We start from the raw sequence: 62,411 nt of genomic DNA on the forward strand, positions 1-62,411 counted from the left end.
AAAATAGGTAGGCACTCCCCAAACTGACTTGAGGTTGGGACTGGGACCGAGGGGCCTTGGGTGGGAGTGAGCATGGACTTGGTTGGTGCCGGAGGGGCCATCCAAGGAAGTGCTCAAGAGCAGCTCCCACTCCCGAAAGGGAAACCGATTGCGGTGCTCCCGGCTCATGTGGAGTGGTGCCCCACTTGAGTACCATGCGGCTCATTGGTCCTTGCCCTTCCTAGGGGCTTGGGCCTTCCTTCGGGATGGAAGTGGGGGGCGAGAGGTACCCATACCGGGCCGCTAGGCCACGGTGTTTCGCCCCGGCATCCCGAAGCAAGTGTTGCACTCAAGACTTGGGATTTAGAGGGTCCCATGATCAAGTCTTGTGGTACCAAAGGATGTTAGGAACCTGGAAGCTTGGTGTGCTTGGCTGCTTGTGCTTGCGGGGAGTGTAGCCGAACCTTGAGTCCAGTCTAACCTGGGGAGGGGGATTGGGAGTGATTTGGGAATCCGTGGATGGATGGCTAACACTCCGTTGCTCGTGCAGTGAGTAGCTGAGACCAAGTAGGAGCTGGTACCATAGGCGAGAACCTTGGCAAGGGAACTTAGCAAAAGCCAAGGCGGTGTTGGACGGATAGACGAGGTAAGCTGGCAAATTGGAAGGGAAAAATTTGTGGCTTACACCAAGCCAGCCCTTTCGGCTAAGGGTCTATAGCAATTGAGACTGGGTGTCCCCATCTCAACCACGTCCTTGGTGCCACTCACATTAAGTGTTTAAGTTAGATATGCCAAGCCATACTAAGCAATCTAATTGTGCATCACGACTCCGAGGCATCCCTTGCTTGGTGGTGTGCCCAAACCAATCTCCTCACTAAGAGTCCATGACCACCGAAAAATGAATGTCCTCATTTTTCAAACCATCACCACGCCCTAGTGATTTGGGATTCGAACCCAAGCACTAGAGGGTTGGGACTTGAACCCAACCTCCATATATGCATCTACGGATGGGCATCACCCAAGATGCCTAGCGTGACTCCCCACACCAATGCACCAACTTATACTTAAAGCGCACTACAGATCACAGCTTAGGAACTTAGTTCCTCCACACTACCAAGTCCTCTCACTTGACATGTCTGTGATCATGTATAGACTCTTCCATGCTCGGCCCCATGGGTCACCCCTTTGAAGTTGGCTCCTTCAACTAAGGTATTCGTTCCCTTGACTTGCAAATCTCATTTAGCAAGTCATCCGGCCACCATAACATGGTTCATGCATAAGCATGAAAGTCCTTAACCATCGACTTTCGTTCAAAGCCCTCTCTTTGAACACTCAGGAACTACTTCCCCAACCTCAATAGCCTCGCCTCATGGCAAGCTTTAAGACCACGCTTCTGCTGTGCCATTCTGATTTCGCGCGTTTTATGAACCATTTACACTTGGCTGACTAGGTACTTATTTACTTAGGGGAACTTTCAAGGAACTCTGTTCCTTAGCTTGCTAGTCTCTCCTTTTGCAAGCTTTCCAATTACCATATAGTCTAACATGGACAAACCTATGCTTTAGACTTTCTATGGCATCCCGGTCGCTAGTAACAACATGCTTGAGCACCCACTTAATTCTCCACTCCCAACTTGCATAACTCCCCTTGGTCATGCCTGTCAATTCTTATGGTTTAGTTCTATCCCTTTACTACTTGACTTTTGGCCTCATACATTTCCTTCAGTTATTCTCCTCCAGACTAGGAAGATAGCTTTGCACTTTCTACCATGCATTGGCAAGTATTCATAGGGATGAACCTACCCAATAGCCTAGGGAGTGGTTCCTCAATTCGGGTTTGCTCACCTTGTAATCCCACATACTAGGATTACCGTTGCTACTTATGGGCCTTCATATGCCCATCACTAGCCTTGCCAAAATTCCCTTTTTGGCTTTGTCCAATTTGGGTAGACGGACTTCTCCCGTCTCCGCAATCTTGAACATTTGGATAGCACCTCCTATCCATCATTCGTTAGGGACTTTGTCCCTTGGGCATTGTTCATTGCCCTCATGACACCAAACACCACCTTCTGGTGTTCTAAAGTGTTTGGGTGTCCCAATGATGGCCTCTCTGACAATGAGTATTCCCTTTTCGACATTGACTTACTATATCGCAACATAAGAAATTTATCCCCCATAAGGGTATATCTAACTTCCTTATCCCAATCAGAAGTCTTAAGTAGTTGCCTTCTACCAGTTTAACAAATTATTTTGCATCTTTTACTTAGTTGTCTTATAGTTGTCAAGTCTTACAACTCATTGCTAGTGCCTCCACACCTCCATCATTATCTAAGTCACCACACTCTAATTGCATGCCTTCCAGCTTAGGCTATGCCATTCTCATTTCCATTGGGATTCCTTTGGAAGGGGTTTTCATAAACCCGCGAACTTGACCTCAAGGCAGCATGCCTTGGCACATTCGGTGTCTCCACACCATTGGCTCCACGAGCCTACATTTATGACACTTCTTACTTGTGTTTAGGTATTTTTGCCAAGACCAATATAGTTGTCTCTTATGCCAATTATCCATTAACACTACACTATAGAGTTCACGCACAACTTTGTGTCAAAGTTGTTTTCTTCCGGGAAACTCTTTCCCACGACTTTAGCATGGCATCTTCTGCCATCAATGAAATACACACTGTTCTCATGCTTGGATCTCAAGATCCTCCTCATCCTTCATGGGGCACCACACACCTCAGTCTAAATGCTTCCATCAATCCCTTAGGATTATTTCTTGACTCTATTAGAGTCATCAGACTTTTTAAACTTTGCTAATCCGACGACCCATGAGGTCCTACTTTTGAAGTGCTAGTTCACTAGAATACAACTCCTTGTATTCATGTCCTACTCACAAGGACCATTTTTGCAAGTGTTACTCCAACACTTGATTTGTTCTCTAGGGGCAACCTTTTGCCCTTTGTGGCCACTTGTCCATGTGATGAGAATACTCCCTCATCCTTTAAGTACACCCCCAACTCCTTGGGTTGTTCCAGCATTTATTAAAGGTAGCTCTGGCTACCATTTCAAGGACTTGTGTCCTCTTCCGTATTTGACCTCCCATGGTCATCAATTCCGATCTCAAATTCATGAGCACCAGCCTCAACTACATGAGGGTAATCTTGTGACTCCTTTATTATTTTGGAGTTTGCATCTTTCCCGTGATCCCAACTATAATTGTTTACCACAACTACATTAGCCCGTTTGCTACGTTAAACGCTCATTTGAATCACATCCTCAACTCTCTGAGGAAACCTTTATACTGTTCCCAAGATCCCAAAGTCGTTCCCTTACTAGCCTTTTCCATCCACCACATTGCACACAAGTTCACACATGAACTTGAGTGGAGAGCTATGTCCTCTTGACATGCTCCTCCTCGAGGATAGGTCCATACCTAGAACCTTCCAATTCCAATATAAGTGGTGATATACTTGAGCACCAATAAGAGTCGGACTAAGGAACAGCTCTGATACCAAGTTGTAAGCAACTAAGTTTTCCATTCTACTTTAATCACTTAACCACACCTTTGACCACTTGGAAGAGTCTCACTCACAACCTCTATAAGTCCTATTTCGGACTTGGGCTTTCTAGCCATGAGAATGGCATCCCTGCCACTCAACCTTTGGACTTGGTCCAAGTGCTCCACATGTCCGATCCCATAACCGACACCCCAAGGTACCACTGACATATTGGCCCGTTACGCTAAGGCCATGCCCATTCACCTTGGTCACACCGGTGAACTAACGCCACCTGCATCACAATCCCATCTCTCAAAGGTTGGGCCATCCGTCCATGAGTGATAATCCCAGATCCACTCCTTAGCATCCTTAGGATGCCCACAGACATGGGGAATAGCCTTCCCCACTATCTCTTTTCCAATCCCCACCAAGTCCCTTTCTGTCTATGGCTATGTTTGCCAACACTGCCACTGGATCAATGCCCACCGGCCCGACCACTAAGTCCTATGGTCCTCTAGGACTTCCTCACCGTGTGACTGTGTCTTTGGTCACCACACCAGAGGGCCACTCCTCTTCCTTTCCATAGTCTGGGACTTTGGGACAACATTTCGGAACATTGTGGCCCTACGCGGGCCTCATGGGTACTCTCCCTGCCTTCCGCCTTTAGGTGCTTTAGCCATGGGCTTAGAGCGAGGTTCCGTTGAGCCACGCCAGGTATTTAAGTAGGTAGTGCCACCCACACTTGGATTGGGAGCATTGGCTAGTCGATTTCCTGAGGGAACTAGAGCTGGCTCTTGAACACTTCACCAAGTTACCCTACTTGTCGGTCCGTGTTCACTCTAGTCTTGGACTTCCCAGTGGGTAGCTCATCACCCAACACTAGGTACAGCCTTCCTGGGCCAAACTGGCCTTTCCTGGCCAAACTGGCTCCACTATAGTCCTCCCCCTCACTATACTTTTGGAGTTCACCAAAGCCCCCAGGGTCTAGGAGACGAACGCTTTGGGCTTTCACCCTCTCAGACTCGAACTCGGACTCGAACTCGGACTCAGACTCGGACTCGGACTCGGACTCGGACTTGGACTCGGACTCGGGCTTGGGCTTGGTCCTAGCCTCGGCCTCGGTCTCGGTCTCGGTCCCGATCTCAGTCTCGGTCTCGGTCCCGGTCTCGGTCTCAGTCTCAACCTCGGACTCCATCTCGGGTCCTTCTCGGACTCCATTTCGGATTCCATCTCGGGTCTATCTCGGACTCCATCTCGGACTCCATCTTGGACTCCATCTCGGGTGCATCTCGGACTCCATCTCGGATTCCATCTCGGACTCCATCTCGGGTCCATCTCGAACTCCATCTCGGTGTAAGCGACTAAATTTTCCATTCTACTTTAGTCACTTAACCACACCTCCGACCACTTGGAGGAGTCTCATTCACAACCTCCATAAGTCCAACTCAGGACTTGGGACTTGCTAGCCCCGAGAATGGCATCCATGCCACTCAACATTTGCACTTGGTCCAAGTGCTCCACGTGTCTGATCCATGACCGACACTCAAAGGTACCACCGACACGGCAGCTTGTTATGCTAAGGCCATGCCCAATCACCTTTGCCACACTGGTAGTCCAATACCACTTGCATCACAGTCTTGGCTCTCCAAGACTAGGCAAACCATCCGTGAGTGGTCATCTCAGATCCACTCCTTAGCATCCTTAGGATGCCCACCGACAAGGGGAATAGCCTTCCCCAATATCCCTCTGTCAGTCCCCATTAAGTCCCTTTCTGCCCTTGGCCGTGTTTGCCAACACTGCCACTGGATCGAGGCTCACAGGCCCGACCACTAAGACCCATGGTCCTCAGAGACTTCCTCACCACTCGACTATATCCTTGGTCACTACACTAGAGGACTACTCCTCCTCCTTTCCACAGTCTGGGCCTTTGGGACAACATTTTGGAACACCGTGGCCCTACGCGGGCCTCATGGGTACTCTCCTCGCCTTCTGCCTTTGGGTGCTCTAGCCATGGGCTTAGAGCGAGGTTCCGTTGAGCCACACCAGGTATCCAAGTAGGTAGTGCCACCCACACTTGGACTGGGAGCATCGGCCAATCGATCTCCCGGGGGAACTAGAGCCGGCTCTTAAACACATCACCAAGCTACCCCGCTTGTCGGTCCGTGTTCACTCTAGTCTTGGACTTCCCAATGGTCAGCTCATCACCCAACACTGGGTCTGGCCTTCCTAGGCCAAACTGGCCTTTCCTGGCCAAACTGGCTCCACTGAGCTCCAACCCCCACACTCTCCCTACTATACTTTTGGAACCCCCCGCAGCCCCCCCCCCCCCTGGGGGACGATCGCTTTGGGCTTTCACCCAACTGCCTATATTAGTATTCGGACTCGGACTTGGACTCGGACTTGGTCTCGGTCCCGGATTCGGACTCGGACTCGGTCTCGGTCTCGGTCTCGGTCTCGGTCTCGGTCCCAGTCTCAGTTCCATCTCGGACTCCATCTCAGACTCCATCTCGGGTCCATCTCGGACTCCATCTCGGGTCCATCTCAGACTCCATCTCGGGTCCATCTCAGACTCCATATCGGACTCCACTTTGGGTCCATCTCGGACTCCATATCGGACTCCACTTCGGGTCCATCTCGGACTCCATATCGGACTCCATCTCGGACTCCACTTTGGACTCCATATTGGACTCCACCTCGGGTCGATCTCGGACTCCATATCAGACTCCATCTCGGACTCCACTTCGGACTCCATATCGGACTCCATATTGGACTCCACTTCGGACTCCATATCAGACTCCACCTCGGGTCCATCTCGGACTCCATATCGGACTCCATCTCGGACTCCACTTCGGACTCCATATCGGACTCCATCTCGGACTCCACTTCGGACTCCACTTCGGGTCCATCTCGGACTCCAACTCGGGTCCGCCTCGGACTCCATCTCGGACACTTCCACGTGACATGTGTTGGTCCTTTCTGGGTCCCTTTTTAGAGCCTCGCTTATGGCTCACTTCGTGCTCATTCCTCGAGCACGTTGTTGGGAGTTCCACTCCTGCTCTCGACCTTTCAAGTCGGAGCTTTTAGTCCAAACGTATTACGCTCGTTTGGCTTTCGCTTCGGCCACTACCACGTGGCGCCCCTCCGGCTCCACTTTGGGGCCTAGGGGTTTTGTGTCTCACACTCGGGTCCATCTCAGGTTCATCTCGGGTCCATCTCGAACTCCATCTCGGGTCCATCTCGGACTTCATCTTGTTCCTTTTGTGTCCCTTTTCTAGAGACTTATTGCTTGCTCCGTGCTTGTTCCTTGAGCACTTCATTGGGAGTTCCACTCCCGCTCTCGACCTTTCAAGTCGGAGTTTTCAATCCAAACGTGTTACGTTCGTTTGGCTTTCGCTTTGGCCACTACCACAAGGCACCCTTCCAGCTCCACCTTGGGGCCTAGGGATTTTGTGTCTCACATCCTGGGGATGATGTGTACCATTGGTTTGATCACTTCATGGTGATTGCCATATATCATTCTTGGGATGATGCTTGACATTTGCATGAGTTTCCCACGTGTCTCCAAGGAATAACACTGCAGTGGTACAATGGTTTGAGCGCAGCCACTTGTGGGGATTGGAGTGTTCTCCTAGACATCTTCAAATGCGCATTTGGACTTGCTTGACAATTGTGATGATGCCTTCCAGCAATTGCATCATCTTCGTCAAGGGCCATCTGAATCGGTGATGCAATTTGGCGTTCTTTTCCGAACCCTCTTGCTTAGTGCGAAACCAAATATGTCGGAGCAGATCAAGCTAGGAATGTTGTGGCCAACACTTCATCAAGATTTTGTTGAATTTGTGCATGCACTTGCTTCAGCCACCCTTGACGACGCTCTTCACCTAGTACAACGTTATGAGACGTTGCCTCTTCCACTTCTCGCTACACATCCTTCTGCTCCACTCCCTGTGGGCGATGGTCCTATTCCAATGGAGGTTGATGCTACTGCTACTCAAGTCCAAGGACAAGGGCGAGGACATGGTCATGGCTGTGATGTTCACTGTTGGGCATGTGGTGAAGTTGGTCACACTTATCGGTGTTGTCAGCGTTTTCCGGATTGGCAACCTCCATTTCCTGGATGGAGACCTTGGCGTCAACAACGTCCTATTGGTGCCTTTGCAGTGGAAGGTCTGGACACTGAGATGCATCCAGGAAATGAGGAGTCATGCGAGTAATAAAGGGACCTTATGCGAATAAGTCAGTGATCCCTCCATCTTTCTTTCGGGAGTATCATCAAGGGGTTCATTCGGCACTAGTTCATGTAGTGTTTACTTTCCAAGCTAGTTTTTATAACAAGAGATCTCTTATTATTCTCTCTGTGTTGGTTGATACATGTTCAAGCTTATCTTCTATTGCTTGACCTATTGCCATATGTTGCCATCTACATTTGCGTTGTGCGGCAGAGCCAATTTTTATTCTTTATGGCAATGGCTATACATATGCATGTGCACGGGATGAGGCGGACCTGGTTGTGCGTGTGGGTAATCTCAAGCTTGGGTTGTAGTCATTGTGGGTGGTGCTAAGTCAAGTTTTTGACCTCATCCTTGGTATGGATTGGTTACAGCGCAATCATGCCAAGTGTGACTTTGAGGCTTTTCCCCCTTGTCTCATCCTACTTTATGTTTCATCCATTCCTCTCACTTCAGTACCTCTTCGTCCCTTTACTTTTACCTCTGCTTCCATTACTTTTGTCCCCCCACTCCTTCCTCCTATCTTTCTATCTTGCTCTACTCTTCCCTTTTCCAATCCCTCCGACAATCTTTGTGTTGCAGCGGTTGACCGACTCATGAAGGAGTATTTTGATCTCTTTGAATTTAACCTATCGTCTGGGGCCAACATTGCTACACATCATACTATTTCAACTGGGGATGCATATCCAATCAAGGTTCCTGTTCGTCATCAATCACCCAAAGAGATCAAGATTTTACGTGCAAACGTCAAGGAGATGTTGGAGAAGGGTGTTATTCAGAAGTCGCAAAGTCCTTAGGCATATGAACCTCATCTTGTGATGAAGTCTAATAGGAGTATTTGTTTCTGCATCGACTATCGTTCGTTAAACGAAATGATAATTCTGGATGTATACCCTCTTCCTCACTGCTGATCTCTTAGATCGTCTAGGGCGAAGTCGTTAGTTCAGCAAGTTAAATCTTGCTTCTGGGTACTAGCAAGTACTGATGGCCAAAGAAGATATTCCTAATATTGATTTTCGTACATTTTTTGGTTTGTACGAGTTCTTGGTGATGCTGTTTGGTTTGAACAATGCTCCAACAACTTTCCAGTGGATGATAGACAAGGTTCTTTGCGATATGCTAAAGGTGACTGTTGACTTCATTGATAATGTCTTGATTCACTCGGAAGGGACATGGGAGGAGCACATTTGTGATGTTTGTAAAGTGTTGGATTGGCTATGGGACATTAGTTTAAAGCTGAAGTGATCAACGTGTGTGTTTGGGTCCAAGGACACAACTTATCTTGGGTACCGTATTTCTCGTAAGGGTTTGCAAGTTGATCTTAACAAACTTGTAGCTGTTCTAAAGTTCCCTACTCCGAAGTGTGTGAATGATGTGCAGTGCTTCTTGGGCAGGGTGCAGTTTCTCGGTCATTTTGTGGATCATCTTTCTAATCACATTGCACCATTGCAAGCATTGCTAAAGTCATCAATGTCATCTTTCATATGGTCTCCAGATTATGAGCAGAAGTTTGTGAATCTCAAAGAGTTGTTGATAACTCCTCCAGTTTTGGCATATCTTGACTACCTTTCGGAATAATGGAAGACCATTAGGGTTTTCTTATCACTCGACCTTTTATTTTGCATGTGGATGCTTCTGATATTCGTCTTGGAGGTGTGTTGATGCAAGAAAGCCCGAGTGTGCCTGATCAGCATCATCCCATTGCACATATTAAATGTATGTTATATCCAGTAGAGGTGAATTACTCCACGACAAAGAATATCTACATAGTTCTAGTATAGCATATCTACATAGTTCTCAAACGTTACTTGAAGGTGATCATGCTGCCGTTACTTCATTATTGAAGCGAAAGAACCTGGTTAGTCATACTGCTTAGTGGGTTTGTAGCTTCAAATATATGATTTTGAAGTTGTTCATTGCCCTAGGAGTTCTATGGCTAATGTTGATGCCTTTTCTCGAGCTCCTATTCCTTCTCCACTTTCTTCTTATGTGTCTGATGAGCCTGTTGTTCCAGCATTTGTGGATTTTCTAGACAAGGATTTTGTGCCGTTAGCGGTTGCTGTACTCCACATTCAATATTTGCAAGGTGTAGAGTAGGATCTACCTTCTCTTGATGAGGTTCATGAGGCTCAAAAACTTGAGCCATGGATACGAAGGGTTCAAAATGGGTTTGAGAATCCTGCATCACTTGCTGATGACTTGCCATTCTGGCATTTACATTCTTAGTATCTTTTTGAAGATGGCCTTTTTTATTTTATGGGGACGGATCCTAATGATCATTTACAGCTGGTGGTGCATTTTGTCTTTATTCCACGGTTTCTCCATGTCTACTATGATTCTCTTGTTCTAGGTGGGCATATTGGACATCTTCGTGTCACTGAGAAACTGTGCAGGTTTTTCTATTGGCCGGAAATGCGATGATGTTATCCAATATGTGCATAACTGCGTATGGTGCCAAGCTCATAATACTCCCCCTCGTGCTGCGGAAAGACGGTTGGAGTCAATTGCAATTTCCCGTCCATTTGAGTTGGTGGCATTTGATCTTATGGGACCTTTTCCATGATCGATTGCTAGCAATGAGTATGTTATTATTACTTTTGACTCCTTGACTCATTGGGTGGAAGTTGGTGCTCTTGCTAGCGCCTCTGCAACTGTTGTTGGATATTTCCTCCTCAATCAAGTGGTGTTTCAGCATTTCTTCCAGAGCGGATTCTTTCAAACAATGGTCCCGCATTTATGGCTGAGGTATTTCATGTTTTGACGTCTCGGTTGGGGATATGCCACATTTTCACGAGTGCTTATCATCCACAATCAGATGGTTTGGTGGAACGACTCGTTCAGACATTCAAAGGGATGATCGTGAAGTACGTGAACTTTCAACATTCGGATTGGAATGGTTATTTGCCATCTCTTCGGTACGCATATGTCATAGGGGTGCAAAGTTCTGTTGATGCTTCACCATATAAACTTTTATATGGTCATGATCCAATATTACCAACGGAGCTGGGTTTACCTTTGCAATTGCCACGAGTTGCCAATGCTAGGTCGTGGGATCAGTATTTGACGAGCATTCTTCCACTGGTCCGAGTAGAGTCTGCCGAACACTTAGGCCGCGTACAAATAGGACAACAACAACACTACAACTCCCATCATCAGTCACTTATGGAGTACAAAGTGGATGACTTGGTATTAATCCATTTTCCCCATCTTATGGTACGTGGTTTATCTAAGTGTCGCGAATGTGACTTCGGGTATCAAAAGATACTTGTCAGCTAGTCCTTACAGACACTCTCTCCTTACTGCCATGATGGCAGGAGGTCGGTACTACTGGTTCCCTTTATTGGCCCCTCTTGTCCAAGTGTTAGTAAACTGGACTTAGCATCTGTACTTGGCCGGATGAGCATAAGGACAGAATTCCTAAGTGTCTATTTGGCCAAGCATACTTGGCCCAGCTTTTTAGTTCTCTTTTGCTCTGTCTTGCACTAGCTTAGCAAGAACCCTCGCATATTGAGACTAGTCCCTCAATATCGCCGGATGATAACTTACCGTGTCTGCCAAACACCCTCGCTATCACACCCCTTATGTTAGTCTCATTTCGGTCCCAAATACTATTTATGGAAAGTATTTAGATTCGCTCATTTGGCATGTCTACGGAATGTAGAGGTTGGCCTGAACACAATGGTGTTCGTCTCGTGTCCAAATTCGCAATCTAGCGCCATTCCATATTTAGTAAATTTCGAGCTTGTCCCAGAGACAAACTCCTGGTACTAAGGGAGGCTTGGGGTGAAAGCCCAAAGCGTGTGTTCCTCAAGGGGGGGGGGGGGGGGGGGGGCTATGGGGGGTTCCAAATGTATAGTAGGGATAGTGGTTAGAATGCATGTTCGACCACCTGAGATATTAGTTTGGCTCCCGCTGGGCTGTGTCGCTCCTTGTTCTGCATTCAGCTTGGGTCTAAGCCCAAGTTCCACGCTACTTTAGTCGGTGGAGTACCCTCCTCCTCACGTTAGGCCACCGGTATGTCAAAATTATGCCAGACTCCGTCTGACACCATTTTGCGTACAGGTGCTGGATACGGGGAGCTGGTGCTTGTGGGATTGTACCGGACCCTCGTTTCGTAACGCAACGGGCTTGGAGTTCGGCTCCAAATTCAGGTGCGCTACACTAAGGGCTTCTTGCTCAATGAAAAGGACCGTATCAGGTGTTGCGGCAAGTTGGACCACAAGTTTATAAGGTCCGGCATGACATATAGCAGGCCGATCTTCCAGAGATTATGCATGTGCAGCAATTAAAACACTTCATAGCAAGGGATCAGGAGCAATTAATACCACCTACAAATCTGCTAGTGCCTCCTCCTGACGTTCCTCCTGATCCCGGCCCATCTACAAGAGAACATTGATGGTCTTCCATTATTCCAAGAGGAGGGGATGATGTGAGCACCAAATGTATGGCTACAATGCTATATACTAATATTAGCGTAATGGGATTTTGGTAGCTATCGGATTGGTTTCAATCCAGACCACTTGCTCCTGTTAATAAGCTAGGGTTTTTGGGCTAATTGAAATGCATATTTTCTGTATTCCCTTTTCATATTCCAAACACTCATAAAGTGTTGCTACATGCAAACAGCAAATTATTTTTTGTTCGCTTGAGGCCATGTAAAACGATCATGAATATCCAAGTATATTCTAAGATATTATTTCATTTAAATTCTCAAACACAACTTTAACTTTCTTCTACCACACCTTAACAAGCTCACAACTTTCCATAGCAAAAGTTTTATATTTTAAGAGTGGATTGTTTTCCATTTTCTCAAAACATCTCTGATATTATCTTTTTGGTTTTACATACACATGTGACATATCTCATTTGCCTATTAAAAACTCCTCAAGCTCTTACACTTTACATTCATAAACCAGTAGAAAGCTTGCCACAAAAACATATTTACCATTGGTGTTGGCTGCTGCTTGGGAATAATAGATTTCACCCTCACTTTAAGGATTATGCATAAGCTTTCTTCTCATAGCAAGATCAATCACAAAATTTTGGCATTTTCTCTCATTCCAATGAAAGCTCCCAAATTGATTTATGTTATGCTATTGATTCTCTTATAGCATACTATTTCTCATGTGCAACACTTGGTCAATACAATCTTAGTATTTATTACTTTGATGATAGATTTTGCCTTTGGGCTGCCATGCAATGTAAGTGTAATTTTAATTAAGTGATACTTAATTTTATAATAAACTTAAAGCAAACAAAGCATTGGTTTGCTAGTATATCAAGTACAATCAATTTAACAATTTTCTTGAACTGCCTATGGAAGGACTCGATCCAAAACAGTCTCCAGCAGGTAGCCAAGAACAACATCATCTTAAAACTCTAGGAATCTCTGAGCATAAGTTCTCTAGGCCAGGAAACCCTGAACTCGTGATGCCACCATTCTCACCTTACACCGCCAGCACACAGCTTTACTCTCGCAAAGTATGAGAACTAAGCTTTGCAAAGGAAGAAGAGAAGTTGTGCCGTGGAGGACGTCCCAGAGGCTTCTATTGTCCATGAAGTTGTAGAAGAGGAGGTTCCCAGCCGAGGATCGTGAGTATCCATACAAGCTCACCAAGTTTCAGTGCTTGATGTGGCTTAGAGTCGCGAGCTCCGTCTCAAATTCGCGGACGTTCTGTAGATAGTGATCGCCGCTTGATCGCAGCTTTCTTGCCATTCTTGAGCGTGCATTTGTAGACGGAGCTCGAGGCACTGCGGCTGACGAGAAATCTTTCGTGGAGGTTGTCTGTGATGTGTGGCAAGACATGTCACTGTGGACCAAAGGTGGAGTGGTTGACAAAAACGATTGGACGTACCACTGCTGCTCACCATTGTTGTTCATTAAGAAAGTCTTTTTTCTGGCATCAAAAAATTAAATCAGTAACCATTGTAACCATTGTTTTCTTTATATTAACGTGAACACAGGATAAAATATACAATCGTAAAGGGAGATGGGAATCACAATCCGTGAAGAGATTATGCTTCCACTTCTATCACACATCTCAGAGACTCTCCTTTCTGCAGAAGCGAGAACGCTTCATTGATCCTGGAGAACGGACGTGTGTGAGTGATCATCTCGTCGTACTCGAGCTCCTGGCTCACGAAAAAGACATCGCGCGTAAGTTCTCGTTATCGATCGAGTTGTATTTACCTTGCTCATGTATTTGTCCACCAAATCAGGCAGATCGGACTTGCATTTAAATCCGCCAAACACTGATGCGGTCCATATCCTCCCGCTGAAGAATTCGAGCGGATTGATTTCGAGCATCTTGTTGGAGCCGTCCACTCCAACAATCACAGACTTTCCCCATCCCTGGTCGCAAAATTGTTAAATTGCATTGAGAGAGCCATGAAAAATGAGAGTTACTTACGGGTTGGCAGCTTTCATAGGCGGATCTCATGACACTAGTGTTCCCAACACATTCAAAGCTATAATCCACGCCTCCTCCCGTCATTTCTTGGATCACCTGATATCAAGAGATAAAACAATCTTACCAGAGTCTTTTTTTTTTTGTTTTCGGATGGGACTTACACACTGAATAGCCTTGTCGTGCTCCTTTGGATTCAGAAAATCTGTTGCTCCAAACACCTTTGCTGAAACAGACGGAAAATAAAAGAGAAAAATTCAGCGGACAGGCTGTGGTGGTGACGTGTAACTGTACCTTTGGCGAATTTCGCAGGATTGAGATCCACGGCTATGATTCTGGATGCTCCAGCAATCTTTGCGCCTGCTACTACCTGGGCCAGATTTTAAAACAAGGAAAATGGTCAGGTTCCCACGTTGATTCAAGCGAAAACTTACAGCGAGCCCAACAGCCCCCAGCCCAAACACCGCCACGCTAGCACCCGCCTCAACTTTGGCAGTTTTCCAAACAGCGCCGATTCCTAGGTGGAAGATAACGAATGATCAGTCCTCCAGAAGCTGACAGACAACTAAATCCAAAGAACGAGACATCCAAAGGAAGAAAATGCAGAGACGCAACAAAGCTCCTTACCGGTAGCGATTCCACAGCCGAGAAGGCAAATCTTGTCCAGGGGCGCGGTTGGATCCACCTTGACAACCTGCGCTTGATCCACGACCGTGTACTCGCTAAACGTAGAGGTCCCCATGAAGTGGAAGATGGGCTTTCCCTGGATGGAAAACCGAGTCCTACCATCGCTCTTCATGGTGCCGCGAAGAGCATCCACGGCATAGTTCGCGCAGATGTTGGTCCGGGGCGACTTGCAGTACTTGCAGTTCCGGCATTCGCCCGTGAACACCGGAATGACGTGATCGCCGGGCTTGAGATCCAGCACGCCCTCGCCAACGCTCTCCACGATCCTGGACACACAGAGCCCAAGCAAAGGCATTAGGTTTTAGCGCATACAATGCTTTTACCCTGCTGCTTCGTGGCCAAAGATTCGTGGGAAAACCTCCACCTGTGGGAAAGAGAGAGGAATCGCGTTAAGTCTCCTCCATGGAGTGATCGAGAGATTCTTACCGGCGCTTCCCAGAATGTGACATCCGAGTGGCAGAGCGAGGTGTGCGTGATCTTGATCCGGACCTCCTGCGCCTGCGGCGGCTCCACTTGGATCTCCTCGATCACCAGCGGCGCCTTCGGTCCCCACGCGACGGCGGCTGTGGCAGGCATCGGCGCGAAAGATTTGAGAGAATGAGCGAGAAATCCTGGGAGAATCTCGGAAGAAATGGAGATATTTCGAGAATCTTGGAAGAAATGGGAAAATATTTCGAAAATATTTCGAGAGAGGGAAGAACAGAGAGAGCGATCGATCGAGGAGTGCATGCGTACCTTTGCAAGTGATCGTCTGGCCGGTTGTAGGCGTCACGAGACACATCTTGATCGACGCGGCAGGCAGCGGCAGCGGCAGCGGAGGCTTGCAAATGGACCAAAATCTCTCGACGAAAGAACGATCGATCGAAGCGGCAGCTAGAAGACGACGCGATCGCGATGATTCGATCAGAGTAGCGCGGCAGCGGTGGGTGAGCGATCCCTGGAACGAATTCCCTGCGCAACCACTAGGGATTGAATGCGCGCCTTCTCTCTTTGCTCGCGGTCGGTACAATCAAAGAAGAATCACACACACACACAAGAAGCCAAACCTAGTTTAGAAGATCACAGTCACTCTCTCTCTCTCTCTCTCTCTATCTCCTCTCCACCGCGCGAACAAACAAAGCTCTTTAAATCCTCTCTCTTTCTCTCCTCCTTTTCTCCTATCTATCTACCTATGTACCGTTATACCTCTCTCTTACTTTAAAATAGACCCGACCACCATAGCCAAGCACGGCAACGAACTTAGCAAGCTCTCTCTGTCGAGTCAAGCTCTTCCACATGCAACGTATTTAAAGCACGGCAAAGTCCACGAAGAAAAAATCCATACAAAGCAGGAGCTTTGAGATTTGCTCGTCGTCGTCTCCTAATAAGCACGCGTATCCGTCGTAAGAGACCAAAGCGATCAAATTTTCGCTTGCCTGGATCAAATCCCCGATCCCGATAAGAGCATCGTATTAACTTCATATAATGTGCGTGTGTCCAGCGTCCATCCGACACGCAAAACTTCACGCCAGAGGATATTAAAAATCTCGCCTTTGGAAGATTCCAGGTGCGTTTCCTGTGCGTGTGTTTGTCAAACACATTCGCATGAGCTACCAGAAAAGGAGGAAGAAAAAGCTCACCCTTGGAAGACTAGGGTGTGGTGGCGGTGGCGCTGGTATTGGTGGAATCCACGCAAATAACGCATCGCAGGCTCTTTCCCTCGAGCATCAGCTCGAAGGCCTCGTTGATTCGTGCGAGCGGGAGGCGGTGAGTGATAAACTTGTCCAGGAAATCCACCTCCTGCGAAGAAATACGCGGAAACGCACGAAAAGTTCACGTAGAGCGAAGTATAAATCGCTTGCCTTTGTCACGAATCTCTCCACGAGAGCTGGAAGCTGCGTTACTCCCTTGAAGCCTCCAAACATGCTGCCTTTGAGGACGCGTCCCGCGAGAAAGTTTCTCGAGTGGATTGTGATCTCCTGAGGGCCGGGGATCACTCCTCCGATCACGCAAACACCACCACCCTGGATCAGAGAGACGAGAAAAGCTTAGAAGTTCTTGAGATGACAATGAGTTTATACGTACGTCGTGGCAGCTTTCAATGGCGGAGCGAATCACGTCCACGTTTCCCACGCATTCAAAGCTATAATCCGTGCCACCGCCAGTCATTCCTTGCACGACCTGAGAAACGACGCTCGAACCACAGCCTGACACAAAGAAAGATCTGCGGAAATTTCTTAAAAAATCTACCTGTTGCAAAGGCATGGCATGGTCTGCAGGATGTAAGGTTTCAGTGACACCAAACATACGAGCTGCAAAATAATGTAAAGGCGATGGAGCTCCATTCAATCACGAGACGTAGGCAGCTTGAACACTCACCCAACTCGAGTTTGTGACGATTGATATCAATGCCAATGACGCGCGAAGCTCCTGCCATCCGTGCTCCCTCGGCAACCTTTAAAGAAAGTTGGCAGCTTGATCGAAAAATACGAAAACAAACAAACTTAGAACAGCACTCACAGCCATTCCAAGAGTGCCGAGTCCAAAAATCGCAACAGTGGATCCGGGCTCCACGTTTGCAACGTTCCAAACGGATCCCAGTCCTGCAGTTCGAAGTTATCAAAACAAAAAGAAAAAAAAAAAGGAAGAAAAAACAGAAGACGGTAAAAAAAAGCTTCTAGAAGACTTGCCTGCAGTGACACCACAGCTGAGAAGGCAAATTCTGTCCAGAGGAGCGGCGGGGTTCACTTTGACAACGCAGCCGTGATGCAGTACCGTGTACTCGCTGAAAGTGGAAGTTCCAATAAAGTGGAAGATCGGCTCTCCATCCTTTGAGAAGAATCTGGTTTTCCCATCTTCCAGCATTCCACCGCGGAATGGATTGATCCCCAGAACCGAGCAAACGTTTGCCTTGTCCGACTTGCACTTTTGGCAGCTCTTACACTCTCCAGTGAATAACGTCAGGACGTGATCGCCGGGAGCGAGATCGGGAACGTTGTCACCGACACTCTCCACAATCCTGTAAGAAAACTAGATCGCATAAGTTTAGATTCGAGGCAGATAAATTACGTCAGAGATTTGACCAAAGGTTTCTCGCGAAACAAGCTAAAGATCTCCCAAATTATGGGAAAGTGAGTCTAGCAAAACACTTACAAACAAGGCTTTCGTGAATGAATCCGATGCATGGAAATCCCCACGAAAAGAAATTCACGAAAGAAGAAAACCAGGATTCTTACCCGGCTGCTTCGTGGCCGAGGATGCGAGGAAACAATGCTCTAATCCCCTGGAAGAACACCATCGATCCATCAAAGAACTATGGAAAAAATGAGAGAAACCAAACGAAAGAGAAATCACCACCTCGAACTCCCAGTAGTGAACATCAGAGTGACACAAGGCCGTGAACAAGATCTTGACGCGAACCTCACCACAATGCGGTGGATCCACTCGAATCTCCTCGATCAAAAGCGGCTCCTTCGCCTTCCTCATCACAGCCGCTACAAGAACAAGCCCAGGAAATCTCTCGGAGCTCCAAGAATAGGAAAAAGAGTTACCTTTGCAAGTGATGATCTTCCCGGCGGTGCTAGAGCATTCTCCTCCTGCGCTCGCCATCGCCATTGCGCGTCAAAAGCACTAGAGCTGACTAGTAGCTCAAGAAAAACCTTTACTTTGAGTGGAGTCTTGTCAATCGCGGTTTGTGCCATGATATCCGGATGATCAAATCTAATGGATCTGGATCCGGGAGCTTTGCCACTGCCTCTACTCGATCAGACAAGGAGCTCATCTTCGCCAGCAACAATGAGATCGCGAGGCTCGCGCGCGCTGGCGAGCTCGCTCAGTGCAAAAGAGCCTTCGATGCAATGCCACAGCGCGACATCGTCTCCTGGAACGCGATCCTGGCGGTTTACGTCCGGCCAGGGGATTTGAAGCGCTCGGAAGAGATTTTCAATCGGATGCCCGAATGGGATGTTCTCACCTGGAACACGATGCTCGCAGCATTTGCCCACAGCGGGCAATTTCTGCGAGCCAAAGAACTGTTCGATCAAATGCCAGAAAAAACCATCGCAACCTGGAACACTATGATCTCTGCGCACTCACATGCCGGGAATTTTTCTTCCGCGATGGAACTCTTCCAAGGAATGCCGGAGAGAAACACTGTTTCTTGGACGAGCATACTAACCCTATATGCCCATAATGGGCATTTGCTTTTGGCAAAGAAGGTGTTTACCCTAATGCCAGAAAAGTCACTAGTGTCCTGGACGGCTATGGTGTCTACTTTCGTTTCAAACGCATGTATCGAGCAAGCAAAGAGAACTTTTGATTTGATGCCACGGTGGAATGTAATCTCTTGGAACACTCTTCTTGCGGGATTTGCCCAAGAAGGGCAAATTGATCAAGCAAAGCGGCTCTTTGACCTAATGCCGGAGCACGATCTCGTGTCCTACACCAGCTTGATTGGCGCGTACAGCCAAATCGGCGATCTGCCAAGAGCGAAGCTAGGGTTTGATCGAATGCCACAGAGGGATCTTGTGGCGATGAATGCGCTGCTCGCGCTCTACTCCCAGCTCGGCCGCCTGGGCGAGGCGCTGCGATTCTTCCACGCGATGCCGGAGCGCGACATCTCTTCTTGGAATTCGATCTTGCTCGTCTACTCCCAGGCCGGCGCCATCGATCAGGCGGAGGCGCTGTATCGATCGATGCCCGCTCGAAATATCGCGACGTCCTTGTTGATGATCGCGGCCTATGCGCAAGTCGGGAGGCTGGATCGAGCGGAGGAGACCTTCGATCGAATGCCGATGCGCGACGCCCAGGCTTGGAACTCCATGCTGGCGGCGTTTGTCCACAGCGGCGATCTGGACAGGGCCAAGGCGATTTTCGAGGCAATGCCAGAGAAATCCACCTCCGCCTACACGACGATGATCGCGGCCTTTGCCGCAAGCAAGCAGCTAGAACAGGCCACGGCGATCTTCGACGAAATCCCCGCCCGGGACACCATCGCCTGGAATTCGATTCTCTCGGCCTACGCCTGGAACGGCCACATCGATCACGCCAAGCGCTGCTTCGACCGGATCCCAGCACAGGACACCGCCTCCTGGAACGCGATGATCACGGCCTGCGGCCACTCCTCGCGCGGCGACGAGGCCATCGCGAATTTCCATCACATGGAGCTCCAGGGCGTGATCCCGGACGAGACGACGATGATGAACGTCCTGGCGGCTTGCAATCACGTCGGCCTGGTGGAGAAGGCGCTCTCCCTGTTCGTCCTCATGAGGGACGAGCATGGAATCCGTCCCGGGCGCGAGCAATTCGCGTCGATGATCGACATCCTCGCGCGATCCGGCCAAGAAGAGCGAGCTCGCGAGATTTCCAAGCGCACGCCACCATTCGCGCCCGAGGTCACACAGAGGAGCGCCCTCTTGAAAGCTCTGGCGACGCCATAGCCAGGAAGAACAGGTATATTCCAGATTCGGGAATCTTGATTTTGGGCCCTTACATGTAACCCTAGTTATTTTATTGGTGGAGGCAGGACAACGCAACACCGCATTGGTTCTTCGCGGAGGTGGAGGAGGCACAGCGCAAAACCCCCAGAGCTCTTCCAAGTAAGTCCTTCGATCTCAATGCGCCATGCAAGAGCATTGAATTCCTGGCAGAGATTTTAATTCGTGGGCCTTACTCTTTCTCTCCTCTGGGTTTTAGATGGGAATCCAGCGAACAGGTGTCAAGGACAGTAACCAGCTGAGGGATTCATCGCTCTTCCGGCCATCTCAGTCGGAAGTGGACCTCTACCAGCACGACATGGAAGATTTCTTGCTCGATTCTGCCGCGGAGCCAGCTGCGCCGCATCAGAACAAGCTCCTCTTGTAGGTATCCTCGTACATTTCTATCTAGCGGTTTTTTTTCCATCTCATCTCTTTTTTGCTTTCCAGATGCGATCTTCTAGACATCTCTGGTGTTTTGAGTGAGGCTGCTAGCGCGATCGTCGATGTATGCCAGTTCTTGTGATCTTTTCGTCACTCATCACGCACATTCGTATGGTGGTTTTCTCAGGATTCTTTCACCAGGTGCTTCAAGTCCAACATTCCAGAGCCGTGGAATTGGAACATATACCTATTGCCCTTGTGGTGCCTTGGCGTGATCGTGAGATACTGCATTCTCTTTCCAGTCAGGTATGCGCCTATCTGGGAGAGACGATCCTGCTCAAAGTTATTGCAATGTATAGGGTGTTGCTACTTACGGTGGGCTGGATCATCTTCCTGGGTGCTTTTATCCCGGTTCACTTCATCCTGAGGAAGCACGACCATATGAGAAGGAAGATCGAGGTATAGCATTCATTCTTTTTTTCCACAGAACAGAACATAAGACAAAGATTTTCTTTTCTTTGAAAACGCAGCGAGGGCTGGTAGAATTCATTTGCAGTGTCTTTGTGGCTTCCTGGACAGGGGTTGTCAAGTATCATGGACCACGGCCAAGCAGGCGTCCTAGACAGGTCTGTGACAGTTCCTCTGGCAACTGAGTTCGTTAACTTTCTTTTAGAGCAGGTCTTTGTGGCAAACCACACTTCGATGATCGACTTTATCATCCTTGAGCAGATGACCGCCTTCGCTGTGATTATGCAAAAGCATCCGGGATGGGTTGGTGAGCTTATCATCTTTTCTGTTCTTTTCCATTTTTGTCCAAAACATCCGTGGTTGATGCTCAATCTTTCTGCGTGACTGCGTTTTCCAGGTTTACTACAAAACACTGTTCTTGAAAGTCTTGGCTGCATCTGGTTTAATCGAACCGAGTCTAAGGACCGCCATGTTGTCGGGGAAAAGTAAGTGAAAGTCCGACGAAAGATTGTATCAGCTGGTAAATCCATCTTGCTCGTCACCAGGCTTCGAAAGCACGTCATTGATCCGGAAAGCAATCTTCTGCTCATTTTCCCAGAGGGGACTTGCGTAAACAACGAGTATATTGTGATGTTTAAGAAGGTTCGTGGTCTCATGGTTCGCTCCAAGTGGTTCTTATTTCCTGTGCTCGACTTACAGGGAGCGTTTGAACTGGATTGCACAGTGTGCCCGGTTGCTATCAAGTATAACAAGATCTTTGTCGACGCTTTCTGGAACAGTCGCAAGTAAGTGAGCCTTCTCATCTCGATTGACTTTAAGGTTTTTCTTTTTCCGACAGACAATCGTTTACAATGCACTTGCTGAGGCTGATGACGTCCTGGGCGGTCGTCTGCGATGTCTGGTATTTAGAACCACAAACAATCCGGCCCAACGAGACACCAATAGAGTTCGCGGAGAGGTATGTAAAAAGTAACTCTTCTTTGATCCTTATATTTCCTTTCAGAGTTCGCGATATGATAGCGAAACGAGCTGGAATTAAGAAAGTCGCTTGGGATGGATATCTGAAATACTACCGTCCAAGCTCGAAACTCACGGAGAAAATGTAAGCTTCTTCTCTTCTAGTTTTCCTGTGGAAAAGCTGTAGCTTACGCGTTTCCTCCGCAGGCAACAGAAGTTCGCTGAGAGCATGCTAAGAAGATTAAGAACGAAGACAAGTGACGAGGATCTCAGCACTCCTATGGAAGGATAGTACGGTACTCTTTTCTTAAGAAAAAATTCTCGTTCATAGTAATGGCCTGCCTTGGGACATTGACAGGAGAAATGTTTTCAAATGGAGGGGATGCTATTGATAAAACTCCACTAGTTTAAATGTTCAGCGAGGAAGCTTTTAAGAGACTCGATGTGCGAGCGGTGCTCTGGCACAAGGATCGCATCCCAGCAACGAGGCCCGGAAGAACATGGTCGAGAAGCCAGGCCGCCGCCCTTCCTGACGCACTCCACCATCTTCCTGCTCAGCCTCATCAGGTAAAACGTCGGGCAAGTGCCTCGCATCACAATCCCAGACAAAAGGAGCTCCTCGGGAGGAGATTCACAGAGAAAGTTCTCATACTTGTCCAGGAGCTCTTGCAGCAATCCCCGAGGCGATCATCTCCGCCTCTGGATCGCGATCCCTGTCCTTGAAGCTCCAATGCGCAACGAGCCGAATGAAACCATCCATCTCCATCTCGACTGCAACACCGGGGAACAGTGCTGCCAATTTGGAGCTCCAGCTGACGCCGTGTGACGATGCGCATGCCAAGAACATCGAGGCAGAAGAGCTCCAGGAGTGGGTACTCTTGGACAAGTTCTCGACGTCGGACACTTCCTCTAGCCTATGAGTCTTGGTGACGCAGGCGATGGACTTGACGAGGATCTCCACGGCCCTGGAGCTGCATGCTATCCTGCTCGGCCGGCTACATCAGGTCCAGACCTAAAAATTGGAGCATGAGTAGTGAGGAGTATACTACATCATCGGCAGAAAGAATGAGGTGAAGTCTTTCCAGGATTTTCTTGGAGAGAAGTTGAATTTTTGGAGCTGGAACTGTGTACGTGACGTCTACCTGGCAGGTTTCTTTCCAATCTCATGCAGTGACCTCTAGTGAAAGACATAGTCTCAGCCACAAAAGCGCACAAGCGACAGGGATTATGCGTTGACAATTTGAGAAAGACGCTCATCAGAGAAGCAGCAGCAGCAAATCGGTCACTCTGCTGCTCTAAGCTTCCACAGCATACTCGACAAGCTTGTGGAACTGGAGTCATCATTTGAGTTGCATTGGCCAGGTCAGTCGAAACATAGGATTATTCTCAAGAATATCATTTCTTCTTGCCATGACCCATGATTGTAATGTTGAAGAATCTGCCGCACCTTTGCAGCAGTTAGAGAGTTCTTATCCTCCATTTAGACTTGCTCTATCAACATTGCCTTTTGCCAAGTTGTTGTTCTGCTGGCCAAAATCTGTTTGTGTCGAAATCTTCTTTAGGTTTTGCCAGACTTTAATTTTGAGAGGATTGTGAGAAGCATCAAGCAGAAGTTAGGTGTATTATACAACGACCATTTTGATCCCTTGATCTGATTGTTTTGCCTGGAAATTTACTACATTCTAAGAAGCTCACCAAAGTGTCCACTATGGCAGCATGGACGTTTGCTATCTCAAACTTCTTGTTGTGTGCCCAATTTACATGTTTGGTCCTCTCTTGCAACAAACCCATGGCTGCTGTTGGAGCTGAGAAAGCTCCCTGGATTTCCCCTCCGGCAGTAGCGAATGCAGGGAATAGGAGGGGCTTTGTGAAGAGTTGTGAAAAGCTGGCAACGTTATAAAAAAAAAAAAAAAAAAAAAAGAACAAATGCTTCCCTTATATATGATTTTCACACTTTACCCTATAGTAATTTACTATATAATAATTATGGAGGAAAACCTAAGTTTCAGAGCCTTGATCCACTAAAAACAAGGATAGATCTAAACTCCCAAGTATATAGCTAAGGAATGAAGAAATTGAAGCATAGAACAACTCATAACTAAAGAGTGAAAAAACAAAAACATGAAATAACATTGAAATAGTATTAAAGCATTCAGCGTTCTAATGGCAAAAATAGCATATGAAATGGAGTCAAATAAAATTTATTACTAATAACTACTCCATCAGATAACACGGTATAGAATTTGGGTTTAAACCCAAACCAAACTATCTAGGTTAAAGTGTAAAGAGTAATCACCTTAGAGTGTAAAGAGTAATTAATGAGAAGAACACAGTTGACAAACATCCTTTCGAAAGGCAGTCAAAGAACAATGACAGACATACCTAGTAAAGAGTCAAAGGCAATCCTAAATGATCTGAACTAACAATCACTACACATAATACCTTCTTTCCTGGAGAATACTGAAAGATATGCTAATCACTATATAAATCAAATTCCTCTTGTCATTAAAAACATCCACAAAGGATTAGTAAGATAAATATATACTAGATTAGACCAGTTTCTTGGCTGGGTTGCCCCCAAGCAACTGTTCTAACACACTGTGAAAGTAAAAGTTGTAAATGGTTTGAATAGAAAAGGATAGTTACCTGTTCTTTTGTGCTGGAGATCTTAGCTCATTATCATCCTCTAAAACCACATTATCTTGCATGACCATGCAAACATGTAAGCTCCTGAGTTTGGACTTCCCGGGAGGTCACCCAGCCCAGTACTATTCAAACCCAAGGACGCTTAACCCCAAATATCCCAAGACCCTTAACCAATTGGAAAAGGGGGTGCACTCTTGTTCATGGGCCCTTTCCCTCTGTATTTGAACCCCTATGGATCGTCTCTCGAGTCGTTCCCTTTGGTTGCTTACAATCCACCACGCTTCCCTGCAAGTTCACGCCCTCGTGAACGGAAGCTGAGAGCCGCAGCTCTCCCGAGAGCCTTGCTCTCTTGACACCCTACCCCTCGGGTCGAGCCCAGCGGAGCAAACTGGACCAGCCAGATGTCAAACAACATGTGGTGTGATTCCCCTAGCCAACCAACAGAGTCGGACCCGAGACCCCTCTGATACCAAATGTAAGCTCCTGAGTTTGGACTTCCCGGGAGGTCACCCAGCCCAGTACTATTCAAACCCAAGGACGCTTAACCCCAAATATCCCAAGACCCTTAACCAATTGGAAAAGGGGGTGCACTCTTGTTCATGGGCCCTTTCCCTCTGTATTTGAACCCCTATGGATCGTCTCTCGAGTCGTTCCCTTTGGTTGCTTACAAAACAGTGAATAGAAAACAACATTCCACTTTCCCCTCCACATAACAATCCTTTTTCTGCTGAGGGCTCTAATGAAGCTAAACTAGAGCTCCTTATATGTGAAATTCCGAATCTTACTGCTAGAGAGAGATTGCCTCTAGCGCTTCAAGAGCAATGCCACATGTTTTTGTAAGATCTTGCTCCTGACATAGCGGGACTATTTGAAAACACAGAACACTATTACATTCGATGTCTAATATGCTACTTTTTCTTGGACAAGACAAATGGCTCTATGGGTTTACAAACTTTTCTTGAGCACTGTAGGAATTGCCCAACAGCAAGTTTGGAAAATGTGCACATGTGGATGTACAATAAATTCAAGAATGAGTTACGGACACATACCCACTATCGCTTCATGGTGAGGAACAACATCCCCTTGGGAAACATTACATTGGTTAGTGCAAAATATGGGGTTTTTATGCCACTCTATAGTGGAATATAAAATCTAGAATTACTTTACTATACTATAGTATTGTCACTATTAAAAGAAAAATATAATGAGATGATATTAGTTGTAGGTAACATACCTTATTCTAGAAGGTGCTATCATATCACATATAATTGTTTACAAAATGTTCAAGGAGGAGATGGCAACACACAAGCGCTACAAAGTGATGGTGACAGGTGAGAATGATAATTTGCAATTATGATATCTGACATTGACACTGGCATTTGACAATTTTACTGACATTTGACACTTTCACTGACATCTAACATATAATAAGCTTTCTATTTTATGTAAGGATGCAATTAACTTTCTTCTGCCTCATTATCAACATAATGATTTCTTTTATACTTCCTCCTATATTGGTATTGTGGGGAAGATTCACCTTGCATATGTTGAGCCATGGCTTCTGCATAGTCAGGGGATTTCCAAAGCCTCAAATTCTAGAAACTCCAGGTGACTGTAATCTATAAATTAGAATTAAACATATATTGAAATTTTAATAAACATAATTTACCTCCTTGAGGTTCGAGGCAACTCATGAAATCCTCTAAGCCGGTGTTTGAAGAAATGATGTTCTTCAATAGAAAACACCGACCTACCAGAGTCATATGCTGCCTCCACTATAAAACCACTACCTGCTGTGCAATCAATCACAACACCATCTGATGGGCAATAGAGCTCAAGCAAGACTTGCATTGCCAATGGAGTTCGAAATTGGTACCTTGGAAACGTGTTGCAAATCTGCTCATCCACAAGGTTGGGTATGATGTTAGTGGAACTGTCGTACCCAGGCAAAACACGTGCTGCACGTTCGCTATCACGAAACCCATCATGTGTATTTTTGTAGAAGGCATGATAGGTCCACATCATAACCTGGAATATAAAAATGTTTAGAAATTAGATAAAAATATAAAATACATGCTCACCTTTTTAGGCTTCCCTTGGACACCCCTCGTATCAACGCCAATAGGATCCATGATGCACCCGGAAGAGAATGACTTGAAATGAACTTTTGCTGCGCACGTCATAAGCTCATACATCCAGTTGGGGTCGTTCGGTAGGATGTCTGTTGCGCACATCATAAGCTCATACATCCAGTTGGGGTCATTCGGTAGGATGAAGACGACATGGCCAGCTTCAAGCATAAGTGCTTCGGACAATAGGAATGCATCGCATATGTGGTTAGGTGTGAGAAAGTTCCAATCCTCAACTTTCCCATCGATATCTGAAAGACCATCTGGAAAGTCGAAGAGAATGAAGTCCGCAACTGGGAGCAAGGGCCTTTGTATCTTTCGGCACCAACGGTTGAATTGGCGCCATACATCCATGTTGATGTCGTCTTCCGTGAAAGATGTCAACAATCTACTGTAAGAGCCAATGAAGATACCCACGATGCCTCGTTGTGTTATTGGGGACACATGATGGACCTATAAAAGAGCTAAGTGAATGAAAAAAATAATAAATAGTATGCTACTGTCATATGGCGTGTTGTCGATGAGAGTTTCTCCAACTCCTCTTCATGAGCATCTTGTCGAGCTGGAATGAAATTACTACCAACAGTCATTGTTGCAAAAAACATATATTACCACCTTTAGTTTATAAAATTCATTTTTGCTTACCTTGAGGTCGACGTGATATTCTGTGAACCACTTGATCATCGTTATTTACTGGTAAAACCTGATCCGGATCTTGGTTGTTTGATGGTTGAACTGGAGCATGATCTTGGCTGTCTGATGGTGGAACACAAATTTTATCTGGAGCTTCCTCATCCTGGTCTCTATCGTCACTTGCATTGCCATCATTGCTAGCATTGACAACTTCCTCGCGATCTAGTGTAGAGGTCTCCTTCCCCAAGAGCTCTAACTCCCAAGGGCATTCTATCTTCCGTGCCTTTGGAACTCTTGCAAACATTGTTAGGTACATTCCTCCATCCCTTACACCCTTTGCAACAAATCAAGTGCAAACTAGTGCCTCAAATGGCATGCCTCTATATCAAAGATACCTGTAAACAATATATATTAAAAAACAATCTTAGAAATCATATTATACTTGTAAGCTACACGTTGCATGAAATAAGGTTGACCATGTTGGCAATCATAAGTTGTTGTGCTTGTTGATGTAGGTGTCGAAAGACATGAATGTGCCATCTGGATCGTCACCAATGTGTGGTGCCAAGAATTTCTCACCTTCACTTATAGTTTGTGTGATGTAGACAGCCCTTCTCATCATGTTCTCAAATGGTTCTGGCAGTCCTTTCTCTCAGTTCATCATGTAGACATTGAGAAACTTCAGAGTCTCTATCTGTTGCTTATATGGAAGCTTCAATTATGCGATATTGTAAATCATGTCATCTGGAGTTTTGTTCACTACAAAAGTAACATATGCATAATTGAGAAAAATGAAGTGAGATAAAAAACTTACATTCATGAGAAGAAATTTTGGCTATAGTCTCTAGCCACTCCTTTGGCCTGCGATTGTCTGCTATGCATACTAGTTTCTTCAACTTTGAGGATTTTGCATGCTGAATTTTGTGCTCAATTTGAATGAACTCAGTTGAGAGCTCTTCCGACTCTTTTCTGGATATGCAAGTTCGTAAGCATCTTGTTTGACCTTCACCAAAGGCTAAAAACCAAAACAATTAAAAAAGGCTTTTATAAAATAAAAGGGAAAGACATACCTTACACCACACAGCGAGCATAAAGTTGATTGGGTTGTTGAACCAAGTTGTACCGTCATTTTGAGTGCGTGAGTGTCGAACAAGTGTTGCGAGATCATCACCATAATGTTGGTGGATGTCATCCTCACTCAAGTTTGCCAAAAATCAAAGTTGCTCAATGTCATGGACTTGAACAACGAATTGCCCAAGCCTACATTTAAACACAACAAAACAAGTTAAAGTGGAGTTAGAGGTAAACTATAAAACTTACGCATTGATCTTTTGGCAGGCCAAGATAAGTCTGTTGACATCCAAAAGTCCCCTCGCGTAGTCATGGCCGACTGGAACGTTGATATGGTAGACGGGATCATCGTGAAAATGATCGTCAATACACTTCATCCAAGCTCCATATTGGTGGTTACTGTCAATAATGTGGAACATTGTCCCCGCAAGCTGTTGAGTCTCAGGATGTCTGATAAGCATGTCATCAAATTCTAAGAACTTCCTCCTCCAAATAGGATCCCAGCTATTCACAATCTCGGGTGTGATGGTAATGATCCCCGTTGTTCCTGGCTTGCAAAAAGAGACTAGAAACATACCGATATTTATTGCAAAGCCATTTTGTTTGAATAAGCTGTATATATCCGGGTTGACATACTTGGATGCTGTGCGGACAAGGTTCATCTGTTGCAAACAGCAAAGTGGGATTTCTTTGATCAAGTCATAAGGGCCTGGCCACTTGAGTGCCTCAAGTGTTTAGTGAATTGCTTTTTCCCTCGTCCGCATAACAGTCTTTTGGAAGCGCTTGTCCACCATGTTGTCAGGAAGGTCTGCAACTCTTTCAGCTCCATGCTATTCCTCAGGTTCCCTATCCTGAACACCACTAGATTGCCCAACTTTAGGGATTTGCGTTGGTGGTGGGCCAATGAGGAGTAAAGTTGGAGGTGGCAGTGGTGATGGTGGGGGTGGTGGTGGTGGCGAGGGCGGCGGGGGCGGAGGCAATAGTGGCAGTGGTGGTGGCAATGGTGGTGGTGGCGGTGGCGATGGCAGTGGTGGAGGTGGTGATGGAGGTGGTGGAGGTGGCGATGGCGGTGGTGGAGGTGGTGATGGCGGAGGTGATGGTGGTGGAGGCAGTGAATCTCTAAGTAAATGTGTCTCTGTTGTGCCAATGGACATGTCGATCGTGATGTCATTGTCAGTGCCGAATTGAACTTCTTGTGTCTTCTTGGCTCCAACAACCTTTTTATGTGTTACAATTTTCCTTTTCTGCAAGAGAAAAATTTTGTTAGTCAAACTAAATAAAGATAATAAGAAATTCAAACAGTCAAAGAGAAAAAAAATCAAGTGGGCCTAGACTCCACCTCAGGCACTTTGGTTGCCCAGGGGGCCACTGAAGTGCCTGAGGTGGCCGGCCAGAGCTCGACCTCAAGCACTTTAGGGGCTGGAGGCACCGAGGTTATTTGAATAACCTTGGCCCCCTGGGCAGCCAAAGTGCCCGAGGTGGTCGGCCCGAGCTCAACCTCAGGCAGTTTGGCCACCCGAGGGGCCAAGGTTATTCAAATAACCTCGGCCCCTCGGCCGGCAAAACTGCCCGAGATGGCCGGCCTGCGCTAGACCTCGGGCAGTTTTGCTCGCCGAGGGGCTGAGGTTATTCAAATAACCTCGGCCCCTCGGCCCGCAAAACTGCCCGAGGTGGCCGGCCCTAAAGAAGCAAGAGGATAAAAATGGAAGTGGAAGCAATCAAATTAAAACTCACCCTTGGTGGCATCTTTCCTTCCTGATTTCTTGATCGTGCTGGATTTCTTGTGCGCTCAATCTCTCCCGCTTGCGTGCTCAATCTCTCCTGCTCGGGCACTCAATCTCTCCCGCTCGGGCGCTCAATCTCTCCCGCTCAGGCGCTCAATCTCTCCTGCTCGCGCGCTCAATTTCTCCCGCTTGAGCGCTCAATCTCTCCAGCTCGCACGCTCAATCTCTCCATCTCTTGCGTGCTCAATCGCTTGATCTCTTTCGTGCTCAATCCCTCGATCTCCTTCGTGCTCAATCCCTCGATCTCCTTCATGCTCAATCTCTCGATCTCTCGCGCGCTCCACTCAAAGTGTGAACAGTAACCTAATCTTGGCAGCTACCCTAACCCTAATCTTGACAGCTGCCCTAACCCTAACTAATCTCTCATCCTGGCCATTCATTCCAAATAACCTAAATCTCAACCATCACAATATCTTTGATCTTATTTTATCTTATCATTATTATTATATGTAAATTATGCTTCTTTATTTTGTATATTTTAATGATGATATAACTAGCACCTATCAACATTTCTGTTATTAGAGATATGATATTATATTTTATAAATTATCTAGAAAGGATGCATTCTCATCAATATTTTGTACATATTTTGGAATCGTTACAATAACTTTAAAGAGTATAAATAAGGCATGTTAAATTATGTTGCACTATATCCATCTATAAATGGATGAATCCTCATCCAGAAATTTATTTTGTGTTGTATTAGATCCTAAACAATAGGCACGTGCTTTAAATGTCATTGAGCAATGTTCACAATTATGGATAAAACTTGAGTTGTACTACGAATCAAATCTGTCAGTGAAGAATAAGATTTGACAAGATTTATTATCATCTACCACTTAAAATTTGACAACTTGACATATCACACGTACTGACAGTCAAATTGGATCTCTTTTTTTGACATGCTATAGCAGAATGTCATTACTGATATCATTATTAACTATCAAACTTCACGTGCTGAAAATCCTTCCTTGGATCTATGTGTATACATGCATCAAACATCATAATAGATGACAGTAATATTAATACTGTCACACTTGAACATGATAAATTTGCTATAGAATTTAAATTCATTTTGTACGTTGTCTTCTTATTACTCTATTTAAATTTCAATTATGTTTCACTATGGATTTTTACAAGTAGCATAAAGAGAGAGAACTCCAAAACCTATTGAGAAGGATGGAAAGGTTTCTTCTTCATTTTCAAGATCACCCACCTCTTTCATTCTTTCAGAGTATTGTTTCTAAAATTTTTTTATGTCAGCATTTTGATCTTTGTCTTGGCTCTATTTCTTTAAAGGTTGTGATTCGCAATGACATTGGTTTAGTTGCATACTCGGAGTTTCTTCTTTCTGGTGTGGGCGAGGGTGGACAACAATGGGATTTATAGAATTCCAAGTCGAAGGAGATTCGAGTGTTTGGATCTCCAGTCAAAGTGCCAAAATGCACTCTAGCCAATGTGAATGTGAAGCAAGAGTCAGTCGTTATCCTCTTGTCCTCTTCTAGTTCAAGTGGAGAAGTCATGCTAGTGTCGGTGCCAAATTCACCAACTCTAGCTCCAGCTCTAGCTCTAGCTCCAACTTCAACAATATTAAGCCATTAGCAATGCTTTCCAGTTTTCATGCCTCTCAATCAACGTGCACTTGTTTTTGTATAGGCTTGTTAGTGAGCTTCTATCCTCCTACAACGGCAACATTTTCTTCGAGCTACCACCTCTTGTCAGCAACACAGGTTCCAAATGGAAGGGGATGGAAACCAAGCAGGATGTCCACAATTGGTGCAAGATCAACACCACACACTTCCAACATTTTGAAGGCACAGTGTCTATAGTTCATTATGGCGTAGATTGTGTGGATGAAGCATGCAATCGAGACTGCTGTAAAAACTCTATATTTTTCGAAGGGTCTGCAGTCAATCCCCCAGCCTGTGACACCATTGCTGTTGGATTCAAGTGTCAATTCTGCAAAAATGCTCCTCTATGTCATGCTATCTACGAGGCCAAGATGTATTACTTCTTCCACGGGATGGAATGGCTGGAAGAGCTGTAGTGCATGTTGGCACACACATACATCCAATGCAGGAAGGGATACAAAGGAGTTCTTTCAACCATTTCAAAAATGTTGTGCAGCAAGAGACTATGAAAAACTCATCTGCAACTCCGAAGCATATTCAGAAGACCGTCCTCAAGGATTTTATCATAAACACCTTACTCAATCCAGGTTGCTAAAAGACTCAACTAAACGAGGCTAGCTTATGGGACTTACTACGAGGAGTACAACCTGCTACTAGCCTAAGGAGGTACATTTGTTATATTTCATATGTTATAATAATAATTTTTTCTTACATTATATTGTTTAGGATAAAATCTTGGATGTGTGAATCTCAAGAGGGGAAGTTGCAATAAAAAATTGACTCCATCCTTGAATTGAAATAGACCTGTCCATACAAGTTCATCCACGGAAGTTTGTTTCCAAACCAAGTTGTGAATGAGCAAGAGCGCCCCTTCGTCTTCAAAATGTCTACCATGGGCCCTGCCTTTAGTGTAGATCTTGTCTCCTGAATGGACATGTTTGGGTCTAGTGACCTTGCAAATGTATGGGTACATTTTGACCATATGGAGCGTGTATCGGGTTGGACAACCATGGGAGCTCATGTATATGATCCAAGGTAATTTTTATTCTTATTATATTGAAATTGTTGTAATATTTGTGTTTTCATAGGCTACATTGTAACTTAACAATTGCGACAACAGAGTTTAAAGTACAAAACCAAATAGCACAGGAAATATTTTGGAAGTCCCTCTCCGATATTGTCCTAAAGCGGACTGGTAAGCCTGCAAACTTTCGTGGTTTCATGGCAAATGGGGCTGGTGCAAACTGGAATGGTGTCCGAGCAGTTTTTGGGAATGGTTAGCCATTAGAAGGTCGTGAGAGGACTTGTGAGTTCCATTGGACTCAAAGCCTAAACTAGCACTGCCACCTTATCAAGCCAGAGTTTCAACCAATATTTAAGGAGTTGTGCAAACAATGGTAGGTTACACCTTCTGAAGAAGAGCATGAGGCAAAAGCAAATGAGATCTGAATGTGGTGGCGTGAAGATGGCCATACAGACGTAAGTTGCCTACCACAACTTGAGTCATGGTTAGGGTGGTGGGAAGTTAGGATGTTCCAGTGGGGACATCACTCTTTTCAAGTTGGTTTCTATTTTTTCTTCTCTTTTTATTACTTTTTAATATTGCATTTTCCATTAGGATCAACCACTTGAGGACCTCACATACACCCCAACTGTGAATCTCTCTGAAAGTAAGCACTGGAGTTGGTGTTCCTCTGAGGCAGGGAAAGGGAAGATGAGTCTATACGAAGCTTGTCTATCAGATTTGATACGTGCTATAGAGCAATCTTCAAAAGCATTGGCATTCAAGGAAGGAAGATACATGGGAACAGGGCCTTCTATTAAGATGTTACATGATAGGATGAAGAGAAAATTAACTCCACCCGCCCGAACAGTGGCAACTGCAGTTGAGGAAGTGGTCCGTGGCACATCTATGGAGTACACTCCCCGAGCTTCTATTGGTGATATGAAGACTGTCCACTCAAAGCGTCATTTTTCCTTTGCTGGGGAAGATGTTGGTATGGACCTTGGAGCGAAAAGCTCTCACAGGCTTGATGTTGAGTACCATTTTGCTCCAAGACACCACTCTCAGACTGAGCCACCTCAAGTGGCTGATGAAGAGAGTGCATCGCAACAGGTTGAAATTGCTTACCGTAGTGTGGAGCCGAAGCAATGGGCAATTCGACACATGCTAGCAAAATTGAATGTAAGGTGTGTGGGGATGCTTCCGAGGGGCAAGTGTTGGGCCTAGATTCGTGGTGACAAATCTGCTTCTGTTCTAGCCCCATGTTTCTATGGGGAACGAAAGCAAGCAGAATTTTCGAGATAGTGCTGGCTATATTGTTGCAACACTGATGCCAACCATATGATGCGGCTTGAAAACACTATAGTGACTAAACCTGATGCAATACCTAAAAAATGGCCGGTTGCTAATGGGGTCGTGCTCACCTCGGAGGAGATTGAAAACCTTGAGAAATCTGGTTTCAATCTTGAGAGGAGAGTTGGAGATATAAGTGACAGAACCAGGACTATTCCTACAGAGATGTATAGGAGGCCAGCACGAAAAGGTAAGGCAGTTAAATTTATTGGTACCGTCTCCAAGCAGAAGCAAGGTAAAATAAACTTGGCTCAAACACTTGAGTGTGAGATTCTCTCCACGAAGTACATCACTGCGCTTGCAAAGGAGTACATAGTCAAAACAGAAGGTGGAGAGTACACAATTGCCATTTACAACATTCCTTTTTGCACATGTCCAAACTTTACGAAACGCGAGGAACATGGGAAGGCATATGCTCCTTGCAAGCATATGTACTACATCTTCATCAACATCTTGCACTAGGATCCTAAAGTGGATATTCATATACACCAAGCAAGCCTTACTATTGCTGAGTTGCAGAAAACTTTTGGAGCTAACTAGATTTCTCCAACACTATCGATGTTTATTCTCTATCAATAAAACTTATTATACTTTATATAATTAATAAAAATGTGCTTTTTCATTTCACTTTTCATTTTATATGCTTCCAAGTGTTCTTTTCGCAATACTACCTATAGTACTCGTGTGTCTCCATTTCTGTCTTTACCATCTCAAAAAAGATTTCATGGTAGTCTTTCGGGTGCGTGATGTTGCAGTGTGTCGCGAGAGCATATATACTATCATATTAATTATTGCTATTATTTCCACCAGACGCTAGAAAACATATGGGGCATTTCTTGAAAGTGGCAGAATTGCACTCAGTCAGTAAAAGGGCATTCTTTTTCACCCAATTTGTTGCACCCTTTGTCATTGCATTTATCTCCAACTCATGATCACTATCCTCACTATCCTCTCTTTCATTCTCTTGTGTGGTTTGGTTATGCTATGCAATGGGATAGTTATTGCATCTTCTAGCCCTTGAACCCTGGGAAGAAAGATTGTGAGAATTAAAATTACCAACACTAGAACCTATAGACATTTGTGTGTATTTCCCTTTTTTCAAATGAGAGTGTGAATGAAGATTTCTAAATTCTAGACAGTATGCTATGACAAACCCCTCAAAAATGCATTCTAGAAAGAATCAAGTCCTTCTTTCATATGCAATAAGCTTACATCAATGGTTATTTTTTTCCCTTTCATAGAATCTTATTTCAAATTTAATAATTTTTTAAGTCTGACAAGCCTGACATTTACTAGCCAAAAAGCACAGAGTCAAATTTAAAGAAGTTACAAGAATACTTTTTTTGAAAACATTTTATTTTATGTTCTAACAAATGTCCCTATCATTGTATGTAGTAAATATTTAAAATATTAGAACAAGAAGTGTCCTTTAGAACATTTTTATCTATATAATATATAGAGAACTATGAAATTATTAGGTTCGCCATAACCTTAAAATTTCAAAGTTTATAATGTTTGTACTAAATTACAATTGAAAATTGAGCTCAACTCGTGAGCTCAACTCTTCAACTCATGAGCTCAAGTATGGTCCGCACCCCTAGGGAACTCTAGATGCAGAGGCTTTAGTGGCTATTCCGATGGTTTTGCATGATGTGGGTCTTCGATGGTGGAATTGGCTTGAGGAGTCTCGTGTTGTGGATAAGAAACCACTAGTGTCTACCATGGATGAGTTTGAGGCTATTTTCTATTTACGTTTTGCCCCTCATTACGACGTGGAGAATGCTCGTACAGAACTTCGACATTTCCAGCAAGGGAAATGACACTCGAGGACTATATTGAGAAGCTTACTCGCTTGATTAGTCATGTTCCAACGAAGGATCTAGATCAGAACAAGTCCTACTTCATTGATGGCTTACATAGTGAGAGCATGCGGCAACACTTGCGTCATTCTCAGCCTATAAAGAGTTTGGAAGAGCTCTTTGATGCGGCTCGTCGACTTGACAATGACAAGCACAAGTCTCGCAAGCGTTCGCGGAGTCCTTCTGTCAAGAATCGTCGTGATGATCGCCGTGGACACAAGGATGGGAACAAGTATCACAAGTTGAAGTCGGTGGTGACTACTTCAGATGCAAAGGGGTCCAAGAAGCAGAAGTTCTTTGTGAAGAATTATAGACAGGGTTGTCATCATTGCGGCGAACTCGGACACTACAAGGCTGATTGTCTGCAGTTGAAGAATAAGCAGCAAGATAAGAAGAATGGCCAATCTTCTTCTCACGGTAAGTCAGATACTAAAAAGTTGCAAACTTTGCAGCGTGAGGATGACGAAAACAACTATTTTGGTTGGAGGAAGAGACTTTCGATCGTTGCTCATCAGCTCAATTGTGTGTGGAACAAAATGGAGCTCGAGGATACACGTGAATCAGCTTTAATGCTGAAGGGCGTATTCCGTGGCAATCCAGTGCGGATTTTACTAGATAGTGGGAGTGATGACAACTTTGTTTCGGCAAAGTTTGTTGCGGAGCATGGCCTGGTCACATGCGGAGTTCTTCCATACACAGTGAAAGGTGCAGTTACCTCTACTCAACATTTCGATGCTTGTGTCGAGGGGTTGGAAGTGTTAGTTGGCAAAACCACACTTGTGGAGACTTTTTATCTTGCAGATATCCATCTTGTGGATCTCATTTTTGGGATGCCATGGTTGGTGAAGGTGGATCCGGAGATAAAGTGGAGTATTAAGCGTATCTCGCTAAAGTATGGTGGCGTTAAAGATGTGTGGTTTGGCGAGGGAGTTTAGCCACCAGTTGGTATGCTCTCTGCTACATCTTTGAAGCGGGCTTATTGTAATGGAAAAGCACTTTCGAGTTACTTGCTATTTATTTATGACTTGGGGACCAAGGCACGTGTGGGGGAGAAGCAGCAGTACGGGATGTACTTGATGAGTTTTTTGATGTTTTTCCATCTGAACTTCCTCATGGATTGCCTCCGTTACGAGGTGTGGAGCATGGGATTACATTGGAGTTGGGGATGCGGCCAATTTACCGGCATCCATTTTGGTTAATTTATGCGGAGGAGCAAGAAGTTCAATGACAAGTCAAAGAGTTACTTGAGTTTGGATTTATTCAGCCAAGTAAGTCTCCGTTTGGTGCTCCGGTTTTGCTTGTGAAGAAGAAGGACAGTTCAATGCGAATGTGTATTGACTACCGCGCTTTGAACAAGAAGACAGTGAAGGATAAGATGCCGATGCCACGTGTGGATGATATCCTAGACAAGCTTGGTGAAGCACGAGTGTTTACCAAGATTGATCTAAGGAGTGGATATCATCAGATTGCAATGGATGATGCATCTATCTCCAAGACGGCATTCAACATAAGCTTCAGACATTTTGAGTTTACAGTTATACCATTTGGTTTGACGAGTGCACCAGCCACATTTACTCGGTTGATGATTGAGGTATTTAGGCGTTATCTTCATGAGTTTGTGGAGATTTTCCTGGACGATATTCTTGTTTTAAGCAAGAATATGGAGGAGTATAAGGTGCATTTGCGCAAGGTTCTTTTGTTACTCCGAGACAGCAAACTTTATGCGAAGAAGAGCAAATGTGAATTTGCAAAGTCAGAGGTGGAATATCTAAGCCATATTATGACATCTAAGGGTGTTAAGACAGATCCAAGGAAGGTGGTTGTGGTGGAAAATTGGCCTACACCGACTACAGTGGTTGAGTTGCACAATTTTCTTGGTATGGCTAATTACTACCAACGTTTCTAGTATAAGTTTGCAGAGGTGGCTATTCCTTTGACGGTTGTTATGCAAAAATGTGCCATTTGAGTGGAAGAAGCCACAAGAGGAGAGTTTTGTGGTGCTGAAATGATTGTTGAGCGAGCCTCCAATGCTTCGCATTGCTAATTCATCAAAACCTTATGAGGTGACATGCGATGCGAGTGGTTATGCACTGGGAGGAGTTCTCATGCAAGAGGGACAGCCTATTGCATATGAGAGTCGAATTTTGAATTTCGCAGAGCAATGCTATTCCACATATGAGCAAGAGTTACTCTCTATTGTTCATGTTTTGCAGACGTGGCGGCACCATCTTTATGGTGTAGTGTTCGTAGTGTTGACAGATCACAAACCACTTATGTATCTTTTCACATAGAAGGAGTTGAACACTAGGCAAGTTCGTTGGATGGTCAAACTCATGGAGTTTGGGGAGTTTCCTATTGAGCATCGTTCAGGAAAATTCAATGTGGTGGCAGATGCTTTATCTCGTGTTTATCATGTGGCGACGTTACAAACATGATTTTGTCATCATTTGAATAAGGTGGTCAATGATCCTTTAATCTCTATTGGGCAATTGGTTGAGCATGCTCAGGCTCAGGATGCTGAGGTGGCCTCTTTGCGAGACCAGATGGAAGCCCCTTTCTCATTGGTGGATGGGATTCTCTACTACAATGGCCGTGTATATTTGCCACGGGTGGATGTGTTAATTACTCAAGTTTTATTCCACTATCATGATCATCTAGAGGCCGGTCATTTTGGGGGGAAGAAGATGTATGAGTTGATTAAGCAAACTTTTATTGGAGGAATATGAAAGTTGATATCCTCAAGTATTGTAAATTATGAGCTTTATCAGCATGAGGATGACGAAAACGACCATTCCAGTCAGAGGAAAAGACTTTCGATCGTTGCTCGTTAGCTCAACTATGTGTGGAATAAGATGGAGCTCGAGAATATACATGAATCAGCTTTAATGCTGGAGGGCGTGTTCTGTGGCGATCCAATGCAAATTTTACTGGATAGGTAGGATCTTATCCCTTACACCCTAAGCCAACTGGCTAAAGGGGTGATCACTTGGTCAGGTCCTATTATCCTGACCTGATGCCTAATAATCCTCCCCCTCGCTCGAGGATATGCATGAATCAGCTTTAATGCTGGAGGGCGTGTTCCATGGCGATCCAGTGTGGATTTTACTGGATAGGTAGGATCTTATCCCTTACACCCTAAGCCAACTGGCTAAAAGGGTGATCACTTGGTCAAGTCCTATTATCTTGACCTGGTGCCTAACAATCCTCCCCCTCGTCAGTCGGGGAACAATCCTCCCCCTCGTCAGTCAGGGAATGATCATTTGCAATCATACTTAGGCCACCCTCTAGTCACCATGGTCCTTCTTTTAGGGTCTACCTTCCTCCCCCTCGTCAATCAGGGAATGATCGTCCGCGATCATACTTAAGCCACCCTCCGGTCACCATGGTATCGAAGCCCAGTTCGATTCTCATGGTTGATAAGTGGGGCAAGAATATTCTAAAGGAATATTTAACATGGTGGATCTAGAGGGAGAACCAAAGTTTAGTAAACCCTAAGAGAAGGATCATTGTTAGAATCTTATCCCTTACACCCTAAGCCAATTGGCTAAAGGGGTGATCATTTGATTGCAGGGCCCTTTCCTTAACAAAGCACCAAATCAAGCAAAACGTCGAAGCAACTAGGGATGTGGAATAAGCTGAACAAGCTATTGCAATTGCAAGTGGTGATATAGAGAAGCTGCTAGATTTCTTCAGGTGATACATCTATCCACTAGATGATCCAGGTGTTCCAAAGTTCCTGGAGGATTTAGACAAACAGTTCATCCAGTACAATGCCAAGAGAGTCGCAGTCAAGAAGCAAAAGCTGGAGTTGGAGTTGCAAATGGTCTTGGGATCTGTCGAATCTCTTGATCTGACTGCCCCCTATAGACGACAAGTCTAGCCTCAGCCGGGTAAACTCAACAAGGGTGGAGAGGAAGCAGCTGGAATGCAGCGAGGAATTCGACCACATGGGCTTTCCTGATCTTCCTTTCTCTCGTCTCTTTGCGGAAGCTTTTGTAAGAGATTTGAAAGCGGCCAGGGTATTGGTGCAGCGGGTAACCAACGAGATGGATGACGACCTGAAGAAGGACTCATACGCACGACAGGTCCGCTTTCTCCTCAGCTACGCCAAGGCAATTGCACGCTCACAGAATGTGCCCATACAAATCACAGTGGTCAATTCGCTGTCAGGCGAAACAACATGTCGCTTGGTCAGTATTACAGAATCCCAGATGGATTTTTCCATATAGGTGCCAGATTGAACGCCGCAGAGCAGAAGACTGAGAACTCACGTTCTCTTTTGAAAGTAGAAGAGGCTCGAGGGCAGTTGGTAGTCACAGGCAATTTCCTGTTTCTGGACCGAAGCAAGTATCACGGAGTTGAGGGAAGGTACGGGGGATTGGAAACAGTGTGTGTATCAAGCACACGAGTACGACAGGAGACCTCAGACAGTAGACAAACCTTTGCTTCCGTTGGAGGACGGCCTGGCGATCTTTTTACCATCAACATGGACATGCCCGCTGTCCAGTGGATAGGGGCAACCCTTGACAGGCAAATATTGGAAGAAGGAGGACTCAGAGCTGTGGGCGGCGTTTCCAGGGATCCTTTTTCTCGTCACAATCTCGGGCTGAAAGCCAGCAGCGGCTAGTTTTTTGAAATTCCAGTGCAAAGCCGAATGGATGAGAAGATGACGGTTGCCGTGACAGACTGCAGTACACACAGAGACTAGTCTGGCTTTCAGAGTTTCATGGGGAGGCCAGGACTGGTGGCTGAAGGTTGGGCCAGACGTGCAACGCCGGGCCGAGGCGCTCCAGACATTAGAGCAGGAGTGGATATGGGAGAGATGGTTTCAAATGGAACGGGATATGTTTTCAGAGCTCAACTTGGAGAGACAGGTTCTTTTCCGGTGATGGTGGAGGCTCAAGGCTTAGGCCAGCGATGCTTGTCAAGGATGTGGGGGAGTGGAAAGACTTGCTCTTTTGCTGCCTGGAAATTCTCAACGAGAATTCGCTGCCGTGGAGCAAGGCTGCGGAGAGCGGGAGCGACGACGAGTTCTCGAACTCAGGCGGCATGGTGGCAAAAAGCAATGGTCACCTCTACGAGCCTTTGCTTGCGCACCTCAAATGGTATGTATGGTTTTCTTTTGTCTCTGAATTACGTGCTGGCAGGGCTGGGCATCCCTTGATCACAGATAACACACTCAACTTGTCTCTTCACACTAAAGTGGATAATCTTCAGCTTCTCATCTGCCGAAAGTATCATTATTCAGATTCAGTTTATAGGATGACAACGGTACTTTTCTCATTCAGCAAAGTGGAGGCAGAGCACAGTGAGACCACCATCAACTCCAGCAATGGTTTTTGGTTTTACCTCTCTCTCAAATCTCAGCCTCTCTTTTGTGTTTGGCTCTAGTTGTTTGCAAGTATCAAAAGTAGAGTTACTGTTGTAATTAATACTAGCAAGGAATCCAAGTTGGCTGGCCTAAATAAGTATTTAAAGATGGAATAGCATCATAAAAAAAAAACAGACATACAATATAATATATAATTAAGATTGCATTTCCATTCTAGTAGGGGTTTAAACCTTAACTAATATATCTTATTTCTTAGTTTAATCCACTTTATTATATTCCTAATGTTTCTTCCTTATATTTTCTTCTTTTGGTATGTTAATCATTTATGAATTTTATAATTTTCATTTTTAATTCAGTATTGAGTTGAGTTTTTTCTATCTTCCTTATACTAATCTAAATGTCGAGCATGTATGTAAAGTTAGAGAATTTTATTTTTGTTTTGTTGATAGTATTCCCCTATTCTAGGGTTAAGTCATTTTTTCCATAAATGCATGTCCCTAATTATAAGTGTTATTGAGAATCTTTACTTTACTGTTACTGTTAAGAAGTTTATGTGTTCCTTTGAGTGTATGTATGTATATATATATGTATGTATGTATATATATATCTATATAATAAAATATGTTCTAAACCACAATTAACTTATATTTTTATTTATATAGGCTATTTTTGTTACAGTAATTTTTTATTTATTATTTAAATAATTAATATCAATAAACAGTAATAATTTTAATTAAATTTTTTTTATAATGATGGTATTAAAAAAGCTTTAAATCAGATTTAAACCAGTTTATTAGCTTAGAAGATAATCTTAAACAGACACTCTTCAAGAAATTTGGATTATTTTAATTATTATATAGAATGGTAAAGTGAAAAGATTATGGAGTGATAAAAGTTTTCACCTAAGGAGGTTATAGTGGTTTTATGGTATAATGTTTTATTTATATTTTAGTAAAATAATTTTAAAAAAATTTTAAATAGACAATAAAACTTATAAAGCTAAAATTAAATTTATGTATACTTTTATTTCCTTCTACCAAGTTTGTAAGTTCTTGAATTGTTGAGTGTTATACTCATGATTTTCTTTAGTGTTAGATTCCTAAGTCTCAAAGCTGTACTCTTCATTTCTTCTTAGATCGTTGTTAATAAAATTGGTGTTTGTTAAGGTTGATGGTTTGGAGATATTTATTGTTAAGTGTTGTAATTGCTACCATTCCTAAATTTTTGAATTATTGGATAACGAATGATCCTTTCCATCTTGATTTTATCTTTGAGCCAATTTTCTCTATGTTTTCTTGAAACCATAAAACTTGATCTCCAACTTTAAATTCTTCACTTTTCTTGAGTTGTCTTTTTTTGTCATGGTTAGCTTTTCTTATGGTTTCAAGTGTCTAAATTATATGTAGATGTACTTTGTCAAGCATTTTTAGCATTGCTAGTCTTTTTTTAACTAATTCTTCTTGGTTGATCTTGTAATGTATTGCCATTTGCAATGAAGAAATGATATACTCAAGTAGTGTCAAGGCTTCTAAGCCATAGACAAACTTGAACAGTATCGAGTTTATTGAAACCTTATAAACAATTCAATATGCTCATAAGGTGTTGTAAATGCAATTGTCTTTGTCTTTTTGATTCATCTTCATAATCTTCTTGAGTATATTCTTGAGGGTTTTGTTTGTAGATTCAATTTGATTATTTCCTTGAGGATAGTATGGTGTTGAAGTTTTGTGCTTGATTGTAAACTCTTGAGTCAGAATGTTGATCGTCTCATTAATGAAGTGTGTTCCCTGATCTATAACAAGTTCTCAAGGTAAACCATACCTTGTAATGATGTTTTTATAGATGAACTTTGCTGTTTTTTTCATTGTTACAACCTTCATTAGTTAAACTTCAACCCACTTTATCATGTAATCAGTAATTATGAGGATATATTTGTTTTGCTTAGAACTTGTTGTAAGTGGTCCTACAAAGTTGAGTCTCCATTGTTGAAATTAAGTTGTAGGATGAAGTTTTTGATTTTTCTTTTTCAGCACATACTTGGTTCTTTGACAAATGTCACATTCTTGATTAAATTTTGCTGAGTCATTCCAGAGTGTTGGCCACCAAAGTCTAACTTGTAAAATCTTCCAAACTTCATATTCTCTTCTCCTAGAGGACCAGATAGACTTCCACACATTACTTGCTTCTTTTAAAGAATGCTTCATTGAAGAAAAACCCACAAATCGGCTACTTGTCGACCTATTTTGTTTTGGCAGGGTGCTCACGAGTCTGTTCCTGACTATGTCACCCAGTTTCGAGCATACTAGAAACAGTGGTGGGATCGCAAAGTGGTCCAAGATGAGCAACAGGGGATCATGACATTCAAAGCGGGTCTACGTGTGAATTTGCAGCGGAAACTTCTCAAGAAGACATTCAAGTCTTGCCGCGAGGCATTTTCATTGGCCACAAAGCTGGAAAGAGAACTTCTTGTCGACATGAGGATTGCTAGAGTTGATTTCGACCAAGCCATCACCCCATCGGAGTCACCTTGTGCAGCTGTTCACCCATCCATACCAAAGCCCGTCACTATTGAGCATACACCTCTGGCTATTGAGAACTTTGCAAACGAGATGCGACAGCTGAAGGAGATCATTCTTCAGCAACAATCACACCATGATAAACTGCTCCAGGAGTTAGTGGAGTCCAGGAAAGAGGCAGCTACAGCTCGGGAATGGAGATTTAAGTCCCGTTGGTGCACTCACTACAAGACGAACACACACAATATGCAGCGCTGCTTCAACCTTCACCCAGAGCTTCGGCCTCCACCTTCTCAATGTGTTCAACAATGTCCCTTTGCTGATAATTCCACATCGTCTCGGGGTCCAAAGACATAACAAGAGCAGTTGGAGCGACAAGCAATTGAGGCAGCCCCTTCGTCAAGCAAAGGCAAGGCACCCGCCTCATCGATCAACATGATTTTGGTAGCTGAGGAACTCTATAGGCAACAGTAGCAAACTGCAGCCCCTCGAGCCAAAGCGAAGAAGACAGCAGGTGCTTAGCCTCCCATAGATCCCTCAGTGTCACTTGAGAGTGAATCTCTGTTGGCACCAAATCTAGTGACACAAAGGGTGGCTTGTAAGCTCCCCTTCAAGTCACTACTCTCTTCTCCTCCTGAGATCTCACTAACAGCTATTCCTATTCTGGAGCCGGTTCTTCAATAGCTGGTTGACACTCCCGTCACCTTTTCACTCCGAGACATGTTGTGTCTTGTCCTGGGATTCAGCCAGCATTTAGAGGAGTTTGCACGGTCAGGAACACCAGAGAGCACTCTCTAGAGGACTCCTCAAGAGGTGCACATTGTCAACATGACAAGATATGGTGGAGATCCTGGTCCATTCTTTATTCCTGTGTAGATTGGTACTTCCTCTTGTAAGATGGATGCTTTGGTTGACTCCGGTTCTAGAAGCAACATTATCTCTCTCGAAGCTGCCCTTTCAGCACAGCTACAGATCACTGAGAGCTCCTCTATCATGCTCAAGACCTTCGCCAACCACACTGTTCCTCCAGCAGGCATTTGCTGTGGTGTCAAGGTCTTAGTGCAGGGTGTTATTTCTGAGGTGGATTTCTTTGTGGTTGACTACCAACATCTTGGAATGTCCTCTTTGAAGGACTCTATCATCCTTGGCAGCTCGTAGCAAGTCACAGCCCATTGCACCCTTGACAGCACACAAGGCAAGATGGAAATTAGCAATGGAACCCATAGCACCACCTTTCTCAACAACTATAGCAGATCTCTTTCTCAGCAAGCCCAGTAGGCTCAGACTAAGATGGCCTCCACACCATACTTTCCTCCTGAGCTCATAGAGGTTTTTCCTGAGTTGGCGGTGGAGTTGACCATCTATGGAGGTGAGTCAGATAGCCCGAGACATCTCTCAGCTTCACTCTCTTTATTTGAGAGTAAGGCCAAGCCTCTAGACACACCCTCTTTATTTGATGGCGGGGCTTATAGAGTACGGGCTCCCATATCCAGCTTTCCGGAGTGTTTCTCGATAGAGGAAGGGCTCCTTGATTCGTTTCTTGCACGGGACCAACTCCCTCTTATGGAGCTTCATGACACAATCACTCCAGACCAGGTCAATCTTTCGCAGGACACAGCCGAACTCAATCCTCCTCAACAACTATCTGAGGTGTCACACAGCCAGCATCTTCCTACTAAAATCGCAGTAGCTGACGACTTCGAGCGTATTTTGTCATGCTGTTTCTTGAAGATGGAGGATGACATCCAAACACAGAACTGGCAGAAAGAATCAAGCCAATCAGACGTGCTGCATGTGAGTTATAGCTCTTTGAGTTCAGAATTTTTTACCGTGGAACTCCCGGTACAGGTCCAAGTGTATTACACTGAAACTTCAGCACTAGACTTGGACTGGACTTTAGTGGAGGATCTTCCTTCACTTGCAGAGTACTTGGCTATAGTCCTTGCATTAGACATTGAGTGCTCAAAGCATCAGAAGCAAAGAGAACAATGAATAGAGACTCCGGATCCAATAGCAACGTTCTTGCCAGACTTGCCAGAGACAGTCTTGCCAGATGTGGTGTCCCCAATATCTTTATTTGAAGAAGAGGACACTTCTATGATTACAGCTTATTTTGACGGTGCTTTATGCTCCAAAAACCAGGTTGCCGGCATTGGAGTTTGGATGATTAATTCTGCGGAGAACAAAGTAGCCGACCTCTCTATCACTTTGCCAGCAACATTAGCTAATGAAGCAGAGTACTTGGCGGCTATCAGTGCCATGAAGTTGGCCACAGATCTCAAGTTTAGGTGAGTCACTTTCATTAGAGATGCACAACTCATCATACGCCAACTTACTGGAGAATACCAAATCCGCAAAGAGAACCTGAATGAGCTATGGCAGCAGGCGGTCCACCTGAAGGATGAGTTCTCTCAGGTGACTTTTCAAAGTGTCCCTTGTGAAGAAAACTTTTGGGTGGACAGGCTATCACATCAAACACACCATGATGCGAGAGGCAAAAGGCACCTCCTACTCTTTGGTTTCCAAGGTCAAGGGGGAATCTAAGATAGATGAGCCCCTTGGGCCCAAGGTTTCTCCAGACTCTAGGGTTCATGCAATTTTCCTAGGTGATGACAAGGACCTGGTCTTTATTGCCACATCACTTGCTTCAACAAATGCAGCAAAGCTCTTGGATCTCCTCCACTGTTTCAAAGACATGTTTGCCTGGGACTACAGCCAGCTTCTAGGAGTTCTCATAGACACAATCATGCATAGTATTGTGCTTTTAGAGACAGCCAAACCAGTCTATCAAAAGATGCGGCATTTAAGCCTGGCAGCTCACTCAAAGATGAAGTTGGAGATCGAGTGACTTCTGGTAGCCGACTTTATTTACCCTTTGGAGAGCTCAGAGTGGGTGGCCAATCTCATCCCTGCATGCAAGGCAAATGGAAAACTCTGTTTATGCATTGACTTTCGAGACTTGAACAAGGCAACTACGAAAGATCATTTTCCGACTCCATTTATTGATGCGATTGTGGATGAGATGGCTGGACACCATTACTACTCTTTCATGGATGGGTTTTCAGGGTACAATCAAGCCTTGGATGACCAAACCTTGCCATCAGACTCCTATTTGGAATTCCTCACTGGAGTCCTCCTCATGCAATCAGATCTTCATTCATCCTGATCATTGAGATTTTACGGCCTTCCGAACACCTTGGGGTGTCTTCGCTTTCAACGTCCTCCCGTTTGGCTTGTGTAACGCTAGAGCTACTTTTCAGCGTTTTATGACCCACGCCTTTCACGATTTGATTGGAGGCACCTTGAGGGTGTATGGACGATTTGTGCATGATCTTTGACTCCTTTGAGGACCACCTTGTGCACTTGTCACTCACTGCCGACAACACAGGTTCTCATTGAACCCAGCAAAGTGTAAATTCGAGGTCACTAAAGGCCGGTTCCTAGGCTTTGATGTCTCACAGGATGAAATCAAGCCCTAAGTAGCCAAGGCTCAGGAGATTCACAACCAACGTGAAGCAGCTTCACAACTTCCTCGGGCAAACGGGTTTCTTCTGTCGTTTCCTCCACAACTATACCACACATTCATGGCCTCTGATAGCTCTGCTACAACACAACATTCCATTTGTCTGGGGTGAGTTCCAGCAACAAGCCTTTGAATCATTGAAGCAGTCACTCCACACGGCCCCGGTACTCCAACCAATAGAACGACAACTTCCTTTTGACGTTTACATCACAACGGGTACAGAGGCTTTTGGAGTATGCCTTTGCCAGTGTTCACAGCCTGGCAAGCCACCAAATGCAACATACTATGCATCACATTCATTCAACAAGACTGAGAAGAAGTACGTGGATGCGGAAAAAGAAGCAGTGGCTATTGTTTACACCTTGGAGTGATTTCGTCACTTTCTCGCTGGAGCCTGTATCCATTTCCACATCTATTTAAATATGCTGAACTTTCTTTTACAGTGACCAGTTCACAGTCCTCGTACTTTATCTTGGATTGTGACCATCTAAGAGTTCCAGCCAACTTTTCACATGCGGCGGAAGCGTGTGATGGATCCGAGTGAGTTCATGGTTGTTGAAGCTACTTCCTTTGTGGTCCCAACAGCATTACAAGACATTGCAATGTACTTGGATTCAAGTCAGTTCCCAGCAGATTCCTCACTAGTACAACAAAAGGCATTGGCATGAGCACTTGGTTACGGCATTGTCCTTCAAGACATCCATCTCCGCAACCCCATTCTCCCTTGTCTATGGGATAGAGGCCATGCTTCTAGTGGAGATCCAGGTGCCATTGCTCTCACTTTCACTTCGATACGTAGTAGTAATGCAACTTAGCGATGAGGACAAGCTTCATGCACGTGACTTGGAGGTTTTTGCCTTGGAAGAACAGTGATGATCCACATTGGAACATCTCTTTTGAGGCAAGCAGAAGATCAAATCAATCATTGATCACCAGCGGTCTGCCGAACCATTCAAGGATGGTGATCTTGTTCTACTCAAGGAGTTTACGCCCAGAGGTGGAGCACATGTGCTAGTTGATGCTGATGGATGTAAGCTCCCACACGCTCACAACCACCCTCACCTCAAACGCTTCATCCGGTGAGGCGTTCCTCTTCTCTTCTTTTTCTTTTTCTTCCTTTCTTTCACTTTACTTTCATGATTCCTTTTCTTACTTTCAGAGGGTGTTTCTCCACTGGACTATGGCTCGTGCCTTGGATTTCATACTCATGCTGCATTGCCGTTTGTATGGAGGTTCCTCAATTGGCTCAGTTTCTGTTCTAGATTCTTTGGCCCTTTCCTTACCATTACACACCCCACACATTCCCCTCACCCATTCCATATCACCTACACTCATAGTTCCATCACCAATCACTTCCAGCAGTGTTTCCCGCACTTATCTCTAGATGCCCGTCTTGCATCTTTCATTCTTTCACCATCATTCACATCTCTGTTTAAGGTTACATTTACACCATACCACAGACACACATATGTGCATCAGCAGCAAAAGACACTACCTCATTTGGACATGCCATTTCTGAGATATCCTTGTGACCATTTTCCGACAATGCACTAGCTTTTCTAGAGCGACTTTCTTCCAACCAGGTGAACCTATTCACTCAAAGCACCTAGGTGGATTTTTAGGTGAGGCCACAAAAGCCAAAGCCACTTTCTTCTACTCCAGCACTCAGTGGACACATGCCACCTCCCTTTACTGGCAACCCAGCAACCATACCGTCCTTTTCAGCTACTACCTTCTTTAGTTACTCTTATTTCAAAGACGGCCACCTTCTCAGAGTGCCACCACCATCTCAGCGCTCCACCATATCACTCCACCATATCAGTGCTGGAGCAAGTGCAGGAGTAGGAGCAAGAGTAGGTGGTTACCAGTTACCGGCTACTCCGAGAGGTCAACACTTACTCTACGGGCCAACGGTTATTAATGGCCACCTTTTCAGAGTGCCACCACCATCTCGGCACTCCACCATACCACTCCATCTTTCATCATTTCCACACTTACCACCCTTGGGTAACACATCCCCTCTTCTACCTCTCTTTCTTTTTTGATTTCAGCCAATCCTTGGAGCATATTAGAAGTCATCAAGAGGCTGCATTTGCATATTACACTTTCTTGAGCCAAAATCCAGGTATGGGTTAAATTCTTTGGGTACTCACTCTTTTTCCTCTATTTTCATCCTCTTTTCACACTTTTTCTGCACATTTTCTTCAACTTAAGGGTCTAGTTTGACTACAAGGTTTCCCACCGGGTTTTCCTCCTTGTCTCCAAACTTCACACTTACCTCTTTTCTTTCTTTTCCACTTTGTTTTCTGGCAATCCACCATGGTCACATGTTAAGGCGTGGCCACCGAGAGAGTGAGAGAGAGAGAGAGGGAATATTCTGATTCTCAGAATATTCCCCATCTTCCTTGTACAAAACCCTTGCCTCACAAGGGCAAGGGGGGGCATTTTTTATGGAGAGCATTGAAGTATTTCTTGTGTTTGAGCGAGTGTTGGGGGAGATGCCCCTCCTTCCCCCAACAATGATGATAGCCATTCTAGATTCTAGATTGGGTAGATGAAACTAACTTGCTCAACTTTGTTGAATTCTTCCTTGACTTTCAATTGCATGTTGGGGTTCATTCTATATACTGATTATTTCTTTTGTACAGTTTGAATAATATTTGGTCTGGAATTTTCTTTGTTGTACTTGTGGAGATTCAAAGGGCTTTTTAATACTCTCCAAAGATAATTGTGTTCTTCCCTAGTATGTGACAACATTAGCTTTCTTGAGCCAAATTTGTCCAAGAAGTACCTTATAGAAACTATGTTCTTTAGCCATTTTGAGTATAATGAAAGTGATTTTGAACTCTTAATCTGATTGGGATGTTGCAAATGATTTTAGATGGTTGTACACTTCTATCATCAGTTATTTTGATATTGAAGGGTGTTAGTTGAATTGGTCTAAATCCCATTACTTTGTATATTGAGTATTTGATAATGTTGACACTTGCACTGCCATCAATGATTGTTTGAGGAATTTTGTTCTTTTCTATCTAGATTAGTATGTATAGTACATCTTCATCAAAGTTGCCAAATTGTTGGTCTTTTTCTTAAATTGAGTTCATTGTGCTTGTGTTGGTACTTGACAAATCTTGAGTAGCTGTTTCTTCAAGTATAGGGCATTTACAAAAGCTCTTAAAGGGTAAATGTGATATTTTGTTGAAGAATTTTATTTATGAGCTGTGGTTGCTTTTTATGTTTTTGTGGGAGTTGGATTGCAATTTCCTAATTATTAGTTATTTCAAGTTTGTGTTGTTGAAGATCTTCCTACACTATGTTTATAAGCTCTTTAGCTACTTACCATTCTTCTTTTAAAATTTCTTGTATTTGGTTTTGAGTTTCTTGTTCTTTAATTTCATCATCAAGGTGTTCTTCTTGATAATTCACATACTTCTTTTGAGTTCATGTGAAAACTTAAATTTCTGGTTCATCTTCAACATTGGACTTCTTCGACTAGTTCTTTGTTGACATTCCTTGCTATTGGTGGAAGTCTTCAGTTATTAATTGCTCTGAATTGGTTGATTTATTTGATTTTGTTGTTATTAATATTGAGGTAAAAAATCCTGAGTTTGAGGTTGTTATTGATAGTTGTTTCGTGGATATACTCAAGATGGCTATTTTTATTGTTATAGTTATTGTTGATAATTTGATTGTTGAGGTCTCTATTATCAATTATTTTGGTACTACTACCGGTAGTTATTTTGCCATAAAGGTGGTCTCCATTGTTGATTTTCTTGATAAAGTTATTGATAAGCCTATTGGTAAGCTGGTGGTCTATGGTCATTTTAGTAATCTTTTTTTTTTGTATTTTGGGTTAGGATTATAATTACTTTGATTCAGATAGTTGGATTGCCATTATTGTTGATTTTGTTGAGGATGATTGTATTATTTTCAATTCAATGGAAGAGTTTGGGATGTATTCTCAACTTGTGTGACTTTTGCAACTCCTCAATATTGACAAATCTTTGCAATATGTCCTTCTCTTTTGCAAATCTGACATTTAAGAATTTGTAACTTACATTCTGTTGTGATGTATCTTTCATTCTTGCATTTTGTACACCATAGTTTTTTGAGTTCACACTTCTTCATTGTCAAATGAGTCTTTGTTTCTTGAGGATTCAGTTTTTGAGAAATTTCAAAGCTATTTCTCGATATTCTTGATTTTCTCATAAATGTATTTGACAGTTATATCAACTTTTAAGTCATCATTGATGCTTACTATTGTGACCATTTGTTGATAAATTTTCTTTAAACCTTGTACATATGTAGCGCATGTGATCATAGGATGAGATTTGGATATACTGTCACTGTGGATCCTTGGAATCTTGGAGGATAAATGGGGATAAAATAGCTACTAAAGGCTCTCTCATCAAGCAATTGCCCCTTTTTCAGTTTGCTTAAAGGGAGAGAGATAAGGTGTGCTACAGTTGATATTAGAGCAAATGACACAGGTTCGATTCCCATTGATTAGTGGCTACCTAAAATATAATATACCCTTGAGCAAGGTATATTCCTACCCCTAAAATTTGAAAAATCGTACGTATTGGACATCCATCCGTACGTCCTTCCTCTTGTGGAGCATCCCAAACGAAGGTATTTACTATAGGACTATGATATGGGTGGATGACTAGTTGCCTCATGGAATAGTTAGTCTACATAATGGAAGGATTGGTAGATTCAATGGGAGGATTGGTAAATTCAGTGCAAAAATGGAAGTGTTGGTTCCCCTTGGCTCAGTAGAGGTTGTTAGTCAACACAATGGAAGGATTGGTAGATTTAGTGCAGAAATGAAGGTGTTGGTTCCCCTTGGCTCAATAGGGGTTGTTAGTCAACATCTTATGATCACATGTGCTACACTCACCCTCCCCCCCCCCCCCTCCCCCTTTAGAGATGTTAATGTCCTCATTGACTAAGATTTGGATATACTGTCACTGTGGATTCTTGGAACCTTGGGAGATAAATAGGGATAAAATAGCCACTAAGGGCTCTCTCATCAAGTAATTGCCCCTTTTCCAGTTGGCTTAAGGGGAGAGAAATAAGGTGCGCTACAATATACCAAATATATTTACCTTGCTTAGTTAATAAATCTTTGCAGTGTCTTGCATGGTATTTAAATTGTCATATATAATTTTCAATGTCTTTTTTACTACCTTGTTTGATGCTCTTGAGGTGTTCAAAATTTTCAATTGTGGTTCCAGTTCAATGGTGTTATCGTATGGTAAATCACTATAGGATAAAGGGTAAAACCACATGTCCTACATTTGGTCCTCTGATACCAAATGTAGTGCACATGGTTTTACCCTTTATCCTATGGTGATTTACCATAGGATAACACCACGAAGCGAAACCTAAACCCTCTTTATGCCACGTGTCATATACCACGTGTCCATGGGACAGTGGTGTGGAACCCGGTGTTCAAGGCCTTGGGCTATTGAACGAAGGAACTGTGCCAAACTCCCAAGCATGGAGCCAAGGAGCATTAGCACTGGAGCACGGAACGACTCCCGAGCATATATCCCAAGGAGCGAAGGGATAGGAGCCTAGAGCAACTTGGAACAATCCTAGAGTAACCAACATCCTAATGCTAGGACTAGCACACAAAACAGAGCCAAATGGATTCTGGTGCTATTTCAACATACTGATTGCCTAACGCGAAGACATAGGTATTCCACCAGCTAGCATGGTGTGAAATTTGGGTTTAGACCCAAGTCAGACGCAGAACAAGGACAGGCACACAAGCAGAAGCTAGACTATACCTCAAGTTGGTCGGCCATGCCACTATCCCTACTATATATTTGGAACCCCCCACAGCCTCCCCCCCCCTTCCCCCCCTTGAGGAACATATGCTTTGGGCTTTCACCCCAAGCCTCCCTTAGTACCAGGAGTTAGTCTCTAAGACAAGTCTGAAACTTACTAAATATGGAATGGTTTTAGATTGCGAATTTGGATATGGGACGAACACCATTGCATTCAGGACAATCTCTACATTCTTTAGATATGCCAAATGAGTAAATCTAGACACTTTCCATAAATAACATTTGGGATCGAATTGAAACTAACACAAAGGGCATGATAGCGAGGGTGTTTGGTAGACACGATAAGCTATCATCCAGCGTTATTAAGGGACTAATCTCAATATGCGAGGGTTCTTGTCAAGTTAGTGCAAGATAGAGCAAAAGAGAACTAAAAAGCCAGGCCAAGTATATTTGGCTAAATAGACACTTAGGAATTCTATCCTTATGCTTATCCAGCCAAGTACAGATGCAAAGTCCAATTTACTAACACTTGAACAAGAAGGACTAATAAAAGGTCTAGCAATACCGACTTCCTGCCATCGTGGCAGTAAGGTAAGAGTGTCCATAAGGACCGGCCGATAGGTAACTTTCGATACCCAAAGTCACATTTGTGACATCCACTTCCTGAAGGAGATATTGGAGGTGGTGGCTCAATGGCAAGGTGATGTGTGGGATTCACTTGAGTGGTGTAATGTTTATAGATGCATTGGAAAAAGATGGAAACTCCCATCTTTATTTGCCTTCCCTTGCCCACCTATAAGGTAATATTTTTCATTTCGGTCATAAATCCATTGTAGGTGAAATGAGTTATGTTTATTTGCCATCTAGTCTTAGTAGCTTCCAATAGGTGTGCTATTTTGATACTAGCATTTTGTGCAATCGTCCTCCCATTGATGATGGCACACAACACTTTAAGCCTAGCATGATAGTTAAGCTTCAAGTAGGTGAAGTTGTCTCCTTGTCCAGATATGTAATTTAGGAGGATGTATTATTTGGGCATGCGATCTTTCTTACTCATCATGATTACTTTGCCCTCGTTATCTATGCAAAAAATCTGAGCAAACTAAGTGAGTCCAAAAGGATGGACTCACCTGCAGAAAAGAAAAATATATTCCTTTGGGTACTACTTTTATATAAATTCGATCCTTTGCTTGACTGTTGTTTTTGCTTCAAGTAGCTCTGCATAGGTGAGTAACCCAAAGGCATTAATCCAAAACTTGTCATAGGGAGAAAGCACAAACTCCCTAAACAGCTTTACTTGGCTATAATTTGGCTCCTTGTTGTTGGATGAGATTTCCTCCATATACTCATCTTGCCTAGGCATTTTTACTGTCTGTGGAGATTTGTAGGTAAACCACTCGACATTAGGCGACTGGGAGATGGAGTGCAATGCCAACAGAGGTGCCCAAGAGAGGCCTTGAATCGATGGTGCAAGAGTGGAGTTGACAGCTTGTGGCAGTGGTGTGAGGACAAATTCACTCCACCCAATCGAGAGTGCACTCAACCCAGTAGGCAGTGACAATGGCATTTGCTCTTGCGCGGCCATAGGTGACATTTAAGCTGCTATCCCTTAAGACTAAATCAGTTGTTAACCTTCTTCTTTTTCGAACCATATTCAAAGAAATTTGTCAAAATTTACAAAGACAGGTGTTGTAGCCCATGCCAAAAACAAATTTTTTAGGCAAGTGAGTAGGCAGGCTAATAGACAGTAGTTAACAATAAGTAGCATAATTCATTCATTGCTGCCATGAATATCAAACACATGACTCTTTCAAAAAACTCTACTAGGAACTCCAAGCCCTAAAACAATTTCCCAAATTATAAACCTAAATATACAAATCCCTCTTTAAGATATTACCTAGATTTTGTATAACATTGTATCTCTTTCTCAAAACACTTGATTCTCCACAACAGAAAACTAAAACAATTGAAACAAAATATCAAACACTAAATCACCAACATTGTTTCTATCCAACTTAAATTCCCCGTGTTCCTTCTGCAAAAAATAACTAAAAAAATAGGGTTTACCATCATGTTAATTCCTAGAACACACTCTTTTCATTTTTTTTATAAACCAATTCATCCACTTCCTGTCACCCTCAGAATGAATCTTGGATTCTTACAAGTTGTTTAGTGGTGATCATTCATCATGAGAAGGGAAGAAGGAAAAATCACAACCAAACGGGACAGCCATAACAAACCTGATGGCTATAACTTGCATGGACTTTTGTGTGGACTGGTAAAGGTTGTGTTGCCAAAGACTGCCCTTATGGGAAGGAGAGCTAAGCACACATAAACGAGGAGCAAAATGGCAGACAGGATTTGGTTGATTCTTGGAACTTGGAGCTTGGAAGTAGCCAAGAACAAGAAATAGTTTGCAAGATATATGCTTCATTGCACACTAGATAGTTGCATCTGCTCATTTAATTGCGAAGGACAAGGAGTTCCAAGTGGAGTGGATCTGCAACCAAGCTCCCAGGGAAGCTCTAGGGATGCATTGGCCACTGCTTACCTTAGGTGTGGGACTAACAACATTTGAGCAGGCAAGGCATCACAAAGTTTGTTTATCATCTTGAGAGTGAACATGCTATGTCTGCGAAATACCAGAACCAACAGGAGAAGAGATCAAGCCTCTTAAAGACCAAACACTAAACACTGTAAACAGTGGTTTTGTATTGAGTAAGACACCTTTTTTTTTCTAAAAGAACTTTATAAACCAGAATAAGTTGTTGATTAGAGGGACTTCAAGTTTCAACACGGTGCTAATGGCTATTAAGTCTTAGGTATCAGAGATTTTTAAATACTAAATTTTTTATCTCTGTAGATTCTTCAAAAAGGAGTCAATTCAGATGTCATTTACTCTGTAGACAGTATTACAGGGATCTCAGCTCCGCTGGGAGAAGCAGAGAATGGCTTTGGTTTTGGTATTGGGGTAGTTCAATCTGTTTCTTTTTATTGCTTTCTCTTAACACTATAGTTTGGAGAGATACAATTTTTTTTGTACTGTTGTATTAAATATAAAACAAAATATTTTATACTTATGTACATTCTATTTCATACTTCTCTCCAGGTAGTTCAGCATTTTTTTTTCTTCGCAGAAGTTTGCTCAATGAAAACCCAACAGTTTTGAAAAGTTCTATAAACTAAACTATAAAGATTCAAGTGAGCACGAAAGGAATAGAAAGAGGACACAAGCCCATCATCCACGGGGAGCATCTGAGTGTGACACTTTTCATGGACCAATTGCAGCTCTAGATCTTTTTATCTGAAAAGAAAATTATAAAAATCCCTTCTCAACAACTACCTTTTTTCGAAGATCCTCTTGCTGTTTAGAAACACTAAGGGGCTTTACCTTGCTTAGATTTGCTGTTGTCTGAACAAATTGAAAACATAAGTTAAAATAGCATAAGTATTGTACAACTTTTCTAAATAGCTCAGCAAATCAAGTTTGTAGAGCATTGGCTTCAATTTGTTCGTCTCTGTGAGCTACATCTTCAAAACATATGGATGAGCACATAGGGTAACCACACAGTATCATACCTCCAAATGGAAAGCTTTTGATAGCCTTGTAATACATTGCTGGATCTTGGCATCCACCCTATTTAATTTCTGGTAAAGACATCCATGCATGATGTTTTGAGCACAAATCAAAAGCCTCAAAATTCAAATTACTTTCTTACAAAAGTTCTGCTTTATCATGTCTGTAATTTATGGGATAAATATTTCACAGCCACTATGCCTTCAAATAACCTGCTATATTTTTCTTCTAGTTCAACATCCAGTATAGAAGGATACCAAATGCAAAGATTGTCTTCACAATCTGAATCAAAAGGCTGAGTTTTTTTCTATACTAAAATATTCAAGAGAATACAAGTTTTTGATAAAATAAGAGTCTTTAGTTTCTGATTTGAGGGAACAACTGCATTTCTTTTCAGTGACAGTGGATGTGGGATATATCGATTCAAAGTTATTGAGGTAAAATCCAAGTGCTGAAGGCCTGGAAAACAATAAGCTTCAAACTTACAATGGGGAACTAAGAACTTGCAGTATGAAAAAAATGGTTGGCCCAAGTGGTTCTTCAAATCCATGGAGCTTGAGTTGCCATCAAGAAGCCATCCATCCCCAAGCTCTTGAAGGAAAGCATGGATATATTCTGGAAGTGTTATTGTAGTGCACGTGGTTTTAACCCTTTATCCTATAGTGATTTACCATAGGATAACACCACGAAGCGGAACCTAAACCCTCTTTGTGCCACGTGACAGATGCCACGTGTCACATGCCATGTGTCCATGCCACGTGTCCATAGGAACCCGAGGTTCAGGGCCTTGGGCCACTGAACGAAGGAACGGTGCCAAACTCCCAAGCATGGAGCCAAGGAGTGACGGAACCGAACCACGGAGCAACTCCCGAGCATACAGCCCAAGGAGTGAAGGGACAGGAGCCCGGAGCGACTTGGAACAGTCCTAGAGTAACCAGCATCCCAATGCCAGGACCAACACGCAAAACGGAGCCAAATGGAGTCTGGCACTATTTTAGCATACCGGTGGCCTAATGCGAGGATATGGGTACTCCACCAACTAGCATGGAATGGAACTTAGGCTTAGACCCAAGCCGGACGCAGAACAAGGACAGGCACGCAAGCGGGAGCTAGACTATGCCTTAGGTTGGTCGGCCATGCCCGACCTACCCACTATCCCTACTATACATTTGGAACCCCCCACAGCCCCCCCCCCCCCCCTTGAGGAACACACGCTTTGGGCTTTCACCCCAAGCCTCCCTTAGTATCAGGAGTTAGTCTCTGGGACAAGCTCGAAACTTACTAAATATGGAATGTCCCTAGATTGCGAATTTGGACACGGGACGAACACCATTGTGTTCAGGACGATCTCTACATTCCGTAGATATGCCAAATGAGCAAATTTGGACACTTTCCATAAATAGCATTTGGGACCGAAATGAGACTAACACAAAGGGCATGATAGCGAGGGTGTTTGGCAGACACGGTAAGCTATCATCTAGCAATATTGAGGGACCAAGCTCAATATCGCGGGGGTTCCTAACACTAGCAAGTGCAAGCCAACATCATGAGTTTCTCATCACCGTATCAAGTCTGCTTGACTAAATGACAACTTAGGATTTCCTTCCTTAGTGCCCTTCCGATCTAAGTGCACATGTGATGACCAGTTTCTCAACTAGCTTAGGTGGAGACTGATAACGGGCCCAGCAATACCGACCTCCTGCCATCGTGGCAGTAAGGTAAGAGTGTCCGTAAGGACTAATCGACAGGTAACTTTCGATACCCGAAGTCACATACGCGACACTCTCCCCCCCCTAGGGAAGATCGACGTCCTCGTCGATGCATACTCGAGTCTAGAATACCGCCAAGGAAACAACTCCAGAAAAAGTTCACGGTACTCACACTATGTGAGAAATGCACCAACTTAAATGAGTTAGGAGGCAACCTCTTTGTCTAACGCGGATGCGCTACCAGCTTAGACACCTTCCGGCCGTTGCCGACAAGGAAATGACCAACGGAGTTAGTGTAGCGCATGTGATCATGGGATGAGATTTGGATATACTGTCACCGTGGATCCTTAGAACCTTGGGGGATAAATGGGGATAAAATAGCTACTAAGGGCTCTCTCATCAAGCAATTGCCCCTTTTCCAGTTGGCTTAAGGGGAGAGAGATAAGGTGCGCTACAGTTGGTATCGGAGCAAATGGCACGGGTTCGATTCCCATTGATTAGTGGCTACTTAAAAAGTATAATATACCCTTGAGCAAGGTATATTCCTACCCCTAAATTAGAAAATCGTATGTATTGGGCATCCATGCGTACGTCCTTCCTCTTGTGGAGCATCCCAGACGAAGGAATCCACCGTGGGATTGCGGTACGGGTGGATGACTAGTTGCCTCACATGGAATAGTTGGTCTACACAATGGAAGGATTGGTAGATTGAGTGCGGAAATGGAGGTGCTGGTTCCCCTTGGCTCAGTAGGGGAGCATCCCAGACGAAGGAATCCACCGTGGGATTGCGGTACGGGTGGATGACTAGTTGCCTCACATGGAATAGTTGGTCTACACAATGGAAGGATTGGTAGATTGAGTGCGGAAATGGAGGTGCTGGTTCCCCTTGGCTCAGTAGGGGTTGTTAGTCAATAGTCAATGAGGATATTAACATCTCTGAAGGGGGGGTGAGTGTAGCGCATGTGATCATGGGATGAGATTTGGATATACTGTCACCGTGGATCCTTGGAACCTTGGGGGATAAATGGGGATAAAATAGCCACTAAGGGCTCTCTCATCAAGCAATTGCCCCTTTTCCAGTTGGCTTAAGGGGAGAGAGATAAGGTGCGCTACAGTTAGCCACCCTTGCTGCTCTGGGAGTCACCCAGCTTACAAAAGTGTGATATGCCCTGCCCGCAGGAACATAGAGAGAGAAGCCAGAAGCCCCAACCCTCCTAAGCAAAGAAACCAAACCCGTCGGTAAGGTTTAGATAGACTACTGTAAACAGGCAGTTAGAGTTGTTTACACGGTCACACCCTTTTAACGGAATAAGGAACATCGACAGAGAGGCAAGTTATGTGACCAGTCGACAGTAGCTACCCCATGACTAGAGATTTCAACATGCACACGAAGTGCCGAAGCTAGTCTGTCTATTACTGGCCCAAACTCAAAGATCAATAGATGGACAATATCAAAGTCATAAACAATGATATCTTAGAGACTTAATTATCAGTGAGTATATCTTAGATTAGAACACAAAAGTATTCCAAGTAAGTTATCATCCAATAAACTAGTATTATAGTATAGGAACCACCAAGATCATCATAATTTGGCAAACACAGGTATGACCATCCAACAAAATTCAATAACAAGTGTGTCATCAAGAAAACTCAATGACCAAACTTAACTATCAAAGATTGCAGATAGAATGCCAAACAACTTACCAAAGAAAACTCAAAGAACACAAAGTATCATCAACTGGCAAGCAAAATGTTCGCGAATGTATCACCCGGAGGAAATAACATTCCAATTTATCAGAACAAACTCGAGCAACAATCAACAGTAGAGAATGAATGCGGTAAGACCAACAAACACTCATTCCTGCCAACTATCACAAAAGCTAATTCAAATAGATCCCAGCCAACAATACCAAGGAACTCAAGTTGCCTAAGCAAGTGTCAGCAACATCCTACTGATGTCTCAAACCCAAGAGACCAATCCAGAGCAAATCACAAAGAACATGTGATATTGCAAAAAGCCACAAGCCATCAAAGAGAACAACTAACCACCATAAAAGATCGCCAATCATCCTATCAATAGAGAGATGCATAATCATCGTCTAAGAAAGAATCCACTATCTCAAAGAGTAGCGAATTATTCTATATCAACAACAACCAAGCAAAACCCTTGACAAGGATAATCAACTATCTTAGATGATAATTAATCATCACCAATGATTGCCAGATGCAAATACTAATGTCAACATCGAAGCTAATGAGCCAAAATGCCTTCCCCCAACAACTCCTAACAAATGGAACAATGAGCATGAAAACTCAAAGAACCAAAAGCTCAAAGAAGTCTATAGCCAAGTCTTTCCTAACAATGATCACAAGTCTCGCATGGACTAACGTCAATGCTAAAGAAGAAATCATGGTACAACCCACAATATCCTCCTCAACACATCTATAAGCTAAACTTCATAATGCAAAGCTAATGAAGAGCATGTTTGCATCAATCCAAAAGCTAAGCATAACAAAGTTATGCTCAACAAGTGATCATCAAGCAATCCTCCATGAATCCATCTATAGCAAGACGTAACTCACATCATAACAAGCACAAAAAGAATTATCAATGATTGATATATTTCAACTAAAATCCCATAAGGATTCAAATATCCAATATCGATCACTAACTCTCCCGCTTGTAGAGTTAGCATAGTCCATGACGAAATCACTTTTCAAGGAAAAGCCAAAGCTCAACCCTCTACTAAATAATCTCATCATAGAACACAACTAACTCAAACTTGCCACTCAGTTCATTTGAACGTCAACACAGTTGCTAACTAGCAAATGCACGAATGCTAATAACACAAAGCTATAGCCAAATCATCAACACTATCTTCATTAAGACTAATGAAACTCGACATCAATCTTGTGGAGAGACATCTCATTTCACTGAAATCTCAACATTAACAATGTCAACGACAAGGCATCACCTCAATGCCATCAACACTAGAACAAAGCTGGAAGAAAGCACGAGTGTATCACCACTCAAAGCTCTCTAGCAACCAAGCTAACCGAAGTCGGAGATACTTTACTCAGTATCCGAGACCAATCTCTCAACAATACTCAGTCACAGATAACACTTCCTCAAGGAGTGAATCACCACGTCCAAGACTCCATGAAATCCAACACTATGAACTAAACGCAACCAAATGATATCAACAGAGGTAGAGTCGATATGCCAACATGGAAAACCCATGTAAGTCTAACAACACGATCCTCCGCAACACCATCCGGTAAAGCAAGCCTATCACTGATAAATCTTCATCGAGTGAAGCAAGTGTCAACAGTCCTTAACAAAGTCTACAAGCAATCACTAGTTGCCAAGCAACTAACCATCACTTTTCAACTTGCTTTCATGAGACCCAAACACTAAACTCACGTCATTTAGTCATACACTTGTCCAATATGAACATGATACCTTCGGTATGAGATAAAAGTTCATTGACAAGCACAAACTAAATGACCACTCGAATTCAACTCAACTGCAATAAGCTCACTAATGCATTTAGCCACTAGCTCTGAGCATGCCTTGAAGAGGCTAGCTATGCATGATCAACATTCAGTTGAAACTAAAGTGAAGACCATGAGATGGATCTATATTGGTACACAACCTCCTCATAGACAAAGCTATAGTATGGGTACTAACATCTCAAACTCAAACAACTAAGTTGGACATCACCATCCTTAGCCAAGGTGCAGGGCCACCAAGACCAAATCAAGATCAGTGAGAGCTCACTACTCTCAT

General features: G+C 44.0%; 4 protein-coding genes across 5 annotated transcripts; 2 read left to right on the forward strand and 2 right to left on the reverse strand.

Annotated features, from left to right (window-relative positions):
- Nucleotides 1-13,615: 13,615 nt before the first annotated feature.
- On the reverse strand, nucleotides 13,616-15,833 carry LOC9659826 (alcohol dehydrogenase class-3). The gene is made up of 10 exons (XM_024683864.1): nucleotides 15,534-15,833; nucleotides 15,225-15,361; nucleotides 15,122-15,162; nucleotides 14,739-15,064; nucleotides 14,546-14,628; nucleotides 14,406-14,481; nucleotides 14,276-14,337; nucleotides 14,115-14,210; nucleotides 13,895-14,056; nucleotides 13,616-13,836 (listed from the first exon to the last, which is right to left on the reverse strand). Exons 1-10 carry the CDS (start codon nucleotides 15,577-15,579, stop codon nucleotides 13,720-13,722), a joined length of 1,146 nt encoding a protein of 381 aa, XP_024539632.1. The 5' UTR covers nucleotides 15,580-15,833; the 3' UTR covers nucleotides 13,616-13,719.
- Nucleotides 15,834-16,108: 275 nt separating this feature from the next.
- Nucleotides 16,109-18,428, reverse strand: LOC112349438 (alcohol dehydrogenase 2-like). The gene is made up of 11 exons (XM_024683863.1): nucleotides 18,329-18,428; nucleotides 18,135-18,271; nucleotides 18,014-18,060; nucleotides 17,468-17,796; nucleotides 17,298-17,380; nucleotides 17,157-17,232; nucleotides 17,028-17,089; nucleotides 16,863-16,958; nucleotides 16,640-16,801; nucleotides 16,418-16,577; nucleotides 16,109-16,353 (listed from the first exon to the last, which is right to left on the reverse strand). Exons 1-10 carry the CDS (start codon nucleotides 18,390-18,392, stop codon nucleotides 16,428-16,430), a joined length of 1,206 nt encoding a protein of 401 aa, XP_024539631.1. The 5' UTR covers nucleotides 18,393-18,428; the 3' UTR covers nucleotides 16,109-16,353; nucleotides 16,418-16,427.
- Nucleotides 18,429-18,487: 59 nt separating this feature from the next.
- On the forward strand, nucleotides 18,488-20,215 carry LOC112349465 (pentatricopeptide repeat-containing protein At4g02750-like). The gene has a single exon (XM_024683916.1). It carries the CDS (start codon nucleotides 18,488-18,490, stop codon nucleotides 20,213-20,215), a length of 1,728 nt encoding a protein of 575 aa, XP_024539684.1.
- Nucleotides 20,125-23,221, forward strand: LOC9659827 (glycerol-3-phosphate acyltransferase 9). Of its 2 annotated transcripts, XM_024683862.1 has the most exons (15): nucleotides 20,125-20,228; nucleotides 20,281-20,374; nucleotides 20,472-20,635; nucleotides 20,702-20,759; nucleotides 20,823-20,941; nucleotides 20,995-21,094; nucleotides 21,166-21,261; nucleotides 21,314-21,410; nucleotides 21,501-21,588; nucleotides 21,649-21,745; nucleotides 21,803-21,888; nucleotides 21,942-22,061; nucleotides 22,107-22,205; nucleotides 22,268-22,356; nucleotides 22,419-23,221. In XM_024683862.1, exons 3-14 carry the CDS (start codon nucleotides 20,472-20,474, stop codon nucleotides 22,350-22,352), a joined length of 1,209 nt encoding a protein of 402 aa, XP_024539630.1. In that variant the 5' UTR covers nucleotides 20,125-20,228; nucleotides 20,281-20,374; the 3' UTR covers nucleotides 22,353-22,356; nucleotides 22,419-23,221. The 2 variants fall into 2 exon arrangements, with proteins under 2 accessions (XP_024539630.1, XP_002978927.1); XM_002978881.2 differs by having other exon boundaries at nucleotides 22,268-23,221.
- Nucleotides 23,222-62,411: the final 39,190 nt, after the last annotated feature.

Source organism: Selaginella moellendorffii, unplaced genomic scaffold, assembly GCF_000143415.4.
Source record: "Selaginella moellendorffii unplaced genomic scaffold, v1.0 SELMOscaffold_39, whole genome shotgun sequence".
Lineage (NCBI taxonomy): Eukaryota > Viridiplantae > Streptophyta > Lycopodiopsida > Selaginellales > Selaginellaceae > Selaginella > Selaginella moellendorffii.

Excerpts from the sequence above, each read along its gene's own strand:
- LOC9659826 (XM_024683864.1), bottom strand. The coding sequence starts at position 15,579 with ATGTGTCTCGTGACGCCTACAACCGGCCAGACGATCACTTGCAAAG. Across the intron at positions 15,362-15,533 it reads CCAGACGATCACTTGCAAAG|CCGCCGTCGCGTGGGGACCG; the intron begins GTACGCATGCAC and ends TGCCTGCCACAG. Across the intron at positions 15,163-15,224 it reads TCACATTCTGGGAAGCGCCG|GTGGAGGTTTTCCCACGAAT; the intron begins GTAAGAATCTCT and ends TCTTTCCCACAG.
- LOC112349438 (XM_024683863.1), bottom strand. The coding sequence starts at position 18,392 with ATGGCGATGGCGAGCGCAGGAGGAGAATGCTCTAGCACCGCCGGGAAG. Across the intron at positions 18,272-18,328 it reads GAAGATCATCACTTGCAAAG|CGGCTGTGATGAGGAAGGCG; the intron begins GTAACTCTTTTT and ends TTGTTCTTGTAG. Across the intron at positions 16,802-16,862 it reads CCATTGAAAGCTGCCACGAC|GGTGGTGGTGTTTGCGTGAT; the intron begins GTACGTATAAAC and ends TCTCTGATCCAG.
- LOC112349465 (XM_024683916.1), top strand. The coding sequence starts at position 18,488 with ATGATCAAATCTAATGGATCTGGATCCGGGAGCTTTGCCACTGCCTCT.
- LOC9659827 (XM_002978881.2), top strand. The coding sequence starts at position 20,472 with ATGGGAATCCAGCGAACAGGTGTCAAGGACAGTAACCAGCTGAGGGAT. Across the intron at positions 21,589-21,648 it reads CGCCATGTTGTCGGGGAAAA|GCTTCGAAAGCACGTCATTG; the intron begins GTAAGTGAAAGT and ends GCTCGTCACCAG. Across the intron at positions 21,889-21,941 it reads GCTTTCTGGAACAGTCGCAA|ACAATCGTTTACAATGCACT; the intron begins GTAAGTGAGCCT and ends TTTTTCCGACAG.